The sequence below is a fragment of the Aegilops tauschii genome, chromosome 6 (genome assembly GCF_002575655.3).
Source record: "Aegilops tauschii subsp. strangulata cultivar AL8/78 chromosome 6, Aet v6.0, whole genome shotgun sequence".
Taxonomy (NCBI): domain Eukaryota; kingdom Viridiplantae; phylum Streptophyta; class Magnoliopsida; order Poales; family Poaceae; genus Aegilops; species Aegilops tauschii.
Genome location: NC_053040.3, coordinates 437,252,501 through 437,324,589, shown reverse-complemented (window position 1 = coordinate 437,324,589; position 72,089 = coordinate 437,252,501). Strand labels below are relative to the sequence as shown.

At 47.3% G+C, this 72,089-nt stretch overlaps 3 protein-coding genes across 3 annotated transcripts; 2 read left to right on the top strand and 1 right to left on the bottom strand.

Moving 5' to 3' along the window:
• Window positions 1-47,857: 47,857 nt before the first annotated feature.
• On the top strand, window positions 47,858-49,863 carry LOC109746830 (glycosyltransferase family 92 protein RCOM_0530710). The gene has a single exon (XM_020305931.4). The coding sequence runs from the start codon at window positions 47,989-47,991 to the stop codon at window positions 49,705-49,707; it is 1,719 nt and encodes a 572-aa protein (XP_020161520.1). The 5' UTR covers window positions 47,858-47,988; the 3' UTR covers window positions 49,708-49,863.
• On the bottom strand, window positions 49,670-52,124 carry LOC109746831 (DNA-3-methyladenine glycosylase). The gene is made up of 6 exons (XM_020305932.3): window positions 51,696-52,124; window positions 51,387-51,458; window positions 51,159-51,282; window positions 50,326-50,396; window positions 50,177-50,234; window positions 49,670-50,091 (listed from the first exon to the last, which is right to left on the bottom strand). Exons 1-6 carry the CDS (start codon window positions 52,092-52,094, stop codon window positions 49,928-49,930), a joined length of 888 nt encoding a protein of 295 aa, XP_020161521.1. The 5' UTR covers window positions 52,095-52,124; the 3' UTR covers window positions 49,670-49,927.
• A 1,149-nt stretch (window positions 52,125-53,273) lies between these two features.
• Window positions 53,274-55,611, top strand: LOC109746827 (metal tolerance protein 3). Its single transcript, XM_020305928.4, has 7 exons — window positions 53,274-53,821; window positions 53,911-54,110; window positions 54,192-54,390; window positions 54,490-54,668; window positions 54,771-54,921; window positions 55,014-55,147; window positions 55,237-55,611. Exons 1-7 carry the CDS (start codon window positions 53,632-53,634, stop codon window positions 55,414-55,416), a joined length of 1,233 nt encoding a protein of 410 aa, XP_020161517.1. The 5' UTR covers window positions 53,274-53,631; the 3' UTR covers window positions 55,417-55,611.
• Window positions 55,612-72,089: the final 16,478 nt, after the last annotated feature.

The window sequence follows — 72,089 nt, the reverse complement described above, 5'->3', positions numbered from 1 at the left end:
TCGAATATGAAAATAACGAAATCCCAACTCTCTCTATGGTCCTTGAGTTGCGTAGAATTTCTAGGATCAAGCCAAAATGCAATAAAATATGATATGCAATGATGATCTAATGTATAACATTCCAAATTAAAAATTTGGGATGTTACAGGGAAACTGACATGACCAAGTGTGCGCAATGGAACATGCCGTGAAAAACTTAATTTAAGCAGGCAAATCCTATTTTGCAACGATGATTCGCAGGGTTGCGATCCATGGGACAGGCCCAGTAGTGGTTTTCCTTTTTTGTTTTAGATTTTGTTTCTTCTTCCCATTTCCCGGTTTTTGTTGGGTTATTTTCCGGTTTCATACTTTTTATTCTTACAAAAATTTCTGACCAAAATAGGGGAATAAAAGAAAACTTAAAAAAAGAACCCAACCAACAAGCAAAAACAAAAGGTATATAAACAAATAAACTATTGTTACTCAGTCATGTGGACCACAGGGAGCATATGGATATTAGGTGCAACCGATGAGAGATGGTTGCACGGGATACTTACAACCGGTTTGGATGACGGTCCAATAATAGGATAGGTGTTTAGTCATCTTACCTTATTTTCGCCGGTTGTGACAAATTTTTTTGAGGTTCGTACTTTTGTTTGAAACTTCGTGTTGAACTTGAATTTTTAATAAAATGGATGTGTGCATCGAAAGATGAAGAGGCCGGGGGTTTTCCTCCTTTTCAAAAAAAATATGGCCGCACCAAAATAACAAACCCCTTACTCTGCCCCACTAGATGACACAATGAGTGTCATGAAGGGGCTTGATACGTCAGAAACGTATATGTAAGTTTTGTTATATTCATATTATCTGTATATGTAAGTTTTTATTCTTTTTCTAGACTAATATATTATTCCAGTGTTAGCTGCTAGTTGTTTTCATAGTGTTTTTGATTTAGTAGAAAAGGATATTTTGCAGAGATATAAGAAATTGGGAATGGTCACTTTCAAAGTTTCCAACGAAGGAGCAGAATGGGCCAAAGATGCATCAGAGGAGGGACCTGTGAGGCCCACAGGCCCAACCCACACGCGCCAAGGATTGTGTGGGTCCCCTGGCTTGCCTCTCGTTATATTTTTCCGTCACCGCTTCGTCGTAGGTGATCCAATATGGAGTCCTTTCCCACTACTCTACTGAAGGGGGATATCATCCGACATCCTCTTCACCTGCTTTACTGTTTTCATGATAATGTGCGAGTAGTCCTCCTTGGATAATGAGTCCATAGTACTCCCTCCGTTCCATAGTGTAGTGCCTATAGATTATTTAGGAAGTCAAACTTCATCAACTTTGACCAAGTTTCTAGAGAAAAGTATCTACATATATAATATCAAATTCATATCACTAAATAAAACACAAGATATAAATTCATATTATATTAATTCTGTATTATTATTGTTGATATTTTTCTCAATAAAATTGGTCAAACTTTGTGATCTTTGACTTTATGAAAAAACTATGCGCACTACATTGTGGAATGGAGGGAGTATTAGATATGTGGCATCTACTCTCTCGTGTTCTTCCATAGTAAAAACATCACATGAGCTGTCCAACTTAATTGTGATCAATCTAATGTAATTGTGGATGTATTTGTTGTGGTGTGATGAATTATCACTTTATGATCATACTCCCTTCGTCTTAAAATAAGTGTCTCAACTTTGTACTGTTGGAAATATTAGCACTTTTCTGACTAATCTAATCCACGTGTAAACAGTAAGCATGGCAAATACGGTATGCATTTCATACCGATACCTAAGCATGTGAGCACGCACAGTACATAGAACCAAAACATCTATGAAAAACATATATATGGCTAGCACATGAACGAGCAAATAGGGGATGAACGAGTCATACCCTCCGGTTGGCCAGGCCAACCCGACGGCGGCAGCAGCAGCCTCGGCATCGGCCGAGGCCTTCTTCTTGGCGGATTCGTCGTCAGCCATGGAGTCGATGCAGGGGAAGTAGTGGAAGCAGAGGCGGACGCAGACGGGGACGTATCGGGAGCAGTCGCGTCGAGACGCTTCCCAAAAACCTTATTGCCGTTCTCCCGGGCAGGAACTCGAACGACAGGGTTCCGGAGGCACCTGTTGTCCCGACCAACCGTGCACGCGGTCGTCGGGATGGGATCGCCGGAAGCAACACACAGAGAGGAACAGTAGATGATGGCTAGGGTTGTGCGAGAGGGAGTGAGTGAACTGAGTTAGGGTTCACTCCACTAGCTAGCGCCTTCTTATAAAGGCCGTCGGGTAGATGGGCCTGGGCCAGGCTCACGATCGAGTCCGCGAACAGCCCATGGTCCAACGTCTTGGACAGTGGCGCTTCCATAAGCGACTCGTTAATTAATTAACAATTAATTAACCATTCCTGAGCGGAAAAATAAGCTTCGGCTTGGCTCATTACCGCAAACCGCGGCGCGCGCGCGTCGTGACGAGGCGAGGCGTGGTGAGGCGAGGCAGGCGGCGGAGGAGGAGGAGGAGCGCGCCTGTACAGCTCATATTCCCAAGCTCCCAATAGCAAGTGGTAGAGCAGCCCTTATAAAGAGGTCTCACTCTTCTTACTGTAGCAGTATGGGACTAAACTTTCCACACTTCCCACCACTTGCCGTACACATGCATGGGCCTTAGAGATTAACTAGGGATTATTGTCTTATAGGGGCCTAAGCCCATCCATAATCCATCAATCCCCCACCAGATCTCGAGGCACATAAATTTGTCAACTGTTCCAAACAATGTTTGATATACCAGAATTTTCAGTGGAGACTGTTAAGTTGAACTTCCACCTAGAGCAATAGGATTAGACTTCTTCACAACTGAAAAATGGACTGTGACTTGAATTGTCAGTTTGGCGTGTAGAAGTTTCGCCTATTGTCGGCTGATACGTGGCTGCCGAAGGCTAAACCCCACGGGTGGAGCTTATTAGTCATACTCCGTACCTTCTCATGAGCTTCCTAGAGATGACCCAATCTCATAGACTGTGACCACCAGTCGGGCTCACACAGGTGTGTTCCTCCAAAAAATGCTCTGTAGGTTAGCATCTTGCTTACATAAACTTTGGAACACATTAAGACAAAAGTCAGCCTGCCTTACAGAACTGAGAGTATTATTGCATCTCCAATGGAGTGGGATAATTAAGGATACTCTCCTCAGTTGACTGCTGGATTGTTTTCCCAGGTCCTAATTCACGGGATCTCCGATCACATAGGTTGGGTTACCCCCATGGCAACTTACATGGGTCTCATACCCATCTCCCTCGATGCATTTTCTATCGCAATCTGTGATAGCCCTTTCGTAAAAGGGTCTGCCAGATTCTTAGCCGTCTGGATAGAATCCAACGCTCTGACTCCGGAGTTTCTTGATTTTCTGACAGATTTTAATCTTCTTCTTATGTGCTTTGTGGATTTCATATTGTCCTTTGAACTCTTAGCCTTGGCAATCACAGCTTGATTGTCACAGTTCAGGAGGACAGCCGGGACTGGTTTATCAACCACCGGCAAATCTATCAAAAGCTCTTGAAGTCATTCTGCTTCGACGCATGATGTGTCTAATGCTGTGAGTTCTGCTTCCATAGTCGATCTGGTTAAGATCGTCTGCTTGCAAGACTTCCAGGAAACAACACCACCACCAAGTGTGAAGACATATCCACTTGTGGCTTTTATCTCATCAGCATCAGATATCCAGTTAGAATCACTATACCCCTCAAGTACCGTCGGGTACCCAGAATAGTGAATCCCGTAGTTCACAGTACCTTGCAAATAGCGCATCACTCGCTCAACAGCATGCCAATGCACATCTCCCGATTGGAAACAAACCGGCTCAGTTTGCACACAGCAAATGAGATGTCAGGGCGAGTAGCACAAGCTAGGTACATGAGTGAACTAACCACTTGAGAATATCTCAATTGATCTATAGCCGTGCCTTAGAATTTTCGAATCCGCACGTTAGGATCATATGGTGTTGCAGAAGGTTTGCAGTCTGAATATCCAAAATGGCTCAAAATCTTCTCAACATAGTGGGATTGCAAAAGTGTAATTCCACCCTCAGTATTTCTCAGTAGCTTGATGTTCAAGATAACATCAGCCACGCCCAGGTCTTTTATCTCAAATTATGAGATAAAAAGGCCTTGACCTCCTCAATTACTTTGAGGTGGGTCCCAAATATCAGTATGTCATCGACATACAGACACAGTATAACTCCTTCGTCCCCACCATAGCGATAGTATACACATTTGTTAGCTTCATTAACAGCAAAGCCAACAGATGTCAAAGTTGTATTAAACTTCTCATGCCATTTCTTAGGCGCTTGTTTCAGGCCATACAAAGATTTCACTAACTTACACACCTTTCTTTCTTGACCATTTATTACAAAGCCATCTGGTTGTTGCATGTAAATTTCCTCGTCTAGCTCTCCGTTAAGGAAAGTTGTCTTAACGTCCATCTGATGAACAAGAAGACCATGCGAGGCAGCCAAAGTGAGTAACACTCGAATGGTTGTCAGCCTAGCTACAGGTGAGTAAGTATCGAAGAAATCCTCTTCTTCCTTTTGGGTATAACCCTTGGCCACAAGCCTAGCCTTGTACTTCTCAACAGTACCATCGGGCCTAAGCTTCCTCTTGAACACCCACGTACATCCCAATGGTTGGCAACCATAAGGACGATCGGTGATCTCCCATGTCCCATTAGCCATGATGGAATCCATCTCGCTACGGACCGCGTCCTTCCAGTAGTCAGCATCCGGAGATGCATAAGCTTCTAAATGGAACTGGGAGTGTCGTCATCCACGAGGTACACGAGGAAATCATCACCAAAAGACTTCGCAGTCCTTTGTCTCTTGCTCCTAACAGGAGCTTCCTCATCATCCTTCATGGAGCTTTCATCACTTTTGTGTTCATAGTATCCATCGGAATGGCAGGTTCAGGAGTCTCATTAGACTCCAGTCTAGAAGTGCTTTGCATATCTCACATGGGGAAAATATCCTCAAAGAATGTAGCATCCTTAGACTCTATAATTGTACCGACCTTCTGGTCAGGTACCTCAGATTTCACTACTAGAAATCTATAGCCAACGTTATTCTTAGCGTAGCCCAAATTAACGCAGTCCACGGTCTTTCGTCCAAGCTTACGCTTTTTGGGGATCGGCAGATTGACTTTCGCCAAACAGCCCCAAGTGCGCAAGTAAGAGAGTGTAGTTCTTTTCTTTTCCCATTGCTCATAGGGAGTATTCTCATTATCCTTCGCAGGAACTTTATTCAGGACATGACATGATGTCAATACAGCCTCCCCCCGCCATGCCTTGGATAAACCCGATGTATCTAACATGGCGTTAGCCAAATCTGTTAGAGTACGGTTTTTCCGTTCGGCAACCCCGTTTGACTGGGCTGAATAGGGAGGTGTCCTCTCATGAATAATACCATGTTCCACACAGAATAAATCGAACTCACTAGAAAAGTACTCTCCACCACGATCAGACCGGACTCGTTTTATTTTCTTCTCAAGTTGGTTCTCAACTTCAGCCTTATAGATTTTAAAGTAGTGTAGAGCCTCATCCTTTGTATTTAACAAATAAACATAACAGAATCTAGTGGAATCATCAATTAGAGTCATGAAGTATTTCTTTCCAGCTTTAGTCAATACACCATTCATCTCACATAGATCTGAATGTATGAGCTCTAATGGTGCCAGGTGTCTCTCCTTCGCAAGCTTGTGAGGCTTACGAGGTTGCTTTGCTTGCACACACACATGGCACTTAGAGCCTTTGGCTAAAGTGAAACTCGGGATTAGATTCATCTTAGCTAGCCGCGTCATACAACCAAAATTTATGTGACAAAGATGTGAATGCCAAACCTCACATTCGTTCACATTAGAATGAATTTGGTTCACAACTTTATTACAGAAATCCTCCAAGGAAAGGCGGAACAAACCACCACAATCATATCCTTTTCCAACGAATAGTCCATACCTAGATACGACTACTTTGTTGGACTCAAATACTAACTTAAACCCTTCATTACATAGAACGGAGCCACTAACGAGATTCTTCTTGATGGCGGGGACATGTTGCACGTTCTTCAGTTGCACGATCTTTCTCGAAGTAAACTTTAGATCTACTGTGCCAACACCATGAACAGAAGCATGTGAGTCGTTCCCCATCAGGACGGAACAATCTCGTGTGACCTCGTAAGAAGAAAACAAAGACACATCAGCACACACATGAATATTGGCCCCAGTGTTAACCCACCAATCAGTGGACTGACAAACTGAAAGTACGGTAAACAGATTACCATACCCAGATGCCCCATCATGGTTGCTCAAAGTAACATTGACAGACTTTGCGTCCTGTCCTAGCTTCTTATACTTGTTTGGGCACTTGTTTGCCCAATGTTCCTCTGAACCACAAGTGAAGCAGCCATCTCTCTTTTTGTCTTACTTCTTACCCTTCTTCTTGAAGGTAGTATTCTGCTGGACAGAGTTCTTTCCCTTGAACTTGTGAAAGTTCTTCTGCACCACATTGGCGCTAGAAGAACCCTCTGCCCCTTTCACGTGTGAGTCCTTTGCTCTCGAGTTCTGCTCAACACTTAGATGACCAATGACATCCTCAACAGAGAATTCACGTCTCAAGTGCTTGAGAGAAGTAGCAAAGTTCCTCTATCCAGGACGGAATTTTGCAATAATGCAACCCGCGACAAACTTGTCCGGTAACTCACACTTCAGGAGCTCCAACTCCTTAGCAATGCATTGTATCTCATGGGCCTGGTCCAATACAGAACGGTTATCAACCATTTTGTAATCATGGAACTGCTCCATAGCATACAACTCGCTTCCAGCATCGGTTGCGCCGAACTTAGCTTCGAGCGCATCCCACAAATTCTTGGCAACGCGCATATGAAGATATGCATCCACAAGCTTGCCTCCGATCACAGTAAGAACGGCTCCCACAAAGATGGTGGTTCCCTCCCTAAACGCATTCTCCTGTTCAGGAGCAATCGTTAGCGTGGGAGACACACCACCAACCCAGAACACATTCATTGTTGTGAGCCACAAGGTGGTCCTCGTCTGCCAACGCTTAAAATGCGTTCCAGTAAACTTTTCTGGTTCAGAGTAGCGGCGAAACCATGAGTCGAAAAGTGCCTAAAATAAGGTTTTTGGATTGTTGAAAATATTAGCACTTTTCCGACTATAATCCATGAGTAAACAGTATGCATGGCAAATACAGTGTGCATCTCATACCGATACCTAAGCATGTGAGCACGTACAGTACATAGAACCGAAACATCTATGAACAACATATATACGGCTAGCACATGAACGAGCTGAAGGAAATATGCCCTAGAGGCAATAATAAAGTTATTATTTATTTCCTTATTTCATGATAAATGTTTATTATTCATGCTAGAATTGTATTAACCGGAAACATGATACATGTGTCAATACATAGACAAACAGAGTTTCACTAGTATGCCTCTACTTGACTAGCTCGTTAATCAAAGATGGTCATGTTTCCTGGCCATAGACATGAGTTGTCATTTGATTAACGGGATCACATCATTAGGAGAATGATGTGATCGACTTGACCCATTCCGTTAGCTTAGCACTTGATCGTTTAGTAGGTTGCTATTGCTTTCTTCATGACTTATACATGTTCCTATGACTATGAGATTATGCAACTCCCGTTTACCAGAGGAACACTTTGTGTGCTACCAAACGTCACAATGTAACTAGGTGATTATAAAGGTGCTCTACAGGTGTCTCCGAAGGTACTTGTTGGGTTGGCGTATCTCGAGATTAGGATTTGTCACTCCGTTTGTCGGAGAGGTATCTCTGGGCCTACTCGGTAATGGACATCACTATAAGCCTTGCAAGCATTGTAACTAATGAGTTAGTTGCGAGATGATGTATTACAGAACGAGTAAAGAGACTTGCCGGTAACGAGATTGAACTAGGTATTGAGATACCGACGATCGAATCTCGGGCAAGTAACATACCGATGACAAAGGGAACAACGTATGTTGTTATGCGGTTTGACCGATAAAGATCTTCGTAGAATATGTAGGAGCCAATACGAGCATCCAGGTTCCGCTATTGGTTATTGACCGGAGATGTGTCTCGGTCATGTCTACATTGTTCTCGAACCCGTAGGGTCCGCACGCTTAAAGTTTCTGTGACGATTGTATTATGAGTTTTTGTGTTTTGATGTACCGAAGGTTGTTCGGAGTCCCGGATGTGATCATGGACATGATGAGGAGTCTCGAAATGGTCGAGATGTAATGATCGATATATTGGATGACTATGTTCGAACACCGGAATGGTTTCGGGGAGTTTTGGACATATGCCAGAGTACCGGGGGGTTACCGGAACCCCCCGGGGAGTTTAATGAGACAAGATGGGCCTTAGTTTAGAAGAGGAGGGGCGGCTAGGGCTGTCCGCATGCCCCCTCCCCCTCTAGTCCGAATTGGACAAGGAAGAGGGGTGGCGCCCCCTTTCCTTCCCCCTCTCTCCTTCCCTTCCTTCCCCCCTCCTACTCCAACTAGGAAAAGAGGGAGTCCTACTCCCGATGGGAGTAGGACTCCTCCCTGGCGCGCCCTCCCCTGGCCTGCCGCCTCCTCCCCCCTGGTCCTTTATATACGGGGGCAGGGGGGCACCTCTAGACACAACAATTGATCTCTTGATCTCTTAGCCGTGTGCGGTGCCCCCCTCCACCATATTTCACCTCGATCATATCGTAGCGGTGCTTAGGCGAAGCCCTGCATCAGTAGTATCATCATCACTGTCACCACGATGTCGTGCTGACGGAACTCTCCCGTGAAGCTCTGCTGGATCGGAGTTCGCGGGACGTCATCGAGCTGAACGTGTGCTGAACTCAGAGGTGCCATACATTCGGTACTTGGATTGGTCGGATCGTGAAGACGTACGACTACATCAACCGCGTTGTGCTAACGCTTCCGCTTTCGGTCTACGAGGGTACGTGGATAACACTCTCCCCTCTCATTGCTATGCATCACCATGATCCTGTGTGTGCGTAGGATTTTTTTTGAAATTACTACATTCCCCAACAGTGGCATCCGAGCCTGGTTTTATGCGTAGAAGTTATATGCACGAGTAGAACACAAGTGAGTTGTGGGCGATACAAGTCATACTGCTTACCAGCATGTCATACTTTGGTTCGGCGGTATTGTTGGATGAAGTGGCCCGGACCGACATTACGCGTACGCTTACGCGAGACTGGTTCTACCGACGTGCTTTGCACATAGGTGGCTGGCGGGTGTCAGTTTCTCCAACTTTAGTTGAACCGAGTGTGGCTACGCCCGGTCCTTGAGAAGGTTAAAACAGCACTAACTTGATGAACTATCGTTGTGGTTTTGATGCGTAGGTAAGAACGGTTCTTGCTCAGCCCGTGCAGCCACGTAAAACTTGCAACAACAAAGTAGAGGACGCCTAACTTGTTTTTGCAGGGCATGTTGTGATGTGATATGGTCAAGACATGATGCTATATTTTATTGTATGAGATGATCATGTTTTGTAACCGAGTTATCGGCAACAGGCAGGAGCCATATGGTTGTCACTTTATTGTATGCAATGCAATCGCCCTGTAATGCTTTACTTTATCACTAAGCGGTACCGATAGTCGTAGAAGCAATAGTTGGCGAGACGACCACGATGCTACGATGAAGATCAAGGTGTCGCGCCGGTGACGACGGTGATCATAACGGTGCTTCAGAGATGGAGATCACAAGCACAAGATGATGATGGCCATATCATATCACTTATATTGATTGCATGTGATGTTTATCCTTTATGCGTCTTATTCTGCTTTGATTGACGGTAGCATTATAAGATGATCTCTCACTAAATTTCAAGATAAAAGTGTTCTCCCTGAGTATGCACCGTTGCCAAAGTTCATCGTGCCGAGACACCACGTGATGATCCGGTGTGATAAGCTCTACGTGTTGGGGAACGTAGTAATTTCAAAAAAATTCCTACGCACACACAGGATCATGGTGATGCATAGCAACGAGAGGGGAGAGTGTTGTCCACGTACCCTCGTAGACCGAAAGCGGAAGCGTTAGCACAACGCGGTTGATGTAGTCGTATGTCTTCACGATCCGACCGATTAAGTACCGAATGTACGGCACCTCTGAGTTCAGCACACGTTCAGCTCGATGACGTCCCTCAAACTCCGATCCAGCCGAGCTTTGAGGGAGAGTTCCGTCAGCACGACGGCGTGGTGACGATGATCATGTTCTACCGACGCAGGGCTTCGCCTAAGCACCGCTACGATATTATCGAGGTGGATTATGGTGGAGGGCGGCACCGCACACGGCTAAGAGATCAAGAGATCAATTGTTGTGTCTATGGGGTGCCCCCCTCCTCCGTATATAAAGGGGGGAGGAGGAGAGGGCCGGCCAAGGGGGTGGCGCACCCTAGGAGGGGGAAACCTACTCCAAGTAGGTTTGCCCCTCCCTTTCCTAGTCCAAGAAGGAGGGGGGGAGGAAGGAGTGGGAGAGGGGAAAGGCAAGGGGGGCTCTGCCCCCCCCTTCCTTGTCCTATTCGGACTCAAGGGGAGGGGCACGCCTCTTGCCCTGGCCGGCCCCTCTCTGTCTCCACTAGGGCCCAACAAGGCCCATTAGTTCCCGGGGGGGGGGGGGGGGGGGTTCCAGTAACCCCCGGTTCTCCGATATATATCCGATAACCCCCGGAACCATTCCGGTGTCCGAATATAGTCGTCCAATATATCAATCTTCATGTCTCGACCATTTCGAGACTCCTCGTCATATCCGTGATCATATCCGGGGCTCCGAACTATCTTCGGTACATCAAAACACATAAACTCATAATATAACTGTCATCAAACTTTAAGCGTGCAGACCCTGCGGGTTCGGGAACTATGTAGACATGACCGAGACACGTCTCCGGTCAATAACCAATAGCGGAACCTGGATGCTCATATTGGCTCCCACATATTCTACGAAGATCTTTATCGGTCAAACCGCATAACAACATACGTTGTTCCCTTTGTCATCGGTGTGTTACTTGCCCGAGATTCGATCGTCGGTATCTCAATACCTAGTTCAATCTCGTTACCGGCAAGTCTCTTTACTCGTTCCGTAATACATCATCCCGCAACTAACTCATTAGTTACAATGCTTGCAAGGCTTATAGTGATGTGCATTACTGAGTGGGCCCAGAGATACCTCTCTAACAATCGGACTGACAAATCCTAATCTCGAAATACGCGAACCCAACAAGTACCTTTGGAGACACCTGTAAAGCACCTATATAATCACCCAGTTACGTTGTGATGTTTGGTAGCACACAAAGTGTTCCTCCGGTAAACGGGAGTTGCATAATCTCATAGTCATAGGAACATGTATAAGTCATGAAGAAAGCAATAGCAGAATACTAAACGATCGTGTGCTAAGCTAACGGAATGGGTCAAGTCAATCACATCATTCTTCTAATGATGTGATCCCATTAATCAAATAACAACTCATGTCAATGGCTAGGAAACATAACCATCTTTGATCAACGAGCTAGTCAAGTAGAGGCATACTAGTGACACTATGTTTGTCTACGTATCCAAACATGTATTATGTTTCCACTGAATACAATTCTAGCATGAATAATAAACATTTATCATGAAATAAGGAAATAAATAATAACTTTATTATTGCCTCTAGGGCATATTTCCTTCAGTCTCCCACTTGCACTAGAGTCAATAATCTAGTTCACATCGCCATGTGATTTAACATCTATAGTTCACAGCTTTATGTGGTTAACACCCATAGTTCACATCGATATGTGACCAACACCCAAAGGGTTTACTAGAGTCAATAATCTAGTTCACATCGCTATGTGATTAACACCCAAAGAGTACTAAGGTGTGATCATGTTTTGCTTGTGAGAGAAGTTTAGTCAACGGGTCTGCCACATTCAGATCCGTATGTATTTTGCAAATTTCTATGTCAACAATGCTCTGCACGGAGCTACTCTAGCTAATTGCTCCCACTTTCAATATGTATCCAGACTGAGACTTAGAGTCATCTGGATCAGTGTCAAAACTTGCATCGACGTAACCCTTTACAACGAACCTTTTTGTCACCTCCATAATCGAGAAACATATCCTTATTCCACTAAGGATAATTTTGACCGATGTCCAGTGATCTACTCCTAGATCACTATTGTACTCCCTTGCCAAAATCAGTGTAGGGTATACAATAGATCTGGTACACAGCATGGCATACTTTGTAGAACCTATGGCTGAGGCATAGGGAATGACTTTCATTCTCTTTCTATCTTCTGTCGTGGTCGGGCTTTGAGTCTTACTCAATTTCACACCTTGTAACACAGCCAAGAACTCTTTCTTTGACTGTTCCATTTTGAACTACTTCAAAATCTTGTCAAGGTATGTACTCATTGAAAAAACTTATCAAGCGTCTTGATCTATCTCTATAGATCTTGATGCTCAATATGTAAGCAGCTTCACCGAGGTCTTTCTTTGAAAAAAACTCCTTTCAAACACTCCTTTATGCTTTGCAGAATAATTGTACATTATTTCCGATCAACAATATGTCATTCACATATACTTATCAGAAATGTTGTATTGCTCCCACTCACTTTCTTGTAAATACAGGCTTCACCGTAAGTCTGTATAAAACTATATGGTTTGATCAACTTATATTGCATTGCTCCCACTCACTTTCTTGTAAATACAGGCTTCACCGTAAGTCTGATCAACTTATCAGAAATGTTGTATTGCTCCCACTCACTTTCTTGTAAAGCATATATTCCAACTCCGAGATGCTTGCACCAGTCCATAGATGGATCGATGGAGCTTGCATATTTTGTTAGCACCTTTAGGATTGACAAAACCTTCTGGTTGCATCATATACAACTCTTCTTTAATAAATCCATTAAGGAATGCAGTTTTGTTATCCATTTGCCAAATTTCATAAAATGCGGCAATTGCTAACATGATTCGGACAGACTTAAGCATCGATACATGTGAGAAAATCTCATTGTATTCAACATCTTGAACTTGTCGAAAACATTTTTGCGACAATTCGAGCTTTGTAGATAGTAACACTACTATCAGCGTCCGTCTTCCTCTTGAAGATCCATTTATTTTCTATGGCTTGCCGATCATCGGGCAAGTCAACCAAAGTCCACACTTTGTTCTCATACATGGATCCCATCTCAGATTTCATGGCCTCAAGTCATTTCGCGGAATCTGGGCTCATCATCGCTTCCTCATAGTTCGTAGGTTCGTCATGGTCAAGTAACATGATCTCCAGAACAGGATTACCGTACCACTCTGGTGCGGATCTTACTCTGGTTGACCTACGAGGTTCGGTAGTAATTTGATCTGAAGTTTCATGATCATCATCATTAGCTTCCTCACTAATTGGTGTAAGTGTCACAGGAACCGGTTTCTGTGATGAACTACTTTCCAATAAGGGAGCAGGTACAGTTACCTCATCAAGTTCTACTTTCCTCCCACTCACTTCTTTCGAGAGAAACTCCTTCTCTAGAAAGCATCCATTCTCAGCAACGAATATCTTGCCTTTGGATCTGTGATAGAAGGTGTACCCAACAATTTCTTTTGGGTATCCTATGAAGACACACTTCTCCGATTTGGGTTTGAGCTTATCAGGTTGAAACTTTTTCACATAAGCATTGCAACCTCAAACTTTAAGAAACGACAGATTAGGTTTCTTGCCAAACCATAGTTCATACGGTGTCGTCTCAACGGATTTAGATGGTGCCCTATTTAACGTGAATGTAGCTGTCTCTAATGCATAACCCCAAAACGATAGTGGTAGATCGGTAAGAGACATCATAAATCGCACCATATCTAATAAAGTACGGTTACGACGTTCGGACACACCATTACACTGTGGTAGTGGCGTGTGTAGTGAAACTATTTCACATTGTTTTAACTGAAAGCCAAACTCGTAACTCAAATATTTTACCTCGCGATCATATCGTAGAAACTTTTATTTTTGTTACGATGATTCTCCACTTCACTCTGAAATTCTTTTGAACTTTTCAAATGTTTCAGACTTATGTTTCTTCAAGTAGATATACCCATATCTGCTCAAATCATATGTGAAGGTCAGAAAATAATGATACCCGCCGTGAGCCTCAATATTCATCGGACCACATACATCAGTATGTATGATTTCCAACAAATCTGTTGCTCGCTCCATTGTTCCGGAGAACGGAGTCTTAGTCATCTTGCCCATGAGGCATGGTTCGCAAGCATCAAGTGATTCCAAAAGCCCATCAGCATGGAGTTTCTTCATGCGCTTTACACCAATATGACCTAAACGGCAGTGCCACAAATAAGTTGCACTATCATTATTAACTTTGCATCTTTTGGTTTCAATATTATGAATATGTGTATCACTACAATCGAGATCCAACAAACCATTTTCATTGGGTGTATGACCATAGAAGGTTTTATTCATGTAAACAGAACAACAATTATTCTCTAACTTAAATGAATAACCATATTGCAATTAACATGATCCAATCATATTCATGCTCAACGCAAACACTAAATAACATTTATTTTAGGTTCAACACTAATCCCGAAAGTATAGGGAGTGTGCGATGATGATCATATCAATCTTGGAACCACTTCCAATACACATCGTCACTTCACCCTTAACTAGTCTCTGTTCATTCTGCAACTCCCGTTTCGAGTTACTACTCTTAGCAACTGAACCAGTATCAAATACCGAGGGGTTGCTATAAACACTAGTAAAGTACACATCAATAACATGTATATCAAATATACCTTTGTTCACTTTGCCATCCTTCTTATCCGCCAAATACTTGGGGCAGTTCCGTTTCCAGTGACCAGTCCCTTTGCAGTAGAAGCACTCAGTTTCAGGCTTAGGTCCAGACTTGGTTTTTTTCACTTGAGCAGCAACTTGCTTGTCGTTCTTCTTGAAGTTCCCCTTTCTTCCTTTTGCCCCTTTACTTGAAACTAGTGGTTTCGTTAACCATCAACACTTGATGCTCTTTCTTGATTTCTACCTTCGTAGATTTCAGCATCGCGAAGAGCTCGGGAATTACTTTCGTCATCCCTTGCATATTATAGTTCATCACGAAGTTCTAGTAACTTGGAGATAGTGACTAGAGAACTTTGTCAATTACTATCTTATCTGGAAGATTAACTCCCACTTGATTCAAGCAATTGGAGTACCCAGACAATCTGAGCACATGCTCACTGGTTGAGCTATTCTCCTCCATCTTGTAGGCAAAGTACTGTCAGAGGTCTCATACCTCTCGACACGGGCATGAGTATGAAATACCAATTTCAACTCTTGGAACATCTTATATGCTCCATGGCGTTCAAAACGTCTTTGAAGCCCCGATTCTTAGCCAGAAAGTATGGTGCACTAAACTATCAAGTAGTCATCATACCGAGCTTTGCCAAACGTTCATAACGTCTGCATATGCTCCTGCAATAGGTCCATCACCTAGCGGTGCATCAAGGACATAATTCTTCTATGCAGCAATGAGGATAATCCTCAGATCACGGACCAAGTCCGCATCATTGCTACTAACATCTTTCAACATAGTCTTTCTCTAGGAACATATCAAAATAAAACAGGAGAGCAACATCGCGAGATATTGATCTACAACATAGTTATGCAAATACTATCAGGACTAAGTTCATGATAAATTAAAGTTCAATTAATCATATTACTTAAAGAACTCCCACTTAGATAGACATCCCTCTAATCCTCTAAGTGATCACGTGATCCATATCAACTAAACCATGTCCGATCATCACATGAGATGGAGTAGTTTCAATGGTGAACATCACTATGTTGATCATATCTACTATATGATTCACGCTCGACCTTTCGCTCTCAGTGTTCCGAGGCCATATCTGCATATGCTAGGCTCGTCAAGTTTAACCTGAGTATTCCGCGTGTGCAACTGTTTTGCACCCGTTGTATTTGAACATAGAGCCTATCACACCCGATCATCACGTGGTGTCTCAGCACGAAGAACTTTCGCAATGGTGCATACTCAGGGAGAACACTTATACCTTGATAATTTAGTGAGAGATCATCTTATAATGCTACCGTCAATCAAAGCAAGATAAGATGCATAAAAGTAAATATCACATGCAATCAATATAAGTGATATGATATGGCCATCATCATCTTGTGCTTGTGATCTCCATCTTCGAAGCACCGCCATGATCACCATCATCACCGGCATGACACCTTGATCTCCATCGTAGCATCATTGTCGTCTCGCCAACTTATGCTTCTACGACTATCGCTGCCGCTTAGTGATAAAGTAAAGGATTACAGGGCGCTTGCATTGCATACAATAAAGCGACAACCATATGGCTCCTGCAAGTTGCCGATAACTCGGTTACAAAACATGATCATCTCATACAATAAAATATAGCATCATGCCTTGACCATATCACATCACAACATGCCCTGCAAAAACAAGTTAGACGTCCTCTACTTTGTTGTTGCAAGTTTTACGTGGCTGCTACGGGCTGAGCAAGAACCGTTCTTATCTACGCATCAAAACCACAATGATAGTTCGTCAAGTTAGTGCTGTTTTAACCTTCTCAAGGACCGGGCGTAGCCACACTTGGTTAAACTAAAGTTGGAAAAACTGACACCCGCTAGCCACCTGTGTGCAAAGCACGTCGGTAGAACCAGTCTCGCGTAAGCGTACACGTAATGTCGGTCCGGGCCGCTTCAACTAACAATACCGCCGAACCAAAGTATGACATGCTGGTAAGCAGTATGACTTGTATCGCCAACAACTCACTTGTGTGCTACTCGTGCATATAACATCTACGCATAAAACCTGGCTGATGCCACTGTTTGGGAACGTAGTAATTTCAAAAAAAAATCCTACGCACACATAGGATCATGGTGATGCATAGCAACGAGAGGGGAGAGTGTTGTCCACGTACCCTCGTAGATCGAAAGCAGAAGCGTTAGCACAACGCGGTTGATGTAGTCGTACGTCTTCACGATCCGACCGATCAAGTACCGAACGTATGGCACCTCCGAGTTCAGCACACGTTCAGCTCAATGACGTCCCTCGAACTCCGATCCAGCCGAGCTTTGAGGGAGAGTTCTGTCAGCACGACGGCGTGGTGACGATGATGATGTTCTGCCGACGCAGGGCTTCGCCTAAGCACCGCTACGATATTATCGAGGTGGATTATGGTGGAGGGGGGCACCGCACATGGCTAAGAGATCAAGACATGAATTGTTGTGTCTATGGGGTGCCCCCCTCCTCCGTATATAAAGGGGGAAAGAGGAGAGGGCCGGCCAAGGTGGTGGCGCGCCCTAGGAGGGGGAATCCTACTCCAAGTAGGTTTGCCCCTCCCTTTCCAAGTCCAAGAAGGAGGGGGAAGGAAGGAGTGGGAGAGGGGAAAGGCAAGGCCCCCCCTTCCTTGTCCTATTCGGACTCAAGGGGAGGGGGTGTGCCTCTTGCCCTGGCCTGCCCCTCTCTCTCTCCACTAGGGCCCAACAAGGCCCAATTGGTCCTGGGGGGGTTCCGGTAATCCCCGGTTCTCCGATATATATCCGATAACCCCCGAAACCATTCCGGTGTCCGAATATAGTCGTCCAATATATCAATCTTCATGTCTCGACCATTTCGTGACTCCTCGTCATGTCCGTGATCATATCTGGGACTCCGAACTATCTTCGGTACATCAAAACACATAAACTCATAATATAACCGTCATCAAACTTTAAGCGTGCGGACCCTACGGGTTCGAGAACTATGTAGACATGACCGAGACACGTCTCCGGTCATTAACCAATAGCGGAACCTGGATGCCCATATTGGCTCCCACATATTCTACGAAGATCTTTATCGGTCAAACTGCATAACAACATACGTTGTTCCCTTTGTCATCGGTATGTTACTTGCCCGAGATTCGATCGTCGGTATCTCAATACCTAGTTCAATCTCGTTACCGGCAAGTCTCTTTACTCGTTCCGTAATACATCATCCCGCAACTAACTTATTAGTTACAATGCTTGTAAGGCTTATAGTGATGTGCATTACCGAGTGGGCCCAGAGATACCTCTCCGACAATCGGAGTGACAAATCCTAATCTCGAAATACGCCAACCCAACAAGTACCTTTGGAGACACCTGTAGAGCACCTTTATAATCACCCAGTTATGTTGTGACGTTTGGTAGCACACAAAGTGTTCCTCCGGTAAACGGGAGTTGCATAATCTCATAGTCATAGGAACATGTATAAGTCATGAAGAAAGCAATAGCAGAATACTAAACGATCGTGTGCTAAGCTAACGGAATGGGTCAAGCCAATCACATCATTCTTCTAATGATGTGATCCCGTTAATCAAATAACAACTCATGTCAATGGCTAGGAAATATAACCATCTTTGATCAACGAGCTAGTCAAGTAGAGGCATACTAGTGACACTATGTTTGTCTATGTATCCACACATGTATTATGTTTCCGGTTAATACAATTCTAACATGAATAATAAACATTTATCATGAAATAAGGAAATAAATAATAACTTTATTATTGCCTCTAGGGCATATTTCCTTCACTACGTTCATCTACAACGGGTGCAAGCCAGTTTTGCACACGCAGAATAGTCGGGTTAAACTTGACAAGCCTAGCATATGCAGATATGGCCTCGGAACACTGAGGCCGAAAGGTCGAGCGTGAATCATATAGTAGATATGATCAACATAGTGATGTTCACCATTGAAAACTACTCCATCTCACGTGATGATCGGACATGGTTTAGTTGATTTGGATCACGTGATCACTTAGATGATGTACCTGATAGTATTTTGTTTATCTATGTTGTTTGTAGATAGATGGCATGTGTTGTTGTTCCGTTAAATTTTAATGCGTTCCTTGAGAAAGCAAAGTTGAAAGATGTTAGTAGCAATGATGCGGATTGGATCCGTGATCTGAGGATTATCCACATTGTTGCACAGAAGAATTATGTCCTTGATGCACCGCTAGGTGACAGACCGATTGCAGGAGCAAAAGCAGACAATATGAACGTTTGGCAAGCTCGATATGATGACTACTTGATAGTTTAGTGCACCATGCTTTACGGCTTAAAGTCGGGACTTCAAAGACGTTTTCGAAACGCCACGGAGCATATGAGATGTTCTAAGAGTTGAAATTAGTATTTCAGATTCATGCCCATGTCGAAAGGTATGAGACCTTTGACAAGTACTTTGCCTACAAGATGGAGGAGAATAGCTCAGCTCGTGAGCATGTGCTCAGAATGTCTGAGTACTACAATCACTTGAATCAAGTGGGAGTTAATCTTCCAAATAAGATAGTGATTGACAGAGTTCTCCAGTCACTATCACCAAGTTACTAGAACTTCGTGATGAACTATAATATGCAAGGGATAAACGGAAACGATTCCCAAGCTCTTCGTGATGCTGAAATTGACGAAGGTAGAAATCAAGAAAAACATCAAGTGTTGATGGTTGACAAGACGACTAGTTTCAAGAAAAGGGGCAAAGGGAAGAAGGGGAACTTCAAGAAGAACGGCAAGCAAGTTGCTGCTCGAGTGAAGAAGCCCAAGTGTGGACCTAAGCCTGAGACTAAGTGCTTCTACTGCAAAGGGACTGGTCACTGGAAGCGGAACTACCCCAAGTAATTGGCGGATAAGAAGGATGGCAAAGTGAACATAGGTATATTTGATATACATGTTATTGATGTGTACTTTACTAGTGTTTATAGCAACCCCTCGGTATTTGATACTGGTTCAGTTGCTAAAAGTAGTAACTCGAAACGGGAGTTGCATAATGAACAGAAACGAGTTAAGGGCGAGGTGACGATGTGTGTTGGAAGTAGTTCCAAGATTGATATGATCATCATCGCACACTCCCTATACTTTCGGGATTAGTGTTGAACCTAAATAAGTGTTATTTGGTGTTTGCGTTGAGCATAAATATGATTTGATCATGTTTATTGCAATACGGTTATTCATTTAAGTTAGAGAATAATTGTTGTTCTATTTACATGAATAAAACCTTCTATGGTCATGCACCCTTGAAGAGTGGTCTATTTTTGTTGAATCTCGAAAGTAGTGAGACACATATTCATAATGTTGAAGCCAAAAGATGCAGAGTTGATAATGATAGTGCAACTTATTTGTGGCACTGCCGTTTGGGTCATATTGGTGTAAAGCGCATGAAGAAACTCCATACTGATGGACTTTTGGAATCACTTGATTATGAATCATTTGGTACTTGCGAACCGTGCCTTTTGGGCAAGATGACTAAAACTCCGTTCTCCGGAACAATGGAACGAGCTACTGACTTGTTGGAAATAATACATACCGATGTATGCGGTCCAATGAGTGTTGATGCTCGTGGCGGGTATCGTTATTTTCTGACCTTCACAGATGATTTGAGCAGATATGAGTATATCTACTTGATGAAACATGAGTCTGAAACATTTTGAAAGGTTCAAAGAATTTTAGAGTGAAGTTGAAAATCATCGTAACAAGAAAATAAAGTTTCTACGATCTGATCGTGGAGGAGAATATTTGAGTTACGAGTTTGGTCTACATTTGAAACAATGCGGAATAGTTTCGCAACTCACGCCACCCGGAACACCACAACGTAATGGTGTGTCCGAACGTCGTAATCGTACTTTACTAGATATGGTGCGATCTATGATGTCTCTTACTGATTTACCGCTATCGTTTTGGGGTTATGCTCTAGAGACAGCTGCATTCACGTTAAATAGGGCACCATCAAAATCTGTTGAGACGACACCTTATGAACTGTGGTTTGGCAAGAAACCCAAGTTGTCGTTTCTTAAAGTTTGGGGTTGCGATGCTTATGGGAAAAAGTTTCATCCTAATAAGCTCAAACCCAAATCGGAGAAATGTGTCTTCATAGGATACCCAAAGGAGACAGGTGGGTACACGTTCTATCACAGATCCGAAGGCAAGACATTCGTTGCTAAGAATGGATCCTTTCTAGAGAAGGAGTTTCTCTCGAAAGAAGTGAGTGGGAGGAAAGTAGAACTTGATGAGGTAACTGTGTCGTGGAATAGTCACGGCAGATGTCCTCGTGCAAGGACTTAGTCGTGGAGCCATCGCAACTAGGAAGTTTGAAGGGGTTAAACGGGACAAAGGACACGGGGATTATACTGGTTCGGCCCCTTACGGTGAAGGTAAAAGCCTACTCCAGTTGAGGTGGAATTACTTAGGGTTTCGATGACCAGGGAGCTAAACCGCTATGCCTGGCTATCGATTTGATCTTACTTATCCTGAACCGCCGCTGGGTCGTCCCTTTATATAGAGAGGTTAACGCCCAACGGCTCTCAGAGTCCCGGCCGGCTTATAAACAGTGTCCGGCTCGGACAATTAACTATTCTTGCCTTACACTACAAGTCATGCCTTAACGGCGGTTTATCACTACGGGTCTTAAGCCGCCTCTAGGCCTTAGGCCCATTACTGAACCGCCATCCTCAATCTTGATATTGGGCTTCATGTGATGATTGTCATGACATAACCCGGCCCCTCCTGGGCGGGTGACTCCAGTAATTATATCCCCAACATTAGGCCCCAGATTGATTTGAACCGGTTCATGTCAATCTTCAATACCTTAATAAAAAATCTTCTGGCTTCTGTCTGCGCAAAGGCTATGACCCGCCATGACGTCATCTTCTGGATTCTTTGTAACCCGTCGTGACGTCATCCGCCATTAATGCACGTTCTACCCAACGTATCTCAACGGATCCTTGTCTTAATAACTATCCCAAAAATTGAGGCGTCTCTGCAGCTGGATAATCATGTCTTCAGCCTCCTCGTTTCTCGCGCCCATTCATCAGCCGTCCCTTATAAGTAGACCCGGCCCTTAGGTCTTCGTCATTCTTCCCTTTCCATCGTCTTCCTCCTCTCGACGCCTCAGAGCCTGAGCTCCGCCGCCGCCGCCGCGCATCCCGTCTGCACCAACCAAGGCCGCTGCATCGACCTGTCTTGACCAGAGAACCGCGGCGCACCTCCGCTGCTCATCAGCACCAGTAAGTCCTCGCCGTCCCGTATATTAGATCCGCATTAGGGTTCGCGAGTTCTTCTGTGTTCTTCGTGGTTCCTCGCGATTCCTTCGCAGTTCTTCCACAACGGCCTCCTTTGATCCAAGAGTAGTGCATAACTTCGGCGGTAGTCGTTTCACACCCATTTTCAATACGAGCAGATCCCTTTTGCTTGCAAAAAGACCTCATTTAGAGCTTATGAACTTCTCTGTATCAGTTTTTAGGTCTAGAAATTTTTCTTTTCTGGACGATCGTTTGATCCAAAATAATCCCTGCAATCTGTGAAACTTGTTTGTGCAACACTTAGGCAGAAAACTGCATCTGTTAGCCATGGCGGCTCATATTGCCGGCTTAAAAGAGGCCATGCTTTGTGAAATTTCCGGATCATTCATAATAGAGTTAAATAACTTAACTGCTCATGATATCCACGGCGGCTTAAATAACCTGACACAATTAGCCATATATCATTAGGCCCCTTCATAAGCCGCCATCTTGAATACTGAACTGAAATCTTCCTCCGGCTTAAATTTGAACCGGAAATTTTATTTTGTCATAGGCTTCCATCTTTCACAATGCCGCCTAAGGCTCCCAAAGCACCCGTCACATGCAACTGGGTTAGATCCAACGTCACTGACAGCATCCTAGCTGATTTTGTAAAGATGGGTTATCTGCCAAGGAAAGAGATCATGTCTTATCGTGCTCCTGACCCGTCAAAAGCGAAACCTCATCCCAAAGAGGGGGGAGTTTTCATTTTCACTGATCACCTGAAACGGGGTTTCGCTCCACCCGGCTCCAAATTTTTCAGAGATATCCAGCATTTTTTTGATCTGCGACCTCAAGACATCGGACCCAACTCCGTGTCAAACATCTGCAACTTCCAAGTATTCTGTGAGGTGTACCTCGGAGAAGAACCCAGCTTGCTACTCTTTAGGGAATTATTTTATCTGAACCGCCAGAATGAATGTGCCAACGGGCCTAGCTTGGAACTCGGTGGAATCTCAATCCAACGACGGAGAGATTGTCTCTTCCCTTATGCTGAGCCGCCAAGCCACCCAAAAGATTGGAACCAGACATGGTTCTACTGCCAAGACACTTCTCCGGCTGATGAGAACCCCCTGCCTGGCTTTCGCGCCCTGCGTCTGGAGTCAAATCACCCCTTGCCAGACAAATTATCTCAAGCTGAACGTCAACCACTTACTCCCACCATCAACAAAATGAAAGCTCTTCTGGGGAACGGCCTAAATGGCATTGATCTGGTCCGGGTCTGGATTGCCTGGCGGGTGATTCCTTTAAGCCGCCGCCCCGGCTTGATGTGTGATTACACGGGCCAGAAGGATGATCCTCTTCGGCACAGTCCAGACGACTTGCCTGAGAACGTCATTGATGATACAACCAAGTCTCTTCTGAACGAGAGCCTGGCAGATTGCGGGAGAGTGGGCTTAAGCCCTTTCTGCAAGGCTAACCCGGCTCCAGTGGTAAACCATTGACCTGAATACTTCACCTTCCATTTTAACGATTTTGTCTTAACTCACTAACCTTTGTTGTATTTTACAGGCTAATGATAAATTCTGGAAGGTCAAGTATGACCACGAAGCTGCCAAAAAAGCCAGAAAAGTTAAGAAAGCCGCCAGGAAAGCCGCTCCCCGTAAGAAGGGGAATAAACCTAGCGCCTCGGACCTGCTTCATCTGGAAGATACCTCCGAGTCAGAGGTAGCTCTTGATTCTTTAGGCTCCTTCTTTAACCATCTTATTGACACGGATTATCAGCAGGAGGACACCGGAGCGAGTCATGAAGTGAATGAAGAGGTAACTATAATTTCCTCCGACTCCGAGCCTTTGCCGAGACAGAAAGTCCGAAGAGTAACCCGGAAAGTAAGACTTTCACATCCTTTAGCTTATCAAGATCCTCAATTTCTTTTGAAGCGACAGATTTATGAGAGTCGGAGGCAGCCCCGGAGCAGCAAAGATGCAGACCTCTCCTCCGGCTTCCCCGAAGCATCAAGGAAGCGCCGGACTGAGGTTATCTCCGACTTATATTCTTTGTATCCTTTGGCGGGTGTCACTCGTCAACCACTCAATTATTCTGACTCAAACTACCAGGGAACTTCACCTTCCTCCGGCGACTCAATGCAGTCCAGCTTGCCGGCTTTCAAAACCGCTCCTGGGTAATGATGATCAGTTTATTTTGTGCTTATCTTACTTATGTTTTTGCACTAACCCTTTGACTTGCAGTGTACAAGTGAAGCCCAGCAAGAGGGCGAAGAAAAATAAGCCGGCCGAAGAGCCGGTCCTGGCTGAGCCGGAACTCAGAACGGCTGCTCCTGATGCCTCTGCTGATGAGTCGCCGGCTGTACCATCTCCTGATGCCACCATTGCTCCAACTGTTGAACAAGCTATGGAAGGTTCTGAGAACCCGGAGATCCCCAGCCCGGCTCATCCAGATGATCCGGACGTTGAGATCACCCGGACTGAGTTTGTCGAACCGGGACGACCTACCGTGCTGGCCAAGTGCTCTGCCAAGGAAGAACTTCTGGAGCGCCGCCGGGCCAAGTTGGACATCACTGATTATGCTCATCTGAGCATTGAAGATATTGTCTCTGGCTATGTGAATCAAGTGCACAACAGCCGGGATCTGGAGATTGACATGGTGAAACAAATACAGCAAAAATCTGAGGTATAACTCTCTTTCTTACTCCATAGTTAAAACTTACCATGCCAGCCCCCAAGTCTATTACTTATGATAAAATATGTTGTAGACTTAATACCGGCTTAGTAATCACTGCAAGAAAACCGGCTTACCTGGTAGCACTCAAGGTCCGGTTTAATCAGCATATCTGAACCGGTCCTTACCTTGTTTTAATCAAGTAGTTGAACAGCAATATGCATTAGCCCCCAAGTGCCAAGTACCTTTGCTTGCAAAGTGCTTGGGACTTATTTGCATGAACCGCCACTGTAAATAGAGCTCTTCAGCATACATTAGCCCCCAAGTGCCAAGTGTCTTTGCTTGCAAAGTGCTTGGGACTTAATGTTGCATTATAATCACCCTAACTGTGACCCGGAATTTATACAGGCCGCCTTCAAGCAATTTGAATCAGAGACCTCTGATTTAAAGAACCGCCTGAAGACTCAAGAAAATGAAACCCAAAAGGCCAACTCCAAGTTTGAATTCAGTGTAGCTGCTCAAGAGAAACTGAAGAAGAAGTTTGAAGCAGAGAGAAAAGCCTGGGCGGATGAAAAGACGGCTTTGCTCAGCCGGGCCGAACAAGCGGAGGCCACTCTTGCTGAAACAACCGCCGAGCTATCCGGCTTAAAACGCCATGTATCTCAGATGGTCTCCGCAATCTTTGGTAAGTTACTCTGTAAGTGTTTAGCCAGTTTACATCTTTTCCAAAGAGCATCTCAATTGTCATCAGCTTACCTGACTTTGCAATGTAGGTCCCAGGAGCTCCAATCTTAATCAAAACGTGCTGACAAAACTGAAGGCGGTTTATACCTTGGTGGAGCAACTTTACACCGGGTCACAACGTGCCTTAGCCGTTGTGGCTCTGTCAAATGAAGTTCCCACTCATCTGGCGGATGTACTCAGGCGGCTTGCCGTACTTCCTCAACACTTCCAAGAGTTGAGACGAGCTTCTGCAAGAGCCGGAGCCATAGCCGCTCTGAGCCGGGCCAAGGCATTTCTACCTGAGCTAGACCCGGCTGACATCGCCCTTGGGTATCCCAGTCTAAAGGAGGACGGCACCCCATTGACCAGAAAGACTTCGCCGCTTGCGTGAAGAGCGTACACCCTGTGGCCACACTGATTGGTAATGACACAGATCTTACCAAATATCAACCGGGCTATGACGCGGAGAATCAGAGGATCCCAACACCACGTTATGAAGCAAACAGCTTGATTCCGCCAACTCGTAAGCATACCTTCGCCCCTGAAGTCGACCCGGCCGGGTTAATTGATGATTCAATTTGAAGCCTTGAGTGGCATTGACTGGAAATCATCAACCTTCCAGGACATGGAAACAGCCGGAGGAGCGGAAAGGGATGAACCGAAAGCTTCAGCCCAACAACACCTTTGAGCTCTCAGGCGGCTCATGGTTATGTCTTAAAAAACAATGCCTCACCTTTTGAACTCGGGGAGTCATGTAATAGAGTAGGACAAATACTTAATTTTGTCGTGTCATTGCGCACGTGTTTAAGCTGCCCTTTTATATGCTTCCGGGTTATGCTTGATCCTCTGCTTTCCTTATGTTTAAAGAGCTGTCTTTAATTGTCCTGCATAGAAAACAAATCACAAGTCCCTTGGCGGCTTACCGCATGGAGAATCATATATTTTACATATAACCCGGAATATGAATCAAAATCATAATAAACCGGTTCTCGATTATATCTTTGAGATAACCATAACAGCATACCTGTGATCCTTCAAGTACACTTCCGGTTTATTTAACCCGAATAATGAGGTTGAGAACTCAACTCCGGTTCACCAGCACATACAATGTTTATTATGTGCTATCAACATTTATTGATCAAAGTTAAACCGGTGGAATAAAAACCACCCTTGAATACTTTTGATGTGATCAAAAGAACTTGTTTGCAACAAAGAGACTTCAAAAATTTATAGGCTTCTGATTCGAATACGACCAGAGAACCGTCCCAAAGGGGTTAAGCTAAGATTCGAATACGATCATATAGCCCCCAGTGGCTTTGGCGTTGCCGATCAAGAGGGTACCGACAGCTATGTTCTCTTTGGTTCGAATACGACCTATGTTTGAACAGGAAGCCCCCAAATGACCTTGAAAGTTGTTTAACGACGCTGATTCGAATACGATCCACGTCGGTTCCCAAAGGGGTTGAGCTATGATTCAAATATGATCAAGAAATTCCCCAGTGAGCTCGGCAATATGCCAATCAAGTGAGTATCGACAGCTATGTTCTCTTTGGTTCGAATACGACCTATGTTTGAACAGGAAGCCCCCAAGTGATCATATATTTAACGGCTAGATTCGAATATGATCATAAGCCGGATCAGCCTCCAAGTGATCATGTGATATCATAATGAAAATAACAATGACACATTTACCTTTGGAGGGGAAAAAGGACAGAGGTCCTGCTTTATTATTCATCATAATATATACATGGCTATAGAAATATGTACATTATGAGAGCCGTTGGCTCAAGTGTAATACTGCCGAAGATGAGCAATATTCCACGGCCGGCGGGTCTCCTCCTCCGACTGACGTGAATCTTTGTGCTCTCGAACATCGATGAGGTAGTATGACCCGTTGTGCAAGTTCTTGCTGACCACAAAGGGCCCTTCCCAAGGTGGGGATAGCTTGTGTGCATCTGTTTGATCCTGGATGAGCCGGAGCACCAAATCACCTTCCTGAAAGGTCCTGGACTTAACCCGACGGCTGTGATAGCGGCGCAGGTCTTGATGGTAAATCGCCGAGCGAGCTGCTGCTACGTCATGTTGTTCGTCCAACAAGTCAAGAGCATCTTGATGCGCTTGCTCATTGTCCGCCTCGACATAAGCCGCCACTCGAGGCGAGTCATGACGGATGTCGCTAGGGAGAACCGCCTCAGCTCCGTAGACCATGAAGAAAGGCGTGTAACCCGTAGACCTGTTAGGAGTAGTATTGATGCTCCATAACACAGAGGGTAACTCCTCCACCCAACAACCCGGCGTCCGTTGTAAAGGGACCAAAAGCCGGGGCTTGATGCCTTTCAAGATTTCCTGATTGGCTCTCTCAGCTTGACCATTGGATTGGGGGTGAGCTACTGATGAAACATCAAGCCGAATATGCTCTCGCTGGCAAAATTCTTCCATGGCGCCTTTAGACAGATTGGTACCATTGTCAGTTATAATGCTGTGTGGAAAACCAAAGCGAAATATCACCTTTTTCATGAACTGAACCGCCGTGGCTGCGTCACACTTACTAACTGGCTCTGCCTCAACCCACTTTGTGAACTTGTCAACCGCCACCAAGAGGTGGGTCTTCTTATCCTTGGACCTTTTGAAAGGCCCAACCATATCAAGCCCCCAGACTGCAAACGGCCAAGTGATTGGAATCATCCTCAACTCTTGAGCTGGCACGTGAGCACGTCTTGAGAACTTCTGACAACCGTCACATTTACTGACTAAGTCCTCTGCGTCAGCGTGAGCCGTCGGCCAATAAAAACCATGACGAAAAGCTTTCGCCACAAGGGATTTTGAGCCGGCATGATGGCCATAATCCCCCTCGTGAACCTCTCGTAAAATTTCTTGACCCTCCTCAGGGGAAACACAACGCTGAAAAGCCCCAGTAACACTGCGATGATGCAGCTCGCCATTGATAATTATCATTGACTTAGACCGCCGGGTTATTTTTCTAGCCAAAGTTTCATCCTCAGGCAATTCTCCCCGGGTCATGTAAGACAAGTATGGCACTGTCCAATCTGGGATGACGTGAAGAGCCGCCACCAACTGTGCTTCGGGGTCAGGAATAGCCAAATCTTCCTCTGTAGGTAACTTGACAGAAGGGTTATGCAGAATATCTAAGAAAATATTGGGCGGCACCGGCTTACGCTGAGAGCCCAGCCGGCTTAAGGCATCAGCCGCCTCATTCTTTCTGCGGTCAATGTGCTCCACTTGATAACCCTGAAAATGCCCGGCGATGGCATCAACTTCACGGCGATAAGCCGCCATGAGGGGGTCCTTGGAATCCCACTTGCCTGATACCTGTTGAGCCACCAAATCTGAGTCGCCAAAGCATCTCACCCGGCTTAAGCTCATCTCCTTAGCCATCCGAAGACCATGGAGCAAGGCCTCATACTCAGCTGCATTGTTAGTACAGGGAAACATCAACCGTAGCACATAACGAAAGTTGTCACCTCGAGTGGAAGCTAAAACGACTCCAGCCCCCGAGCCCTCCAACTGCATGGACCCGTCGAAGTGAATAGTCCAGTATGTGTTATCTGGTCTCTCCTCAGGCATCTGCAGTTCTGTCCAGTCGTTGATGAAGTCTACCAATGCTTGAGATTTGATAGCAGTGCGTGGCACATACTTTAAATCATGAGGCCCAAGTTCAATGGCCCACTTAGCAACTCTTCCGGTGGCTTCTCTGTTTTGGATGATATCTCCTAGAGGAGCAAAACTAACCACCATGACGGGGTGACCCTGGAAATAATGCTTAAGCTTCCGGCTTGCCATGAACACCCCATAAACAAGCTTCTGCCAATGTGGATACCGTTGCTTGGACTCAATGAGTACTTCGCTGACGTAGTAAACCGGCCGCTGAACCGGATGTTCCTTACCCGCCTACTTGCGCTCCACCACGACGGCCACACTGACGGCTCATGTGTTAGCGGCTACATACAACAATAAGGGCTCCTTATCGACAGGAGCAGCAAGGACTGGCGGCTCAGCTAACTGTCTTTTCAAATCCTCAAAAGCAGCATTAGCAGCATCACTCCACACAAAGTCATCTGTTTTCTTCATCATCTGATACAGTGGTACGGCCTTTTCGCCCAACCGGCTTATAAATCGACTCAAAGCAGCGATGCGACCCGCCAGACGCTGGACGTCATTTATGCACGCCGGCTTAGCCAGAGAGGTGATTGCCTTGATCTTCTCCGGGTTAGCTTCAATGCCTCTGTGAGAAACCAGAAAACCCAAGAGCTTGCCTGCAGGAACACCAAAAACACATTTGGTCGGGTTAAGCATCATCTTGTAGACCCGGAGATTATCAAAGGTCTCTCTTAGGTCATCTATCAAGGTCTCCTTCTCTCTGGATTTGACCACAATATCATCCACATAGGCATGAACGTTGCGCCCAATCTGATTATGAAGACAATTCTGCACGCAATGCTGGTAAGTCGCCTGTACACTCTTGAGCCCAAAAGGCATAGACACATAACAGAAGGCTCCAAAGGGAGTAATGAACGCCGTCTTCTCTTGGTCCTTAACAGCCATTTTGATCTGATGGTAACCAGAGTACGCATCCAAAAAACTCAAACGCTCACAACCCGTCGTAGCATCAATAATTTGATCAATACGAGGGAGAGCAAAAGGATCAGCTGGACAAGCCTTGTTTAAATCCGTATAATCCACACACATACGCCAGGTGCCATTCTTCTTGAGTACGAGCACCGGGTTAGCTAACCATTCTGGATGAAAGACTTCCACAATGAACCCAGCCGCCAAGAGCCGAGCTACTTCCTCACCAATGGCCTTCCGCCTCTCCTCATTAAACCGCCGGAGGAATTGCCTGACTGGCTTAAATTTTGGATCAATATTAAGAGTGTGCTCAGCAAGTTCTCTTGGTACACCCAGCATGTCAGAAGGTTTCCATGCAAAGATGTCCCGGTTCTCACGGATGAACTCGATGAGCGCGCCTTCCTATTTAGGATCCAGATTGGCGCTGATGTTGAACTGCTTAGATGAGTCACCTGGAACAAAGTCAACAAGCTTAGTCTCATCGGCCGACTTAAATTTCATTACCGGCTCATGCTCCGTGGTTGGCTTTTGCAGAGACATCATATCTGCCGGGTCAACATTATCCTTATAAAACTTCAACTCCTCTGTTGCACAAACAGATTCAGCGTAAGCAGCGTCACCTTCCTCGCACTCCAAAGCTACTTTTAGGCTGCCATGAACCGTAATGGTCCCGTTGTGACCCGGCATCTTGAGCTGCAAATATACGTAACACGGCCGTGCCATGAACTTGGCGTAAGCCGGCCGCCCAAATAAAGCATGGTACGGGCTTCTTATTTTGACCACCTCAAAAGTCAGTTTTTCCGCCCTGTAGTTGTACTCATCTCCAAAGGCTACTTCCAGCTCGATCTTACCAACTGGATACGCCGACTTACCGGGCACCACCCCATGGAAAACAGTGTTGGACTGGTTGAGGTTTTTATCAGTTAATCCCATACGACAGAAGGTCTCATAATAGAGGATGTTGATGCTACTGCCTCCGTCCATGAGCACCTTAGTGAATTTATACCCACCAACTTGAGGAGCCACCACCAAGGCCAGGTGACCTGGATTATCAACCCGGGGAGGGTGATCTTCCCTACTCCATACAATCGGCTGCTCAGACCATCGCAAGTAACGTGCAACTGCCGGCTCAACAGCGTTCACAGCCCTCTTATGAAGCTTCTAGTCTTGCTTGCACAAACTGGTAGTAAATACATGATATTGTCCACTGTTGAGCTGCTTTGGATGGGTCTGGTAACCCCCCTGCTGCTGCTGCTGATTACCCTGGCCAGATTGCTGGTTAAAACCACCTTGATTACCTTGAGAATTCTGAAAATCGGAATTTGAACCGCCGCCCGGGCCATGAAAGCCGCCGCCACCTGAGCCGCCGCCCTGCCCATTGTTAACGTTGAACATGTTGGAATTCTTGAAAGCTTTCATGATCGCGCAGTCTTTCCATAGATGAGTGGCCGGCTTCTCCCTAGAGCCATGCCTTGGGCAGGGCTCATTTAACAATTGCTCAAACGTCGGGCCTGACCCGCCAGACCGGGGAGGCTGTCTCCCCTTACGTCGGTGATTGTTACCCTGCGTGTTGGTGTTGGCCACAAACTCCATACCATCATCGGCCTTACGCTTATTACCTCCCTGACTCGCCGGGTTATGCTGAGGGCCCTTGCCGTTGCCATTTTTCTTTCCCTTCCCTGTCTTTTCCTCATTAGACGCGGGATCCTTGGTACTATCAGAGTCGGCGTACTTGACCAGAGCCGCCATCAGCGTACCCATATCGTTGCAATCGCGCTTGAGCCGCCCAAGCTTCATCTTCAGGGGCGCAAAACGACAATTTTCCTCCAACATCAAGACCGCAGAGACGGCATCCATCTTATCAGACGAATGTATTATCTCTTTGACCCGGCGTACCCAATGGGTTGTAGACTCGCCTTCTTGCTGCTTGCAGTTAGTCAAATCCACAATTGACATAGATTGCCTACATGTATCTTTGAAGTTTTGGATGAACCGGGCTTTTAGCTCTGCCCATGACCCGATGGAATTGGGTGGCAGTCCCTTCAACCAAGTGCGGGCAGTCCCATCCAACATCATGGTGAAGTATTTGGCCATTGCCGCTTCGCTGACCTCCAGCAACTCCATAGCCATCTCGTAGCTCTCAATCCATGCTCCGGGCTGTAAATCAGCCGTGTAATTAGGTACCTTCCTAGGTCCTTTGAAATCCTTGGGCAGACGTTCGTTATGGAGAGCCGGCACCAGACAAGGGACACCTCCGGTCCTCGTAGCTATGCCCGCCTCGATAGACGCCGTCGGATAAACCGGGAGGGGTTGGTAAGCTGTCAGCTGAGCCGCCTGTTCCGCCTCTTGACGTGCTCTGTCTTGGTCTACCGCGTTAAAGGCTCCATTATGCGCCGGGCCATGGCCAGCTGGCAAGTCACGGCGCCGGACGTTGCTTGAGCCGGTCGCTGAAACCATGTGTCTGCTATAACTTGGGCTCCGGTTTGGACGAGGAGTTGAATGAATCCTGTCCCGGCTATATGAATATGCCTCCTGTTGTGCCAGAGCCGTCTGAAGAAGTTCTCTGACCCTGCGGGTTTCGACCGCCGTTGGAGAGTCACCCTCGACTGGGAGAGCCGCCAGTCGCGCCGCTGCAGCGATCATGTTTTCCAACGGATTAGAATAATGACCCGGTGGTATTGGCACGTATTGAGGTAGGGCAGTATTCACACGGGGAGGCCTCATCACTTGCGGCTGAACCGGCGTTCCCGCCCCGGGTGCTGTGATTTCTGGCGGGTTACTGGGCCCTGCACCGGGCGTGTTGAAGAGGTTTCAAGGATCATAAACCGGAGGGAGCCGAGATTGAGCCTTCTGATGCCTCCTTCTCATGATCTCATTGGATGCGTTCTGATCCATCGTGAGCCGGAAAGACTGCGCCTGAATCAGTTGAGTCTGGGTGTCCAGAGCCGGCATCCATCTTATCCAGCTTTAACTGTGCCACCTCCGCATCATGTTGAGCTTGCTTCGCTGGGACGACCGTGGCGGTTAGCAGGGCAGTCATCTTATCCGTGAGATCCATCAGCACCTGAGCCGGTGAGTGCGCAGGGCCTCCTGCCCCAGCGGCAGAGTTTTGAACAGGTTGCGTGCCGGCCATGAAGATTCCAACCCGGCTTGGCGGCTCAAAAGGGGCCGGAATACTGTTGCCATCGGAACAACCCCCGAGCCTGCCGTCTTGAAGTTGATACAATGAGTCCGTCTCACCTGTGGATGATTCATCATCAGAGCAGATGGCCGTCTCGTCGCTAGATCTAGATCCTTCAGAGAGTCCTCCGTGGATGCATCCCACGAAAGCACGTTTCAAGGCAGGCAGAGTCCGGGCCGGTCTCGCACGCTGAGCCGTCTCGATGAGGTCGGTGCCGATGTCCGGCTCAGGGCCCGGCTCGCCGATCTTGCCAATGAAAATGTGGATTCCGCCGAAGGGGACCCGGTACCTGTACTCGATTGAGCCGGCGTCGGGGCCCCAGCCTGCGTCGTTGATGTAGAGCTTGCCGCGACGACTCTTGGTCATCCGGCCCACAGCGTATCCCTTGAGCCCTTTGAAGCTGCCCTTCAAGAACTCAAATCCACCGTGCGCTGGCCCCACGGTGGGCGCCAACTGTCGTGGAATAGTCACGGCAGATGTCCTCGTGCAAGGACTTAGTCGTGGAGCCATCGCAACTAGGAAGCTTAAAGGGGTTAAACGGGACAAAGGACACGAGGATTTTACTGGTTCGGCCCCTTACGGTGAAGGTAAAAGCCTACTCCAGTTGAGGTGGAATTACTTAGGGTTTCGATGACCAGGGAGCTAAACCGCTATGCCTGGCTATCGATCTGATCTTACTTGTCCTGAACCGCCGCTGGGTCGTCCCTTTATATAGAGAGGTTAACGCCCAGCGGCTCTCAGAGTCCCGGCCGGCTTATAAACAGTGTCCGGCTCGGACTCTTAACTATTCTTGCCTTACACTACAAGTCATGCCTTAACAGCGGTTTATCACTACGGGTCTTAAGCCGCCTCTAGGCCTTAGGCCCATTACTGAACCGCCATCCTCAAGCTTGATATTGGGCTTCATGTGATGATCGTCATGACATAACCCGGCCCCTCCTGGGAGGGTGACTCCAGTAGTTATATCCCCAACAAACTGTACCTGCTCCTTTATTGGAAAGTAGTTCATCACATAAATATGTTCCTCTCACTCCTACACCAATTAGTGAGGAAGCTAGTGATGATGATCATGAAACTTCAGATCAAGTTTCTACCGAACCTCGTAGGTCAACCAGAGTAAGATCCGCACCAGAGTGGTACAGTAATCCTGTTCTGGAAGTCATGTTACTAGACCATGACGAACCTGCGAACTATGAGGAAGCGATGATGAGCCTAGATTCCGCGAAATGGTTTGAGGCCATGAAATCTGAGATAGGATCCATGTATGAGAACAAAGTGTGGACTTTGGTTGACTTGCCCGATGATCGGCAAGCCATAGAAAATAAATGGATCTTCAAGAGGAAGACGGACGCTAATGGTAGTGTTACTATCTACAAAGCTAGACTTGTCGAAAATGGTTTTGACAAAGTTCAAGGTGTTGACTACGATGAGATTTTCTCACTCGTAGCGATGCTTAAGTCTGTCTGAATCATGTTAGCAAATTGCCACATTTTATGAAATCTGGCAAATGGATGTCAAAACTACATTCCTTAATGGATTTCTTAAAGAAGAGTTGTATATGATGCAACCAGAAGGTTTTGTCAATCCTAAAGGGGCTAACAAAATGTGCAAGCTCCAGCGATCCATCTATGGACTGGTGCAAGCATCTCGGAGTTGGAATATACGCTTTGATGAGTTGATCAAAGCATATAGTTTTATACAGACTTACGGTGAAGCCTGTATTTACAAGAAAGTGAGTGGGAGCACTACAGCATTTCTGATAAGTATATGTGAATGACATATTGTTGATCAAAAATAATGTCAAATTTTCTGGAAAGCATAAAGGAGTATTTGGAAGGAGTTTTTCAAAGAAAGACATCGGTGAAGCTGCTTACATATTGAGCATCAAGATCTATAGAGATAGATCAAGATGCTTCATAAGTTTTTTCAATGAGTACATACCTTGACAAGATTTTGAAGTAGTTCAAAATGCAACAGTCAAAGAAAGAGTTCTTGCCTGTGTTACAAGGTGTGAAATTGAGTAAGACTCAAAGCCCGGCCACAGCAGAAGATAGAAAGAGAATGAAAGTCATTCCCTATGCATCAGCCATAGGTTCTATAAAGTATGCCATGCTGTGTACCAGATCTATTGTATACCCTACACTGAGTTTGGCAAGGGAGTACAATAGTGATCTAGGAGTAGATCACTGGACAGCTGTCAAAATTATCCTTAGTAGAATAAGGATATGTTCTTGATTATGGAGGTGACAAAAGGTTCGTCGTAAAGGGTTACGTCGATGCAAGTTTGGACACTCATCCAGATGACTCTAAGTCTCAATCTGGACACATACTGAAAGTGGGAGCAATAAGCTAAAGTAGCTCCGTGCAGAGCATTATAGACATAGAAATTTGCAAAATACATACGGATCTGAATTTGGCAGACCCGTTGACTAAATTTCTCTCACAAGCAAAACATGATCACTCTTTGGGTGTTAATCACATAGCAATGTGAACTAGATTATTGACTCTAGTAAACCCTTTGGGTATTGGTCACATGACGATGTGAACTATGGGTGTTAATCACATGGTGATGTGAACCATTGGTGTTAAATCACATGGCGATGTGAACTAGATTATTGACTCTAGTGCAAGTGGGAGACTGAAGGAAATATGCCCTAGAGGTAATAATAAAGTTATTATTTATTTCCTTATTTCATGATAAATGTTTATTATTCATGCTAGAATTGTATTAACCGGAAACATGATACATGTGTGAATACATAGACAAACAAAGTGTCACTAGTATGCCTCTACTTGACTAGCTCGTTAATCAAACATGGTTATGTTTCCTGGCCATAGACATGAGTTGTCATTCGATTAACGGGATCACATCATTAGGAGAATGATGTGATTGACTTGACCCATTCCGTTAGCTTAGCACTTGATCATTTAGTATGTTGCTATTGCTTTCTTCATGACTTATACATGTTCCTATGACTATGAGATTATGCAACTCCCGTTTATCAGAGGAACACTTTGTGTGCTACCAAACGTCACAACGTAACTGGGTGATTATAAAGGTGCTCTACAGGTGTCTCCGAAGGTACTTGTTGGGTTGGCGTATTTCGAGATTAGGATTTGTCACTCCGTTTGTCGGAGAGGTATCTCTAGGCCCACTCTGTAATGCACATCACTATAAGCCTTGCAAGCATTGTAACTAATGAGTTAGTTGCGAGATGATGTATTACGGAACGAGTAAAGAGACTTGCCGGTAACGAGATTGAACTAGGTATTGAGATACCGATGATCAAATCTCGGGCAAGTAACATACCGATGACAAAGGGAACAACTTATGTTGTTATGCGGTTTGACTGATAAAGATCTTCGTAGAATATGTAGGATCCAATACGAGCATCCAGGTTCTGCTATTGGTTATTGACCGGAGACGTGTCTCGGTCATGTCTACATTGTTCTCGAACCCGTAGGGTCCGCACGCTTAAAGTTTCGGTGACGATTGTATTATGAGTTTTTGTGTTTTGATGTACCGAAGGTTGTTCGGAGTCCCGGATGTGATCACGGACATGACGGGGAGTCTCGAAATGGTCGAGACGTAAAGGTCGATATATTGGACGACTATGTTCGGACACCGGAATGGTTTCGGGGAGTTTCGGACATATGCCGGAGTACCGGGGGGTTACCGGAACCCCCCGGGGAGTTTAATGGGCCAAGAAGGGCCTTGGTGGAGAAGAGGAGGGGCGGCTAGGGCTGGCCGCGCGCCCCCTCCCCCTCTAGTCCGAATTGGAGAAGGAAGGGGGGCGGCGCCCCCTTTCCTTCCCCCTCTCTCCTTCCCTTCCTTTCCCCCTCCTACTCCAACTAGGAAAAGAGGGAGTCCTACTCCCGGTGGGAGTAGGACTCCTCCCTGGCACGCCCTCCCCTGGCCGGCCGCCTCCTCCCCCCTGGTCCTTTATATACGGGGGCAGGGGGGCACCTCTAGACACAACAATTGATCTCTTGATCTCTTAGCCGTGTGCGGTGCCCCCCTCCACCATATTCCACCTCGATCATATCGTAGTGGTGCTTAGGCGAAGCCCTGCGTCGGTAGTACCATCATCACCGTCACCACGCCGTCATGCTGACGGAACTCTCCCGTGAAGCTCTGCTGGATCGGAGTTCGCGGGACATCATCGAGCTGAACGTGTGCTGAACTCGGAGGTGCCGTACGTTCGGTACTTGGATCGGTCGGATCGTGAAGACGTACGACTACATCAACCGCGTTGTGCTAACGCTTCCGCTTTCGGTCTACGAGGGTACGTGGACAACACTCTCCCCTCTCGTTGCTATGCATCACCATGATCATGTGTGTGCGTAGGAATTTTTTTGAAATTACTACGTTCCCCAACACGAGCAAATAGGGGATGAACGAGTCATACCCTCCGGTTGGCCAGGCCAACGCGGCGGCGGCAGCAGCAGCCTCGGCATCGGCCGAGGCCGGACGAGGCGAGCGGCGGACGAGGAGGAGCGCGCGTGTACAGCTTCTATTCCCAAGCTCCCAATAGCAAGTGGTAGAGCAATATAAAGAGGTCTCACTCTTCTTACTGTAGCAGTATGGGACTAAACTTTCCACACTTCCCACCACTTGCCGTACACATGCATGGGCCTTAGAGATTAACTAGGGATTATGGTCTTATATAGGCCTAAGCCCATCCATAATCCATCATGTACTAACTTTAGTATAAAGTTGTACTAAAATTGAGACATTTATTTTGAGAGAGAGGGAGTATTATACATGGTTTTTTTGTTCCATGTGCATGATTTAAAGTACATGAATGATCCGCAGGAGAAAGTGGCGTACAATTGTTGGGTTTGATTTTCCCTGAGTGATTATTTTAGATGGCAGCAAGAATACAAAGCTCATTGATGTGTTATTGCCACTATGGATAAAAATGATACTAGCTGTCTTGGTGATGAGCTGGAGGTAAAAAGAATGTATTATCGAAGTCATGTCACTTTGCTTAATACTCGGTGATGAGTTGCCGTCGAGCTCACCTCTACATCACACGTAATTTCATTTCTTCGTCTTGCCATCTCTCTCTCACTCTCCCTGCGCGAGCTCGCGCGAGGTTAGAAGTCAAGGCGATGGTCGTTCAAGCAGAGCCACACAGCTCAACGTCGGACAAGGCAGTGAGGACGAAGCCGGTGACGAACGGAAGGGGCCGGGCTCCTCCGACGTCGGTGGTCGTGTCCGGTGGCCGGCGCACCAGATTGACACCATCACCACTACCGTTGTCAAGCCCATGTTCTACGATGTAGGTGCTTGCATCGTTCGACTCACCGTATTGACTGTCTATTTTAGAACTTCAAGAGTTCAAGACCATTTTTTCAGATCTAATTGGAAGATTCTAACATAGGAAAATGCAGACAGCAAATAAATTCAGAGTTACCATGATACTGATGTAGTCCAGAATCCGTATATAGGTTTTACCTTTTACTACCTCATATGTAGGAGTAAAACAGAATGGTGCAGATCTTAGAGAAGCATGTAAATTTTTAGTTTGCTAACCTGTTCTGCGTCCACGTGTTGTTTCAGGATGTGAATATGTAAATCAAAGGAAGGCAAGCCGAACAACTTCATCGGCTTAGAGAAGCAATGAAGCACCTTCAATAGTTATTTCTCTAGTTTTATGCCTCCTTTGGTTTGTAGGCATTTCATAGGATTTCTATAGAATGGGATTTGCAAAGGAAAATATCCTTTTTAGCCCTTTGGTTTGTAGAATGGATTCCTATTCCTATGTAGGATAGGAATCAATCCTTCACATTTTGGAGGGAAAAAAATTTAGCTAAGACTCAATGAAAAAATTTCTATATCAAATGACATCTCTCTCTATAGGAATTGAGATGCATGTCATCTCACTTCCTATGATTTTCCTATTCCTATAACATTTCTATCCTATGAACCAAAGGAGGCATTAGCTTTTGTTGCTGGTGCTTGTTTTAGTTCAGTTGAGAAGAGAGAATTCACAGAATGCAAAGTGAATGTACTTCTGCATCTGTAATTTGTTGCATATGTAATCTGAATGCAAGCTTTTTTTGCTGCCATGAATGAAAGCTTTTGTTAACTGAAAGTACTCTGTTATTGCAACTAACACGGTTGCAAATTGGCAGCATTTTATTTACATTCAGTAGCACTGTTGCAAATTGGCAATGTCAGATTTAAGAAACAAGACATGCCCACAATTATCTCTACAGTTTCAGCTTAACTTTGAAAAAACCACATTTTTCTGAACACAATAGAGAAAATATCACAGAAGAACTAGTCATGCCCACATCACAGAACAGTACATGTGTCACATGGTGCTACATGCTACACGTTTTACATAATATTGCATGAACCAGAGCATATTCTTAATAGTCAACCATGTACCACAAAATCAAGCATGAACCTGAGCATGCTTAACTACAAGTTCAGTTCTGTTTCATTGTAGCTAAATGACTAGAAATTTAGTTATTGCCATATAACCACCACTGGAATCTTGGTTGGTTTGTCATTGGCTGAGGTGTTGACTCAGGTGCTGGTTGATAAGAAGACGTTGATAAGAATACATCAACAGTGACTCGCGTGCTCTCTGCGCCGGACACGTGTTTTGTGTTGTTATCACTTTGCAACAAATCATGAAAAATATTAATTGTTCTTAATCCAAGAAAATTCTAAGGATGTAAGTAACCATCAGATACTCTTGGCCCATGGCCACCACCGTATTGACCTGGGAGGAAGCAGGGCGTTGGCCTGCAGGAAGCACACCTCAGATGCAGCACCACCCTCATACGGAATCCAGAAATCCTACTCCAAATTCAGAAACCATGCTCAAATCAGCCCCAAACCCCTCTGTACGCCACCCAAACCCCTCTGTATGCCACCCCAAACCCGCATCAACTACGGCCCCAAATCCTTCTGTCCGCCTCCCAAAACCCTAGTCCAATCCTCACAACGCTTTACCACAACCCAAAAAATAGCAGCGATCGGCATGCGTGAGAACTAACCTGCTCGTTGTCGCACCGCACTTCCGTCATGCGGCAATCATCCCGTCGACCAGCCACCGCGTCATCCCCTACCGCCAGGTTCTGTTCGATGCTGACAAATGGAAGGTCCAACATGGCAATGAAAATCCTCTTTCCTTAACCACAAACTGGCCACGTATGCAAAACTGTAAGCAACTCACTAGATCGGGGGAGGATTTAGGGATTCGAATTCGAATTTGGGAAAAAGTTTCGGTGAAAATCGCGCCTGACTGCGGTCTTGGCGGACGATGGCGGCGTCTCAGATGTCGTTCCCTTCTGGAGGCATCGTCGTTGCAGGTCACATCAACCTGATCGGGAAGTTCCGGGGGAAACTCTAGATCTGGGTATACCGGATCGGACGATGACGGTGCCTTCGGTATCGTTCTCCCTCATGGGGGCATCGTTTTGGAGCAAGTGCTGGTTGGAGGGGACAAGAGGAGGAGCGGTGTTTCCTCTGCTCCATTGATGACGGCGGATCTCGGCGGCGTGGCGCAGTGGAGACTCGGCGCCTGATGAGCGGAGAAGGACTCGCGCAGGAGGGTGACGCTGCCTGGCGTCGTGGTGGCGTCGGCGGCAGTTAGACCGGGCAAGGTTGATGCAGCAGTACAGCTCTGAAGATGGATTGATGGCAGGTGGCTGCGGCGGCCTCATACCCGGCAGGCGTCCTGGTTGAGAAGCATGCCAGACTGATGGGTGCCCATACCCGGCAGGCGTCCTGGTTGGGACCTCAAGTCTTAGATGTTAGGTTTGGCTGCGAGGTCTGTTTGGTATTAGGCCAAGACTTTCAGCGCCCCTACATCAACTGGATAGGGATAGCGACAGATGTTGCTTAGTTTGGTGGCTTTAGGCTTATTGTTGTATGACTCTGTAAGGTCTTGTGTCAATAATTAATAAAATGGCCGTATGCATCGTCCAGATGCAGAGGCCGGGGATCGTCCTCCTTTTCTATAAAAAAAGCTAGCCGCCCAACCACCCTCACAGCTATCCGATTACACCGGCCGAAGTCGTCATTCCAATCCTAGCCAACTATTACAGGAAGAGATCGATCTCTATTTAAACGAGTGACCGTTAGCTCAATTAACGGGCCAGGCTGTAGCCGTCGAGCCAACGCGGTGGGTTGGTCGCTCGCTTGGGCCGCCGGGCCGGCCCATCTCCTTGATTGAATTCTACCGCGCCATCTTCCGTTGCCGGATCCGCTACAGTCCACTGATCGACAATAGCTCGTCCCGACTGAACCAGTGGTTCAGTCCTTGTCTTGGCGACGCTGACATCCCCCTCTCCTTGTGAACCGGCTTGTCCCCAAGCCGGAGCGCGTGGGAACTCTTGCTTCAACGAGTCCAGGTCCTCCCAAGTAGCAGTGGCTGGTGTACCGCAACTCCATAGAATTAAACCTTGCATCACTGTCTTGCGGCCAGACTGACGAACGCGACGATCCAGAACCTGAACAGGCACTTGCAGACTGGCTGTAGGAGAAGGTAACTGTGTTTGCACCTGAGTCGTTGGTGGAATGAACTTCTTGAGCTGAGACACATGAAACACTGGGTGTATGCGACTGTCAGGAGGCAGCTCCAGTCGGTAGGCAACATCTCCAATTTTGTCGAGTATCTTGTAAGGACCAAAATACTTGAATGAAAGCTTATGGTTGGCTCTTCTGACAACTGACGATTGCACGTATGGTTGCAGTTTGAGGAACACTAGATCGTTGACAGCAAAAACTCGTTCAGTCCGTTTCTTGTCTGCCTGATGCTTCATTCTCTGCTGGACACGCAACAAATGCTGTTTGACTGAAGCGATCATCAACTGTCGGGAGTCCAACCACGATTGGATATCGACGGGAGCAATTTTATCAGAAGCAGATATCCCAAAAAACCGTGGAGTCTGTCCATAAATGATTTCAAAAGGTGATTTGTTCAGTGCAGAATGCCAGTTGGTATTGTACCAGAATTCACAAAGCGACAGCCATTTGCTCCACTTAGTAGGATGGGCACTGATGAAACATCGCAAGAAACACTCAATTTGCTGATTTACTCTTTCAGTTTGGCCGTCAGTCTCTGGGTGATATGATGTACTCATGTTTAGTTCTGCTCCAGTTCTTGAAATAAGCAGTTGCCAGAATCTGCTAGTGAAAACAGGGTCTCTGTCACATATTATGAGCCTGGGCATACCATGTAACTTGTACAAATTATCTATAAAAACTTCAGCCACTTTCTGAGCATTGAAGGGGTGTGAGAGAGGAATGAGATGGCCATATTTAGAGAACTTGTCAATCACCACCAGTATGCAGTTGTATTGGAAGGATGTAGGGAGACCTGAGATAAAATCCATGGACACTGTTTCCCAAGCTTTGGAAGGTACTGGCAGAGGAGATAGCAATCCAGGGTACTGAACTCTCTCTGGTTTAGCTTGCTGACACACCAAGCAGGACTGGACTTGAGTTTTGATGAAGTTTTTCATTCCTTGCCACCTGAAGAGGGAGATAATTCTTTTGTATGGGACTGGAAAGCCAGAATGCCCCCCAACTGGACTAGCATGAAAGGCTGTAAAAATCTTGAGGTGCAGATCTGCATCATGCCCAACCCATATACTGTTCTTGTAACGAAGAAGACCTTGGTGCAGAGAGAACTGTGGCTTAGATGCAGGATCTATGGCCAGTTGTTGCAAAATGTCTTGTATTTTAGGGTCACCAGTGTAGCTCTTAACAATTTCCAGCAACCATGTAGGTTGTGCACAAGAAATCTGGAAAAGGACTGTTCCATCAGGAGGTCTCCTGGAAAGTGCATCAGCAGCAGCATTGGTGTTCCCTTGTTTATACTAAATTGTGTAGTTTAAGCCCAGTAACTTAGTTAAACATTTCTGTTGCCATGGGGTATGCAATCTCTGATCCTGCAGGTGTGCCAAGCTCTTGTGGTCAGTCTTGATAATGAACTGTTGCATCTGCAAGTATGACCTCCACTGATCTATAGCCAACAGAATAGCCAGGTATTCTTTCTCATATACTGACAAACCTCTGTTGTTGGGCCCCAATGCCTTGCTAACAAATGCCAGTGGGTGACCCTGTTGCATTAGGACAGCCCCAATGCCATATTCACATGCATCTGTCTCCACAGTAAATGGTTTTGAAAAATCTGGCACATCCAATACTGGAGCAGATGTGAGAGCTTGTTTGAGCACCACAAAGGCTTCTTCAGTGACACTGGTCCACACAAATGGCATCCCCTTCTTGAGAAGTTCAGTGAGAGGTTTGGCAATAATCCCATAGTGCTTGATGAATTTCCTATAGTAACCACTGAGTCCAAGAAAACCCCTGACTTCCTTAACATTAGTTGGAGTAGGGTACTGTTGGACAACTGTTATCTTGGCAGGATCTGTAGATACACCCTGAGCAGAAATGACATGTCCCAAGTAAGCAATTTCCTGTTGAGCAAATGCACACTTGGACATCTTAACTTTCCATTCCTTCTCTTTCAGAATTGTCAGAACCTGAGCAACATGTTCCAAGTGCTCCTCAAATGTTTTGCTGAAAACTAGTATGTCATCAAAGAAACACAGTACACACTTCCTGAGCAGAGGGGACAGATCAAAGTTTATAGTGCCCTGAAATGTTGCTGGAGCTCCAGTCAAGCCCATGGCAACTACCAGGAACTCAAAGTGGCCATGGTGTGTTTGAAATGCAGTTTTGTACTCTTCCCCTGGAGCTAACCTGATCTGGTGAAATCCAGCTTTGAGGTCCATTTTGGTAAACCAACATGCTCCAGCTAGTTCATCCAACAACTCATCTATAATGGGTACTCGGTATTTGCTCTTCAGGGTTATAGCATTCAAATGTCTGAAATCAAAAACAAGTCTCCATTCCCCTTCTTCTTTTTTCTTGACCATGAGGACAGGAGAGGAAAAAGGGCTTTTGCTGGGTCGAATCATTCCCAATGACAAGAGCTCTGCAATCTGCTTCTCTAACTCATCTTTTAACTGGGGAGCAATCCGGTATGGCCTGACAGAAACTGGTCGTGCACCAGAGATCAGAGGAATGTGATGGTCTTGCATTCGTCTAGGAGGGAGGCCAGTGGGAGGTTGAAAAACTGTAGGGAACTTGTCCAACACTGCTTGCATTTCAGGACAAACTGAAGAAGTTGCAGAACACTGAACGAGGAACAATGATATCACTGTAAGTGCAAAGTCAGCAGGCAACAGGCCTTGCAAAGTAACTGTTCTGCCAGACTGCTGGACTGACATCCACTTCTGAGTCCAGTCCACTTGCATAGGGCTATGTTGAGCCAACCAATCAAGGCCCAATATGCCATCATAAGTGGACAACTGCAATAGCCTAAAATCAGAAGAGAATTCAGCACTACAACAGCTCCATTTGCATTGTTGCAACATCTGAGAACACTGCAATGATGCTCCTCCTGCCACTGTAACAGAAACTGCCGAAGTATCCTGAATATCCACCAACACAGGAGCAAAAGAGCTGTCGATGAATGAGTGAGTACTGCCTGAATCCACTAAAAATACCATAGTGTGCCCTTGTAACTGAATTTCCAACTGTAAGGACGGAGCATTGGGGTCTTTTCCAACTGCTACAGCTGACAACCTCATACTGTGAACAGAAGCTGTCTCAGACTCTGAACTATCTGTCTGAGTGGATTCCATCGACTGAACATGATCAATTAGTTCTTGAACAAAATGCAACTGAACTGTTGATTTGCACACGTGATCACGAGACCACTTTTCTCCACAAATGAAACATATCCCTTTGGACTTGCGGTAAGCGCGCAATGCAGACCACTTGTCGTCAGCTGGTGTGGGTTTCAGAGTGTCAGACTGTCGCCGATCTTCACAGACACGGGGTTTTGGGGGAAGAGGAAGTGGAAATGGACCTGATCGCACGCCTGCAGGCGAGTTGATATGGGTTACTCCCTCCCCAAGCTCCTCGTGCAGCAAAGCCAAGTCATATGCTGAATCTAGATCCTTAGGCTTCTGAAGCACCACTGCAGCGCGAACCCCTGGTTTGAGTCCGTCAAGGAAGCGGGTGGTGTAGTGCAAGGTGTTGGGAATTTCCTCATATGCGGACAACTGATCATACAAATCAGCGAATCTATCCACATAATCTGCAACTGTGCTGGTTTGGGCTATACGGAAGAGCTGGCGAAGCAGTGTCTGGTGTTGATTTCTGTCGAAGCGACTCTGCAAACTGCAGCAGAATTCAGACCACGATATGTTTGGCGACTTGCGCTGGACTGATTCCAACCACCGAGCCACTGCTCCTTCAAATTGAGACGTCGCCAGTGAAATCCATCTGTGTGGCGGAGTATTCCAGAGTTTGAACTGGTCTTCGCATCTGTTCTGCCACAACCTCGGATTCGCGCCGTCGAATCGAGGTAGATCCGCGCGAACACCAAACGAAAATGCATCAGCAGTATCCGGGTAGCCCGCATCACCGATGGAAGGAGAACGAGCACGGAAAGTGGAATCACGCACACCTCTGACCGGAGGAGGGACATAAGTGTTATGTGCCTTCCCCCGGTGTTCCTGATCGATGCCAAGGGAGTCGGAGGCGGCGCCGCGACCACTCCCAGCCATCCGTGACGATGAGATCTCGACGCGCCCGGTTTGTTCCCGCGGTCGCTCGCCGCGGACTTGCTCGATCTCGAGGGCGAACTCGTCCCGTACGCCGTCCACCCGCGCCGACAGGAGAGCGTCGAGCGCCGTCGTGTTCGCCTAGATGAGCTTGTCGACGGCTTGGAGAAGGTTGTCGCCGTGCTCCTTGAAGCGCTGGTCCAAGTCGGCGGCGAAATCCGCCCGCAGAAGCGCGTAGACGCCGCGCCCGTCCTCGGACAGCTTGTCCATCGCCTCCAATCGCCGCCGATCTTGCCACCGCGTCCCGTGGCGATGCTGCGGAAGCTACAGGACCGCCGAATCTGATACCAACTGTAAGCAACTCACTAGATCGGGGGAGGATTTAGGGACTCGAATTCGAATTTGGGGAAAAGTTTCGGTAGCTAGCCGCCCAACCACCCTCACAGCTATCCGATTACACCGGCCGAAGCCGTCATTCCAATCCTAGCCAACTATTACAGGAAGAGATCGATCTCTATTTAAACGAGTGACCGTTAGCTCAATTAACGGGCCAGGCTGTAGTCGTCGAGCCAACGCGGTGGGTTGGTCGCTCGCTTGGGCCGCCGGGCCGGCCCATCTCCTTGATTGAATTCTACCGCGCCATCTTCCGTTGCCGGATCCGCTACAGTCCGCTGATCGATAATAGCTTGTCCCGACTGAACCAGTGGTTCAGTCCTTGTCTTGGCGACGCTGACAAAAACCACATGCAAAAAAGCACTATAATCAGCATTAGGGGTGCTTTGCCTCATATACGACCAGGTCGTATATGCCTACGCTGGAGACCCACTTCTGCATCTGACACCTGTCAACCCGAATCTCAAAGCAAGAATCATCGCTTCCAACTTGCAGCCCACTCCGATTCCCACGTTTAGAAAAAAAATCCCCATCTATTCACATCTCGCCGGCGACGTCGCAGCTCCGGATCAAGAACATACGCAGCAGTCAACAGCCTCTCTGCCCACAGCTAGCTCCTCCACACCAACGGGGACAAGCAAGACGGTGCTCGAGCTGGGTCGCCGACGAACATGGCGGCTTCTGACGAGGAGGGAGTACCACAAGAAAGCAGGGGAGTTGCCACCGGCGTCAAGGAGCATATCCGCGGCTGGATGGGACGCGAGCTGGGCGTCGACGAGCGTCGCCGTTACCCGGGGAGGATGGCTTCGAGGAGCGCATCTGCGGCGAGCGTCGCCCTGGAGCTGTGCGTCGTCCAGCGTCGCCGTTACCGGCGAGGATGGCTTCGAGGAGTGCATCGGCGGCGTGCGTAGCCGTTGCCGGCGATGATGCGTCGAGGAGCGCATCGGCGGCCATGTGGCGAGCATTCCGGCGTATCATACCGGTGGCTGTGGAGTTTGAGGATACAAAATTGAGATTTGGCAAAGGGAAACAATGAGAAGAAGGGTTGCTGCTTCGAGATTCGGTTTTGCCAGTTGTCACACTTAGAAGTGGGTCTCCAGATGGATGCGTACGACCCAGGTCGTATACGATTTTCTTGGCGTATATGACCAGGTCGTATACGACTATACGACCAGGTCGTATATGCCTACGCTGGAGACTCACTTCTGCATCTGACACCTATCAACCCGAATCTTAAAGCAAGCCCGTGATTATAAAGCTAGCCCGTCCAAAAAAATGACTAATGATTATCATGCCTGTTCTATTTTGTGGACACGCGCACTGTTTTATTTTTGTGCTCGAAGATTTACTTCGATCTTGCACTGACTATCCGGTTTGATTCAACTAGACAACGTGGCTTACACTCGCTGTACTCAGTGGCGACGTAATGCATGCCAATAATCGGTCGCACGATGCTGATTTGCAAAGTAAGCACGAGCACTAGTAGTCGTAGACTCGTACTCTGGCCGTCATCGTCGTCGACTCGTCGTCGTGGTCATGGACTCGTGGGCTGGTGGCTAAAACAAAATGGGCGTCGCTTTCGTTTAACTCGCAGTGCCGACTCCGTGCACGCCACTAACCGATCGCATGCACCTGCCGCTCTCGGCGCCGCTACAAGCAGGAGACGGACCTGGTCAGTTCCTGCGTGTAATTCCCATCGGGTCGCCGCCGCAACCGTACGTCACCGGCCTGGGCAGGCATCATGCAGTCGCGCCGGCGGCACGCCGCCGCCGCGGTCCTCTCCGTCACGGCGCTCCTCGCCTTCATCTGCGTCCAAGCCGGCCTCGTTGCATTCCCGCTGCGCGACACGCGCTCGCGCTCCCTGCTCGTGCCGCCGCGCTGGCTTCCCCTCGGCCTCCACGCCGTCCGAGCTGGGACAGCCACGCCGGCGAGCGTGGGAACGGAGGCCGTGCTGCTTCCGGGCTGGGAGGTCATCGTCCTACTCCGTCGACCCGACGCCGCCAGTGCACCCGCCGACGAGAACGTACAAAACGCCACGTGCGTGTTCCGGGGCGGGGCGTCCTCCCCGGCGCGCGCGCTCGGGCCGCTGCCGGCGACCGGCCGCCACGCCTACACCTGCATCATGCCCGAGCCAGCGCGGGCTCACCGCCACGACGCGCCGCTCGTGCTCTTCCCCGCCTCCACGGTCGGTAACGCCGGCGACGGCGCCTCAGGCCGCTCGCCGGAGATGCTGAAGTGGAGCGACCGCATCGTGTACGAGTCCGTCGTGATCGTCGGCGGCGACGTGCTCGTCTTCGCCAAGGGCGTCAACCGACGGAAAAAAGTCAACCGCGCGGCTGCAGACATCCGGTGCCTGTACTACCGTGCCGACGCCGGTAACGCCGTGGCCTCGCTGCCGGCCACCACCTCGGCGCAGCAAGTCTTCCGGTGCCCACCTCCACCGGCGACGACTCCGGTCGACCTAGAGCTGCGCGTCACGCTTGCCGTGGTCGGCGAGCAGCCCATCCCCTCACTGGCGACCTATGACCTGCCACGTCGTCGGGACTCGCCGCCGATGTCGTCCCATGTGACTGAATCAACGCCGTCGGGGAAGAGGCTGATTTGCGCCTGCACCATGGTCCGGGACGTGGCCAAGTTCCTGCGGGAGTGGGTCGTCTACCACGCGGCCGTGGGGGTGGACCGGTTCTACGTCTACGACAACGGGAGCGAGGATGACCTGGTGGACCAGGTGCGCCACCTCACCTCGGACGGATTCGAAGTTTTCACTATGAGCTGGCCCTGGCCAAAAACTCTAGAGGCCGCGCTATCCTACAGCGCAGCGGTGCATCGAGATTCGTGCGAGTGGATGGTCTTCATCGACGTCGACGAGTTCCTCTTCTCTCCACACTGGGTTCATTCGGAGAACCCTACGAAATCTATGCTCCATTCAATCACAACCGTCGGAGAAGACATTGGACAGGTGTCCATGTGGTGCGCGGATTTCGGCCCCTCGGGCCAAACCGCGCACCCGAAAGAAGGGGTCATCCAAGGCTACACATGCCGAAGGCAGATCATGGAGCGACGCAAGTCATTGGTCCGGCTCGGCGCGGTGGACCGGTCACTGACTAACTCGGTCCACTACTTCCTGCTTCAGCCAGGGTTTCGAAGCAAATGGAACACGCGAGTTCGCGTGAACCACTACAAGTACCAAGCTTGGGACGAGTTCAAGGTGAAATTCCGCCGCCGAGCTTCGACATACACCGTCGATTGGACCAACAAGAAGAACCCCCGTTCCAATGACCGGACCCCGGGTTTAGGGTTTGAGGCAGTCGAGCCGGCTGGTTGGCCACACAGGTTCTGCGAGGTGAATGACACTCTGCTCCGCGATGTGACTCGGAGATGGTACGGCCTTGGATTTGGAAACAAGCTGGGTAGGCGACGAATAATCGGTACAACTCCTGGCTCATCATATAATGTATGAAAACATGATCAAGAGATACTGCTCTACCTCTCTGGTGTGTACAAAAGCTTCTTATGTACAAATTGTTCATTTCAGCTGGTCCAGATGGACCAGATCATAGGATACATGGCATGTTTTTCAGTGGGCAATAAACACACTGCATTTGGCAACACAAAAGTGCCGCCATTAGATTGGGTGAGTTGTTAAGGCCGAGTCACTCTTTTCCACCATATCCGGGTCTTCACCATGGTCTGAGAGTGTTCTTCGGGGCACTGATCCATGGGGTGCCCGCAACCGCGAACCTCCATGGCGCCATGACATGCTCGGGCGATGCATACTCGATTCCGACACGGGGGCCAACCAAAATGTTCTCAGGTTCTGGTGCATCCAGAACTTCCAACCCACCTGAGACAGAAAATAAAATGGTGGATAAATATGCTCAGACGACATCTGACAAATTCAGGCAATATTGGAGATAGCTCAGTTTTACCGGGTGTATATAGTGGATGGTTCGACCAGTCAGTGGAAAGCCCCAGAGCTTGGCCGACCTGAATAAGAAGGCAAGAACAGTCATGATACAGTGTTATAGGAACAACCATAATTCAGAAAACAAAAGCTTTGCTGTCGAGAAGTGTAGACCTTTCCTGGTCCTGTAAGTAGGATCGGCTTCTCGGTTTGTTGGCCACGACGTTGCTGAATAAGTTCCAGTCCTACAGAAATTTTAAGGTGAAGTAGCGGCATTCAGCTCAAACTAGATTTCTTTTTTATCAACACCTCAAGCTAGATGTTGCAAAGGAGCGCTGACAGGTGATAAATTGGCCTTTTTACAGAGCCAAAAGCATGTGTTGTCAGCTTGCTACAAAAGAATATCATTTTGTCATGCAAATAGCAATTCGATTTGTATAACTGGCATTTGGTATATGATTTTCTACTCCAGCTGTCTAGTGTACAAACTCAGTTTGCTTCTTTTTTCAAGTTAGGGGCAATATAGGATGAAGTTATTATGGAATTAGGAAACATAGGAGGAAAGATCTTCTATGTTCCTCTTGCTCACATAATTATGCCTTGTAAACTCCCATCCTTTGGCAGTGGGGCGACAAAAGTAAATGTAAACAAATTCTATATGTACCAATTATACAAAAGAAACTATATATCACACATCCTTAGATAAACATACTCCCTAACTCAGATTAGCATAGTTCCTCAAATAAGAAGTGTAATTCAGCAATGGTTAGGGTGAAGAAAAAATATCAGGAATAATGAACCGACTCCACTATTGACCCTAACATTCAACTAAAGCAAACTAGTTGTGATTACAATATTATCTTATATCCAAGAAAATGGGCACCTCGCAGAATTTTCAGTCGAGGTTCAAACCAAATCACCCCAAATCCTTGGCTATTTCACTTGTTGTTAGTACATCTGTGCATGTACAAAAGCTAGATATCGTGCAGTTAGTGAGGAATGCATACCGCTAACTGGAGCACACGCTCGGATCAGAACAGCAGCTCCGACGCCCTCTTTGTCGGCAACAACATTGAGCATCATGTGGAGTCCATAGCATAGATACACATATGCATGCCCTCCTGGTCCAAACTACAACACATGAATGAGGAAAACCTCAGCGAGTCTCAAAGGTCAAAATCCCCCTATTACCATTCCACAAAAATATCAACAATTACAGGCAGCACCAGCCTTACAACAGGAGCGGTTCTCGCCGTGATGCCGAACCGGCCATGGCACGCGGAATCGTTTGGCCTGTAAGCCTCCACCTGAAACCAAGATGAACAATAGATCAAAAATCGAGACAAGTTGACACTACTCTGCTAAGTTTGAGAAGAAATAACGTATCCTCATGGTACCACAGTAGAATTACACAAGATGACAGCATATTTCAACCTAAATGTACTGCAGTTATTGCAACATTGTTAACTTTGATCAAGCAAGATGCGGCATTTGTCAAGTACAAGCACCTCTCCACGCCAAAAAGAAAAGAAGATTGCAAGCACCTCGGTGATGCGGAGGACGACTTGGTCGCGGCGCAGGAGCTTGCCGAGGAGGCGGGGGGCGAGGTCGAGCGCATCCACCTCGAAGAACTCGCGAGGCAGCGCGGCACCTACAGGCGAGTGCGGGGACACCGCCGGCGGCGTGGCCCTGGCCGCCACCAACGCCCGCGCAGCCTCGGCCTCTCCGGCGGCGAAGTCAGCGGCGAGGAGGCGGCTGCGGGGCCGCTGCTTCTTCCTGGGGGAGGACCGCTTGAAGCTCGGGGGCGTGGCCGCGCCGGGGGTGGTCATCGGCGATGGCCCTCCGGCGGCCGGCGGCGAGCGGCGGCGTGGGGGTTTGAGTTGGGGAACGGGAGGCTGGGGCTGGACGGCTGGGATGGAACGCAGGGGTTTCATCGACGTCATCTGTGAAGCGGCACAGCTCAGGCCTTCCCGGTTTGAGATGGTCAAGAAATTTAATTTAATTTTTGAGCTAGAGATGGTCAAGACTTGAAAAAGAAAAGATTGGAGGAGCCTCTAGTTGTTTTGTATTTTTCGTATTGGCGCCGGTTGTTCGTTTTCATTCCAAAGCAATTGTCAACTCACAAAAGGACAATCAATGTCAAAGGTTTACGCTGTAGATTATGTTTTCTCTTGGCTCACTCTACCTAATTGTAGTTGGATTTATTCTATTGGTATATGTTTATTTTGCATATTTAGGCCAGTACATCAATAATTCTAGTGATGACATCTTAAGCTACTAGAATTGTACCTTTTGAAAAGAAGGATTGGATAGTGGTTATGTTGTTATACCTCCTTTTGAGGTAAGTTGGATAACGACATCTGAGTTGGGTAACGACGGAGTATGAGTAAGGAAAAAGAAAGCATAGCCATCTCAGTTTTTTCGCCGGCGGTCGGGAGCAACGCCTCCCGATCTATGATCGTGTCGATGATAACCCCTGAGGTTGATGGTGGCAGTTTGATGTGGGAAACGTTGCGTCCATCTACTTCACCAATACCCCCTTTTCGACCATCACTTCTCCTTTGTCCCGTCAAGCTTTATCTATCTTCAGTTACAAATCACGCCAACACCATATTCTCCGTTCTCATATAAAAAGTTATTTCATATTCTTTATCTTATTAGTAATTACTTTATTTTTACAATAAACTAAATGTTAACTCACGAAAAGACACAAAATGTCTATGTGAGGCTACATTAAAATTTATATGAATGTTAATTCACAAATAGACACAAAAAGTCTCGTGGTTAGTAGGGATTAGAATGGAGGTTGGACTATAATTTGTACGAACGAAGCCTACTAATTTCTTTTTTTGCTAATAGTTTGCATTCGCTTCTATCTGAATGAGTAGACTTTATCGAACTTCCTTTGCGTCTTAACTCGTCACTTTATCGGCGGTGTGGTTACCTATGATCGAGCGAAGTCTGTTTTAAACATTTAAGGCACACGTCACGTAGGAATCGACCCCTAACATCTCAGTCCCTAAAATCAATATGTTGTACTCACGGATCCCGATCATTATCAACCCCTCAACGAGCCGTACGAATAAAAGGTTTAAAACAAATTTCACTCGCTATTGTCTCTTGAGGAATTCAGGATAGATGGTCGAACCATTGTATGTGTGGCTACCTGCTCTTGACGGAAGTAGGACAACGACGCTGGATTTGGAGTATGAAGAAGGGCAGAGGAAACACGGCCATCAATCAAAACGTGTGACCACCAAGGTGGAAGACGAAATCTGAGCCGTCCATCAGGAAGATCCCACTGTTTTTTTTTTTTTTTGACCTCCAAAGAGGGGAACATTTTCGAAGCTTTGTCCCGTGGATATAAAGGCGAACTTGGAAATATCCGGTGCGCCTGCTGAACAGGGCGAAGACTGCCAAAACCTGACCTCCCAGCCGGCCGGCCGTACCCGACGACGGAGTCAAGGCGTACGGACGGCCATGGAGGGCGACGACCGGAGCGCCCCGCTGCTGGCCAACGGCGCCGGCCGGCCGTCGCTCCGGCGGCGCGACTCGGCGCGGTCGCTGCGCAGCAGCTTCCTGCGCCGGCTGCCGGACAAGATGCGCACCGAGCTGGACCCCGAGCGCGGCGCCGACGTCGACGTCGCCCGCGTCAAGGACCTCTCCCAAGGTAACCTCCTCCCCCAGCTCGCCGCTTGCTTAATCCATGGAGGAGCGCCGCGACAAGTTCGTCCCCACCCCCCTTTTTGCCGCGCGCAGGTGAGAGGGAGTACTACAGGAAGCAGCTCGCCGCGCTGAAGACCTTCGAGGAGGTGGAGGCCCTGTGCATGCCCGGCGAGTTCGGCTCGGACGACGACGGCGACCCCGACGCCGACGACGCCGACGACGAGGAGCAGAAGCAGAGCGAGCTCGCCATGAAGATTTCCAACTACGCCAACATCGTCCTCCTGGCCTTCAAGGTGATTGATTGGCTCAATTGCGCGACGGAGCACGCGAAATCGATCGCCCTGACCTCTTATTCTGATTCCTTCGGGCTGCAGGTGTATGCCACGATCAGGACGGGGTCCATGGCGATCGCGGCGTCCACGCTGGACTCGCTGCTGGACCTGATGGCCGGCGGCATCCTCTGGTTCACGCACCTCTCCATGAAGAAGGTGAACATCTACAAGTACCCCATCGGCAAGCTGCGCGTCCAGCCGGTGGGGATCATCGTCTTCGCCGCCATCATGGCCACTCTAGGTGCGAAGTGAGCCTCAAATCTTTCAGCAGACTCACAGTTCTTGCTTGCTTCTCGTCGGTCACAAATCGAAGTGAACTCCGTCCCTCAATTCGTGCCAGGCTTCCAGGTCCTGGTGCAGGCGATCGAGCAGCTGGTGGAGAACGAGCCCGGCGACAAGCTGACCTCGGAGCAGCTGATATGGCTCTACTCCATCATGCTCTCGGCCACCGCCGTCAAGCTCGCCCTCTGGTTCTACTGCAGGAGCTCCGGGAACAGCATCGTCCGGGCGTACGCCAAGGTGAAAGAAAGAAAGATATGATCAGGCCTTGCCATTTTTTGAGCTGATGCAGAATAAATTCTTGAGAAAAGTGATGCGGAATTTTTGCCTTGTGCCGTCCAGGACCACTACTTCGATGTGATCACCAACGTCGTCGGCCTGGTGGCCGCCGTCCTGGGAGACAGGTTCCTGTGGTGGATCGACCCCGCCGGAGCCGTGCTCCTCGCGGTGTACACCATTGCGAACTGGTCCGGGACCGTGCTTGAACAAGCAGGTCTGCTCCCCGGATCTTCTGGATTTTTCGTCAGTGCTGCTCTGGTTCAGTAGAAATTCAACTGGAGCTCTGAATTCTTCTTATCTGTGTAGTCTCGCTGGTGGGGCGGAGCGCTCCGCCGGAGATGCTGCAGATGCTGACCTACCTCGCCATGAAGCACGACGCGCGCGTGCAGCGGGTCGACACGGTCCGGGCCTACAGCTTCGGCGCCCTCTACTTCGTCGAGGTCAGTTCATGGCCACACAGAGCATGCATCGGAAATTCACTTGAGGTCAGTTCATGGAGTACATTCTTCTTCTCCGGGTCTGGCACCAGGTCGACATCGTGCTCTCGGAGGACATGCGGCTGCGGGAAGCGCACGCCATCGGGGAGTCGCTGCAGGAGAGGATCGAGAAGCTGCCGGAAGTGGAGCGGGCGTTCGTCCATGCGGACTTCGAGACCACCCATAAGCCGGAGCACACGGTCCGGAGCAGGCTGCCGGCGACCGAGCCCTGACGATGGCACCTTCCGCTCCAGCATTCGCCAGATCTTGTACAGCGAAAATACACGCCTGAAGCTGCAGTGTTCTTGTTGTTTTTCTCTTGCGCTGACCCCGAAAAACACAGCGACAGAGCCATCTAGAAGATGGATGTCTCTGTGGAATAATACAGGATTCGCCATTTTTATGGGAGCTGTTCCTTCTTTCTGTCACTTTTTCCCCTTCTGAATGATTCTGTTTTCTTGCTTTGCAACACTAAATTCTGAGTGTCTTGATTTGTTGACGCCAAAAACACAACAACAGGGTCATATGGAAGATGGATATCTCACTGGAATAATGCAGGATTTGCCATTTTTAGGGGAGCTAAGAGCATCTCTAATTTGTGCCCTAAAATAGGGATAACGGCTTTTTTACATCATGAGGGGGTAAAAACGCTGCTTCTACTCCGAGAATAGGATAGCTGCAAATTAGAGCACCAAGTGCTGCAAATTTGCAACACTTAAGCGGCTGTCGCAAAACAGCAGTCGTGCGAACGTCCAACCGCCACATGAAACCTTCCCCTTCCCATCCGTGCACCACCTCCGCGGCGCCGTCGCCGCCACCGCCGCGGGATCTACCCAGCACTGTCGCCGCCACCCGCCGCAACGACTCAATCGGCGTCGTGCAACCCCATTCCGCCGCTCCACCTCCACGCCACCGCAGCAGCAGCACCGACTGATTGAGCCGTCACAACTCACAAGTCCCCCATCCCGACGCCGCATCACCTCCGCGTCGTCCCCGCAGACCTCAAACGACATGGCCGTAGCACTCTGTTGCCTCTTCCTTGTCACTGTGTCGTCGCCGCACCTGTGCCGCCGTCATGCCGTCGTAGCTCAAGTCCAAAAGCAAGTCGGGCTTCAAGGGGGGCGTACGCAGGGCTCCGACCACTTTGGTGTGGAGTTCCAGTGCGACAACCATCGCCACTGGACACGCCAGCCTACGACGTCGCTATTGGGGAACGTAGTAATTTCAAAAAAATTCCTACGCACACGCAAGATCATGGTGATGCATAGCAACGAGAGGGGAGAGTGTGTCCACGTACCCTCGTAGACCGAAAGCGGAAGCGTTAGCACAACGCGGTTGATGTAGTCGTACGTCTTCACGATCCGACCGATCCAAGTACCGAACGCACGGCACCTCCGAGTTCAGCACACGTTCAGCTCGATGACGTCCCGCGAGCTTCGATCCAGCAAAGCTTCGCCGCAGAGTTTCGTCAGCACGACGGCGCGACGACGGTGAGGATGATGCTACTGACGCAGGGCTTCGCCTAAGCACCGCTACGATATGATCGAGGTGGATTATGGTGGAGGGGGGCACCGCACATGGCTGGGAGAGATCAGCAGATCAACTTGTGTCTAGAGGTGCCGCCTGCCCCGTATATAAAGGAGCAAGGGGGGAGGCCGGCCGGCCCCTGTAGGGCGCGCCAGGAGGAGGAGTCCTCCTCCTAGTAGGAGTAGGACTCCCCTCTTTCCTACTCCTACTAGGAGGGGGAAAGGAAGGAGGAGAGGGAGAAGGAAAGGGGGCGCCGCCCCCCCTCTCCTAGTCCAATTCGGACCAGAGGGGAGGGGCGCGCGGTCTGCCCTAGGCCAGCCCTCTCTCTCTCTCCACTAAGGCCCATAAGGCCCACTATTTCTCCCGGGGGGGTGTTCCGGTAACCCTCCGGCACTCCGGTTTTCTCCGAAACCACCCGGAACACTTCCGGTGTCCGAATATAGTTGTCCAATATATCGATCTTTACGTCTCGACCATTGCGAGACTCCTCGTCATGTCCGTGATCATATCCGGGACTCCGAACTACCTTCGGTACATCAAAACACAAAAACTCATAATACCGATCGTCACCGAACTTTAAGCGTGCGGACCCTACGGGTTCGAGAACTATGTAGACATGACCGAGACACGTCTCCGGCCAATAACCAATAGCGGAACCTGGACGCTCATATTGACTCCTGCATACTCTACAAAGATCTTTATCGGTCAAACCGCATAACAACATACGTTGTTCCCTTTGTCATCGGTATGTTACTTGCCCGAGATTCGATCGTCGGTATCTCAATACCTAGCTCAATCTCGTTACCGGCAAGTCTCTTTACTCGTTACGTAATGCATCATCCCGCAACTAACTCATTAGTCACATTGCTTGCAAGGCTTATTGTGATGTGCATTACCGAGAGGGCCCAGAGATACCTCTCCGACAATCGGAGTGACAAATCCTAATCTTGACCTATGCCAACTCAACAAGTACCTTCGGAGACACCAGTAGAGCACCTTTATAATCACCCAGTTACGTTGTGACATTTGGTAGCACACAAAGTGTTCCTCCGGTAATCGGAGTTGCATAATCTCATAGTCATAGGAACATGTATAAGTCATGAAGAAAGCAATAGCAGTAAACTAAACGATCATGTGCTAAGCTAACAGAATGGGTCAAGTCAATCACATCATTCTCCTAATGATGTGATCCCGTTAATCAAATGACAACTCATGTCTATGGTTTAGGAAACTCAACCATCTTTGATTAACGAGCTAGTCAAGTAGAGGCATACTAGTGACACTATGTTTGTCTATGTATTCACACATGTATTATGTTTCCCAGTTAATACAATTCTAGCATGAATAATAAACATTTATCATGCTATGAGGAAATAAATAATAACTTTATTATTGCCTCTAGGGCATATTTCCTTCAGTCGCCACTTGGCGCTTCGACCGACCGCGGGAGGAAATGAACTTCCGGAATATCGCAACCTAGGAGGATGCGGAGTTCATCGATCCGCCGGTGACCAACTGACCATTGTGTCCTGCAATGAGGAGGAGAAGACGACATACACATTTTTTCCAACAAGAGCAATGCGGAGGCTATGGCGAGGTTCGTGCAGGAGAATCGGCGGTGCGTCCGGTACAAGGAGGAATTCTTCTGGTAGTGAGACCATGAGAAGAAGAATGAGGAGCAGGAGAAGGCTATCCCCTCGACGGTGATCAACCTCGAGTGGGAGGAGGCGGAGAAGGAGGAGAGTTGAAATCCTCCGAGGAGGAGACCATGGCGCTTTGGAACTCCATCGACACCGACTATGTGTCGGATGAGTACTGATCTTTATGTTTTAGGGTGATCAAGTATTAGGATGATCTTTATGTTTAGAGTTTAAAACGTTTCATTGTTTGGATGCTTTAAAATGTTTGAAATGACTATGCAAAAAAAATTGTTTGCATGTTTGGAAGTGCCCTATTTTAGGGCATCTGTTGGAGATGGACATTTTGGTGTTGAAAATTTTCCTCCAAGCCAACTTTGGTGCCCTAAAATAGGGCACATAATTGGAGATTCTCTAACATTTCTTCCTTCTTTATGTTACTCCCCCCCCCTTCTGAAGGATTCCGTTTTCTTTCTTTGCAACATTGAATTTTGAGCTTCTTGATTTTTTTCGATGTCGCAAGAGTGATAAGAGCGCCCTGGTCATTTGAGTTGTGTACTGCATAAAATGGTGCATGCATCATACATCACCTAAAACCGGAAGAAAATAGTATGATTGTGGATGTGGGTAACTCTATGTCATCAAAGGGGAACTAGAAGAATTTCAGATATGTATGAAGCTATTTGGGTGAGGACCCATGTAGAATGGTGACGTGGTGTACTAGTGTCAAGAAAATCTAAAACTTGGTATAAAGTGATTAACACTAGTCAAGAAAATCTAAAACTTGGTGAATAATTAATCATTGCTGCATCACCACAGATTGCCCCCCAAAATTCTCTGACCATTCAAAATAGTTAGCAGAGAATAGATGATAAAAGATTTGCATATCACTATTAGATTCATCAAGAGCGTGGGTTGCCCAAAGCCCCAAAGGGAGAACGCTTTCATTTGCTGCTTCCGAAGCAGCTATGTACTCCGCTTCACACGTAGATCCCGCCACGACGCTTTGTTTAGAACAGCACCAATTGACAGCTCCACCGTTCAATGTAAACACGTATCCAGTCTGCGATTTAGAATCGTCCAGATTAGTGTCAAAGCTTGCATCGACGTAACCATTTACGACTAGCTCTTTGTCACCTCCATAAACGAGAAACATATCATTAGTCCTTTTCAGGTATTTCAGGATGTTCTTGACCGTTGTCCAGTGATCCACTCTTGGATTACTTTGGTACCTCCCTGCTAAGCTAATAGCAAGGCACACATCAGGTCTAGTACACAGTATTGCATACATGATAGAGCCTATGGCTGAAGCATAGGGAACATCTTTCAATTTCTCTCTATCTTCTGCAGTGGTCGGGCATTGAGTCTGACTCAATTTCACACCTTGTAACACATGCAAGAACCCTTTCTTTGCTTGATCCATTTTGAACTTTTTCAAAACTTTGTCAAGGTATGTGCTTTGTGAAAGTCCTATCAAGCGTCTTGATCTATCTCTATAGACCTTGATGCCCAATATGTAAGCAGCTTCATCGAGGTCTTTCATTGAAAAACTCTTATTCAAGTATCCTTTTATGCTATCCAGAAATTCTATATCATTTCCAATTAGCAATATGTCATCCACATATAATATCAGAAATGCTACAGAGCTCCCACTCACTTTCTTGTAAATACATGCTTCTCCAAAAGTCTGTATAAATCCATATACTTTGATCACAATATCAAAACATTTATTCCAACTCTGAGAGGCTTGCACCAATCCATAAATGGATCGCTGGAGCTTGCACACTTTGTTAGCTCCCTTTGGATCTACAAAACCTTCCGGTTGCATCATATACAACTCTTCTTCTAGAAATCCATTCAGGAATGCAGTCTTGACATCCATTTGCCAGATTTCATAATCATAAAATGCGGCAATTGCTAACATGATTCGGACAGATTTAAGCATCGCTACGGGTGAGAAAGTCTCATCGTAGTCAACCCCTTGAACTTGTCGTAAACCTTTCGCAACAAGTCGAGCTTTGTAGACAGTAATGAAAATGCTAGTTATCGACTAGAGGGGGGTGAATAGGCGATTTTTATGGAAGTCTTGAAAACATGAGAGTTTCGAAGACAAACAATAGAAATGAACCTATTGATATGCAGCGGAAGGTAGAATACACTAAGCAAGCCATAGTCAAGTATACAATGAAGTGAAAGCACGAAGACTAATGGCAGCTAGGTAGTAAAGATCAGGATGGAAGATAGTATGAAGCCAAACAACGATAGTAGTCACACAGTGAAGTCAAACAGGTAGTGCAAGCAGGCAATGACTTCACGAAGACAAACTGTAAGTAAAGAGAGGGAGAGGATAGAACGAGTCACTTGGTGAGGACAACTGATTTGTTGGACCAGTTCTAGTTGTTGTGACAACTGTACGTCTGGTTAGGGAGGCTGAGATTTAAATCAGAAGACCGTGTCTTCACCTTGTTCCCCTTGAGCTAAGGACACCCAGTCCTCGCCCAATCACTCTGGTAAGTCTTCAAGGTAGACTTCCAAACCTTCACAGACCTCGTTCACCGGCAATCCACAATGACTCTTGGATGCTCAGAACGCGACGCCTAACCGGCTGGAGGATTCACAGTCCTCAAGTGTAACAAGTCTTCAGGTCACGCGGACAGAAAGACTTTAGTGATGCCTAACACTCTTTGGCTCTGGGTGTTTGGGCTTTGTCCTCGCAAGGATTTCTCTCTCTCAAAAGCTTCGGAGGTGGGTTGCTCTCAAACGACAAAAGCCGTGCACTAACTCTGAGCAGCCACCAATTTATGGTGTAGGGGTGGGCTATTTATAGCCACTAGGCAACCCGACCTGATTTGTCCGAAATGACCCTGGGTCACTAAGGAACTGACACGTGTTCCAACGGTCAGATTTCAAACACACGCGGCAACTTGACTTGGGCTACAAGTAAAGCTGACTCATCCGCCTCTGGATAAGATTTGCTCTCATTGTCTTCGCTTGAAGACATAGGATTTGGTTGAGCATCACTTCAGTCACTCTGACTTTGTTCACTGGGACCCCACTTAACAGTACGCTGGTTCCTATGACTCAACAAAGAAGAAAAAGAAACAACGAAACAACTAAGTCTTCGCGCTCCATAGTCTTCCGCGATGTCTTCTCATGTCATAGTCTTCAATGTGAATATCTTCACATACCACCATTGTCTTCAATGTCTTCATACATTTTTAGGGGTCATCTCCGGTAGGTAAACCGAATCAATGAGGGACTACTACCTGTGTTATCCTGCAATTCTCACAAACACATTAGTCCCTCAACCAGGTTTGTCGTCAATACTCCAAAACCAACTAGGGGTGGCACTAGATGCACTTATGATCTCCCCCTTTTTTGGTGATTGATGACAAACTGGTTGAAGTTTTCAACGGGGATAAAAGTATGTGAAATTGTAAAGGATAAAGGTACTGTCTTCATAAGTAGCCAAAGGCTCCCCCTGAAGATGTGCATATAAGTAATTTGCTTTTGGAATGCAAATGCACATGGTAGGTTGTACTTATGGAGATCCTCTTCAACTTATGAAGACAATTCATCATGCATGATTTGATATAACGAAGATAATGACATGCATAATGGAAAATGGACGTCTGCAATATGACTAAGTGCGGGATTTATCATCGCACATGCGGAATTTATCATCGCATCCCAGAATAGCAGAAAATGTAGTAGACGACCATCAAGTTTAAGTGTTACAACTCAAAGAACCAAATGTATCAAAAGCGAGAGTTGTAAACACTAGGCAAAATATAAAGCAACCGCCCATATGGACCCGCTTGAAGACTATCAACTCATATGCTTCTCCCCCTTTTGTCAGTAAGGACCAAAAAGGTTTGAAGACGAGTCTCTACTCGTTCCCAGAAGGAGTAGGTGAAGCAGTAGGGTCGTCGTTGGCGTTTGGCGGTGCAGAAGAACTTGGTGCAGTGTCGACACGCGCCGAAGTTGGAGGTGGTGAGGTAGCATCATCTTGGTCATCTATGACTCTGGCATTCACCGTTGCAGCTGAGGAGGAATAATCAGAGTCTTCAAGAGAGGGAGTTCGACGCAAGACAGCATTCCTTGGAGGAGTGGAGTCAAACTTGAATCTTTCAGTGAAGCCATCGTCTTGAAGATCAGCTTCCGCACTGAGCAAAGTCAAACTCTTCCATGACCTCCGACAGGGTTCATGAGTGACAAAGGCATTCTTGGTGGCAAGGTTGCGAATGCGATTGACATCCACCAAGAGGCTTTGCATCTGTCGCTTCAGCCAGTAGTGATGCTTATCCTGTTTCTGATGCAGGGCGACGAGAAGCTCTCGGTCATTGAGAACACGAGATCGCTTTCGAGGCCTTTGCGCAATTGTGCTTTCAGTGGCTTCAGTTTGAGCACGGTGAGGTAAGCGTGTATTGCCCGCCAACGGATAAACACGAGTGACTGCCTGGACTCCTTCAATGGGCTGTGTGAAGCTTTGGTGATCAGCATTGTGAAGATAAATAGGCTCCTTGGAAGGCTCTGGGTATATGGCTTCAACTGACATATCAACCTCAGGCAAAAAGATTAGATGGTTACGAGCAGAAGGCTGATAGTTGACAACTGAATGAAGCTTGATAAGGCACATAACCCATGGAGCGTAGAACTTCAATCCAAAGAGATCAGAGCCTGATGCAGCCAATTGCCTGATAAAGAAGTCTTTAGCATTGAAGCTGATGCCATTGAAGATATAAAAGACCAATGTCTTCATCGCTCCTTCAAGCTTTGCTGCAGTAGAATGTCCTTTGACAGGCCAGAGAGTTCGCCTGATGATATGATAAATAGTGTGGGGCAGATACTCTAGGTCTTCAACAAAGAATTCTCTTGGGTATTCAGCATCGCGTGGCAGAGGCTTCATCATGCTCAGCATTTGGCTCATGTTGGGCTCTGGCTTCTGAAAGATGCTCTCCAATGCATTGCGGTGAAGCTGACAACCAGGTTCATATAGTTTACCTGGAGTGGGCAGACCAGTGAGCTCAATAATGTCAAGAGCTTTAGCTTCATGGTGTACGTTGCCTGTCATCCACTCAAGGACCCATGTCTTCGGATCCCTGTTGTAGCCACGAATGTGGAGGGTAGCATAAAATTGTAGCAGCAGCTCTTCATTCCAATGCTCCTTATCAGTCACAAAATTCAGCAATCCAGCATCACGGAAGCATTCAGGGCTTCTTCTAGGCAGGGCAGTCCAACAATGGCTTCACAGTCAAGATGCATATGAGGAAAGATGCGCCCTTGATCATAGAGAACACATGAGTAGTAGTTGCGCTGCTGATAGCTCCAGAACCGATCAGATGAAATCCTTGGCTTGGAATAGGGGTTCTTGGCACTATCAAAGAAAGTGTTGTGTGCAATGAAGACATTTGCATTGAATGACCCTGGTGAAGTTGCAGTACCTGGAAACCTGGGAAACCTTGGCTTCGGCTTCTGGACCTGAGGCCTGTGCTCGACATGATAGTCAAACTGCGGACTGGCGGCAGGTGGAGGAACCAGAATGGGCCATTTGACATTAACCAGCTGACCACGATCGAATGCTTGCTCAATGGTGTGTGGTCTTGGGGGCGGTACAGGAGCAGTGGCATTGGCATTAGCGTCAGGCTGCAGATTTGCTTCAGGTGCAGCATTGACTTCAGGTGCAATCACTTCGGGCACAACATTAACTTCAGGCGCCACATTCGCGACAGCCATGACAACGTCATTGGCTTCAGTGTTGGTGTTGGTGGTCGCCTCAATGTTATCAACCTCCACTCGAGTAGCTGGAGGGTCAGACACGTTCTCCTCGAGAACAACTTCTGGGTTGGTTGGGGGTGTAGCAACACGTTCTTCTTCAACTCTTGGTTCTTCTTGTTCATTGGCTGATGCAGCCAGAAGATCTTCAGCCGCCTTGGCTTCAGACTCGGGGACGTTCGCAGTAGGAGAGGCTTCAGGAAATACTTGGCGTGATACTGATTGGCGCTCTTCTCCTTCTGGAACACTCGACAGAGTGACTTGTGGCCTTGGTCCTTTGCGAAGCCTGCGAAATGCTGGTGACGCTTGTGGAGATGGAGTTGTCTGGGCCACAAAGTCTTCATCTTCAAGCACCGAAGTGGTGACTTGAGTTGGGGGAGTAGTTGGTGAGTCTTCTTCACGGGGGAAGTCTTGAGGGTGATCAGCCCATGAATCATCCTGAGCAATTGGCGCCAAAGGACAACCAATGCTGATGAGTTCGTTGTTCGTGAGAACAGGCGATGATACCACATTGTGCTCGATCTGAGGAAGGACTTCATCATCTTCAACATTGTCTTGGGGACCAATGCCTTCAGCTGCGGTAGGGTTGACAGCTGGAATGTCTTCAGCTTCAGGAGCCTCTGGGGAAGCAGGCTCATGAACTATCAAACGGCGCTCTTGTTGTGCACATGCAGGACGAGCAACAGAAATTGGCTCGACGACGAGGGGCTCTGTGGGAGCAGCCCGATCTTTCTTCTTGGTTTTACGCTTCTTAGTAGGTGGAGCATCGTTAGTGGTGTTCTTGGTCTTGCGCTTTCTGGCTTTGGCTTCAGCTGCCCTTGTTTTCTGAAGCTCTGAAGCCACTGTGGGGACCTTAGGCTTCACGCCTGTCATACTAGCGGGGAAGACAATGCGAGGTTCTTCCCGCTTGGATGCTTCAGCTTGGTCCTGTTGGGGATCATAGCAGAATTTTAAAATTTCCTACGCATCACCAAGATCCATCTATGGAGTATACTAGCAACGAGGGGAAAGGAGTGCATCTACATACCCTTGTAGAGCGCGAGCGGAAGCGTTCCAATGAACGGGGTTGATGGAGTCGTACTCGCCGTGATCCAAATCACCGATGACCGAGTGCCGAACGGACGGCACCTCCGCGTTCAACACACGTACGGAGCAGCGACGTCTCCTCCTTCTTGATCCAGCAAGGGGGAAGGAGAGGTTGATGGAGATCCAGCAGCACGACGGCGTGGTGGTGGATGTAGCGGGGATCCCGGCAGGGCTTCGCCAAGCGCAAGCGGGGAGGAGAGGTGTTGCAGGGGGAGAGGGAGGCGCCAGGGGCTGTGTTATTGCTGCCCTCCCTCCCCCCACTATATATAGGCCCCCTGGGGGGCGCCGGCCCTGGGAGATCAGATCTCCAGGGGGGCGGCGGCCAAGGGGGAAGGGGGGGTGGCTTCCCCCCCAAGCCAAGTGGGGCGCCCCCCACCCCTAGGGTTTCCAACCCTAGGCGCAGGGGGAGGCCTAAGGGGGGCTCCCCAGCCCACTAAGGGCTGGTTCCCTTCCCACTTCATCCCATGGGGCCCTCCGGGATAGGTGGCCCCACCCGGTGGACCCCCGGGACCCTTCCAGTGGTCCCGGTACAATACCGATAACCCCCGAAACTTTCCCGGTGGCCGAAACTGGACTTCCCATATATAATTCTTCACCTCCGGACCATACCGGAACTCCTCGTGACGTCCGGGATCTCATCCGGGACTCCGAACAACTTTCGGGTTTCCGCATACTCATATCTCTACAACCCTAGCGTCACCGAACCTTAAGTGTGTAGACCCTACGGGTTCGGGAGACATGCAGACATGACCGAGACGCCTCTCCGGTCAATAACCAACAGCGGGATCTGGATACCCATGTTGGCTCCCACATGTTCCACGATGATCTCATCGGATGAACCACGATGTCGAGGATTCAATCAATCCCGTATACAATTCCCTTTGTCAATCGGTATGTTACTTGCCCGAGATTCGATCGTCGGTATCCCAATACCTTGTTCAATCTCGTTACCGGCAAGTCTCTTTACTCGTACCGTAATGCATGATCCCATGACTAACTCCTTAGTTACATTGAGCTCATTATAATGATGCATTACCGAGTGGGCCCAGAGATACCTCTCCGTCACACGGAGTGACAAATCCCAGTCTCGATCCGTGCCAACCCAACAGACACTTTCAGAGATACCCGTAGTGTACCTTTATAGTCACCCAGTTACGTTGTGACGTTTGGCACACCCAAAGCACTCCTACGGCATCCGGGAGTTGCATGATCTCATGGTCTAAGGAAAAGATACTTGACATTGGAAAAGCTCTAGCAAACGAACTACACGATCTTTGAGCTATGCTTAGGATTGGGTCTTGTCCATCACATCATTCTCCTAATGATGTGATCCCGTTATCAATGACATCCAATGTCCATAGTCAGGAAACCATGACTATCTGTTGATCAATGAGCTAGTCAACTAGAGGCTTACTAGGGACACGTTGTGGTCTATGTATCGGATAATACAATTATAGCATGAACAATAGACAATTATCATGAACAAAGAAATATAATAATAACCATTTATTATTGCCTCTAGGTCATATTTCCAACAGGTCCACAGTAGGCTTCCTCTGCTTGGCAGCCAACTTGGGGTTGATGCCAGGACACGCAAGTGCCTTGCACTTCTCAGCTTCATTGTAAGCTTGAACACACTTGGCAGCGAGGTTCTTCATGCGCTCTTGAGAACCTTTGGCTTCATCACGTTTCTTGTGAAACGCCTCCTTGAGCTCATGCATCATGGTCTTGAAGTTTTGGATGTCTGTCACACTGAGATTGGCCATATGCTTCTTGAACTGAGCCTTTTCATAGTCGATCTTGTGCTTCAGTTCAACGATTTTCTGAGCTAGAGCCAGCTCAGGAGCAATGGCTCCATGGAAGGAGACGCTGAGGCCAATGGGGAGTTGCAGATCGTCAAAACCGAGGTTTGGGCTATCAAACCATTCGTCAATGAACTTGTTCAGGATGTCACATCGAAGAGGGGAAGATCATTGAAGATTTCCGCCTCTTGCTTGCTCTTTATCAGCAGCTCAAGAGCATCATCAGCAAGATCGTCGTCACTCGACAGACCAATGGCGTCGTTCTCATTTCTTAGAACAGCAGCAGGAGTCTGTGCTTGACCAGTGGTGTGCACGGGCTTTTTCTTCTTCTTCTCAGACTTGGAGATGCGTGAGAGATTTTCAGACTGCACACTTGGTGCAGGAGGAGCAGTGGCCAGAGGCTTCACTCGCGAAGCTTTTGGTGCAGTGGAAGGCTTCGAAGCCTTGGGTTTCTTTAGCTTCTTTGGCTTCGGTGGTGCAGGCGCTTTGTCAGAATCAGCGTCATCTATGGAGTGATCACGGCAGTCCCTTGAACCATAATGTGAGTGATGAGACCTTCTAGGTTGTAGAAGGGCCCAACAAGATTGGGTTCAGCTTCGCGTGTGCCATCGACACGAGGAGCAGAGGGACCTAGGTTGAAGTATAATCCCCGCGACTTCTTGTTCTCTTTGGCCGAGTTCTTGGCAAACTGAAAGTTGCGCTTGAACAGATTGTCGTCACGACACCATAGCAGCGAAGATGGGTCGGCATCAGCAGGCTGTGGTCCACGGACCATGCAAGGGTAGAAGCCTTGATCAATGGCTTCAGCTCTGGACCTGGGTGGAAGATTTTTGTACAAGATGTCTCCCCAGGGTCGCTTGATGGCATTCTTTTCAGCATATTCCTGGGTCACAAACCTGTACTTGAACCATTGTTCTGCCCAATATCTTCGAATCCATTGGATTCGTGTTTTGCGCTGATTGTAGTCCTCCTCTGGATCTGTCTTGTATAGCTCATAGAGGTCAGGTGGCAAATCTCTTGATGTTCCCCCACAGCGTTGTCTGCCTCCCTTCCTTGCTGACTTATCTGTTGCCATGAAGTTAAGACTGAATGGCTTCAACACTGTCAAAGGCCTCCGTCTGCTGGTCAGACAGGAACTGGCTTCGGGAGAGTTGATATGATGTTGTAAGAATTCTGCAAATGAATGCAGACTATGAGAACCAAGGGATTCTCCCACAGACATGTACCTGTGACAGCATTAGAGATGCGAGGGAAGGGGAAGAGGTCATATGCATTCTCAGAAGATTTTGAAGATAAATCAGTTTGGAAGACATTGACCTCATAGCGCGAAGACATTCACTTATATGTTGAGAGGTTGTTCCAGATTTGTACGAATCCAAGAATAGGTACAAGTGAGGAATCTAACTACGTGTGAAGCATAAGTGAATATACTAGGCATCATATGAGATGCAGAACAGGATAGATCCAAATTTGTGGAGGCAGAAACCACTTTTGGTAGTAAGGATGAATCTATAGGATCAAAAAGACAGTAAAAAGAGGGTTTTAATTTACCACACGATGAACTGCTAGACGGGGTAGAAGATGAGGCCGAGCAGTTCGATCTTCCGTGCCCTAACTTGGCGAGGGAGGACACCTACGGCGGCGGCGGAGAAGACGATGTCCGCGGCCGGCGTGAAGACGGCGTCGGAGAGGTGGCGGCAGCTAAGCGCTTCGTCGTCGGCGTCGTCAAGAGCTAGCGGTGGCGCTAGGGTTTGTCGAGGTGGAGAGGTGGAAGAAAGATTTTGACCGCGATTGGATGTGCATTTATAGGGAAAGGGACGGCACAGCGCAATTACGCAGGTGCCCCTGGCGGTTCACATCTGAGGGACACGTGGCGAACATGCAACACATTGGGAGTTGTTCCATGTTCCCACACACGCCTGGACTGTCGGGTGGTCGTTCCGGCTTCTCCGGGTTTCAGGCAATAAGAATTGAGCATTTAAAACAGATTTAATGTTTGTCTCTGTATCTTCTGCTGACAAGGACGCAGAGAAGACATTTGACGGTTTCAATAGAATGCATATGATTTGGATAGATAGATTTGAGAAGAGAGCATAGAGAGGTTAGGGTCCGATCACATTCACTTAGTCCAAAAGATTCAAACGAGAAGACATAGCTATAAGTGAATGCTGCAGAGGACAGAACACTAATATATATATATATATATATATATATATATATATATATATATATATATATATATATATATATATATATATATATATATATATATATATATATATATCAGAATAAGACCAAATCAACATTGTGAAGATAAACATGAAGTCATGTTAATATTGAAGACAAACTAAATGCGAAGACTTAGCAAATGTAACGCCATGAGAAAAACACTTCAAAAGAAGAATTTGGTGGTGGCGTTACCCATCGTATAGGAAGTATTAGACCCAGACACGGCACACAATTATCGTGGCGCTCCAAAGTCAAATTCCGCATTAATGTATTCACACTCAGAGTGTAAGTCTTCATTGATTGAAGACATACATTACTTTGTGTGTTGCACATCTAAGTCATCAACATGCATAAGTGTTAGGATGTGTGCCTGATCACAGGACATTCGAGGATTCCAAGATATTTAGCTCACACCGCAACTTGCAAAACCTTTTCTCATCCAAGGGCTTTGTGAAGATATCTGCCAATTGCTCTTCAGTGTTGACGTGTATGATATCAATATCTTCCTTCATGACATGATCCCTGAGAAAGTGATGACGAATTTCAATGTGCTTCGTCTTCGAGTGCTGAACTGGGTTGTTGGCAATCTTGATGGCGCTTTCGTTGTCGCAGTAGAGTGGTACTTGTTTCAGATGGATGCCATAGTCCTTGAGAGTTTGCTTCATCCATAGAAGCTGAGCGCAGCAAGATCCAGCAGCAATGTATTCAGATTCAGTAGTGGAGAGTGATACACAATTCTGCTTCTTTGAAGACCAACAGACAAGTGATCGTCCCAGAAAGTGACATGTGCCTGATGTAGACTTGCGATCTACCTTGTCACCGGCATAATCAGCATCCGAAAATCCAACTAGATCAAACTATGAGCCCTTTGGATACCATAATCCTAGTGTTGGGGTGTAAGCCAAATATCGAAGAATTCACTTCATAGCTAAGTGATGCGATTCCTTTGGTGCCGCTTGGAATCGAGCACACATGCAAACACTAAGCATGATATGTGGCCTAGATGCACATAAATAAAGTAAAGAACCAATCATGGAGCGGTATACCTTTTGATCGAACTCTTTACCATTGGCGTCAGGACCCAAATGACTCTTGGTTGGCATTGGCGTCGTATAACCTTTGCAGTCTTGCATTCCAAACTTCTTTAGGCAATCTTTGAGATATGAAGATGCCATTGCTTTGCTGACGAATTTGAAGACCAAGGAAGAACTTCAGCTCACCCATCATGGACATCTGATATTGCTCTTGCATCATGTGTCCAAACTCATCACTATATTTCTGGTTGGTGCAGCCGAAGATAATGTCATCCACATATATTTGGCACACAAACAGTTCACCATCATATGTCTTCGTGAAGAGTGTGGGATCCAGGGAACCAGGTTTGAAGCCTTTGCTCTTCAGGAAGCCTTTGAGTGTGTCATACCAAGCGCGAGGGGCTTGTTTGAGGCCATACAGTGCCTTGTTTAGCCCGTACACCATATCAGGATGTTTTGGATCTTCAAAGCCAGGAGGTTGTGCAACATACACTTCTTCTTCAATCTTTCCATTGAGAAATGCACTTTTCACATCCATTTGATACAGCAGGATGTTCTGATGATTTGCATAGGCTAGTAATATGCGAATAGCTTCAAGCCTAGCCATGGGAGCAAATGTTTCATCGAAGTCAATCCCTTCAACTTGAGTGTATCCTTGAGCAACAAGACGAGCCCTGTTTCTGACAACTTGACCATGCTCATCTTGCTTGTTGCAATATATCCATTTTGTGCCTATTATGTTGTGCTTGCGGGGGTCAGGACGCTTGACAAGTTCCCAGACATTGTTCAGCTTGAACTGTTGAAGCTCTTCTTGCATAGCTTGAATCCATTCAGGTTCCATGAAGGCTTCAGCAACTTTCTTGGGTTCAGATATTGAGACAAATGCAAAGTGCCCACAGAAATTTGCTAGCTGTGTTGCTCTTGAACGAGTGAGTGGACCATGCGCATTGATGCTATCAATTATCTTCTCAATCTGTACTTCATTTGCAACACGAGGATGAACTGGACGAAGATTTTTCTCTTGCTGATCATTGTCATCGTTAGGAGGATTGTCTTCGGGCTGAGCATTGTCTTTAGGTTGATTAGGTGCAGAAATGATAAGTTCCTCTTCAGGCTGTGCTTCATTTGGTATGATTTCTCCAGTTCCCATGAGCTTGATGGATTTACTAGGTGGAACTTCATCTAGCACATTTGGCAGGTGCTCTCTTTGTGAGCCATTAGTCTCATCGAACCGCACATCCACAGTTTCAACCACTTTATAGTGAAAGAGGTTGAAGACTCTGTAGGAGTGTGAATCCTTTCTGTAACCAAGCATAAAACCTTCATGTGCTTTCGGTGCAAATTTTGAAGTGTGATGTGGATCCTTGATCCAGCACTTAGCACCAAATACTCTGAAGTAACTGACATTTGGCTTCTTACCAGTGAGGAGTTTGTAGGACGTCTTCTTCAAAAGCTTGTGAAGATAAACACGGTTGATGACGTGACATGCAGTATCAATGGCTTCAGGCCAGAACTTTCTTGGAGTCTTGTATTCATCAAGCATCGTCCGAGCCATCTCAATGAGTGTTCTGTTCTTGCGCTCCATGATGCCATTCTGCTGAGGTGTGTACGGAGCTGAGAACTCATGAGTGATGCCCAATGTATCCAGGTAAAGGTCGAGGCCGGTGTTCTTAAACTATGTGCCGTTGTCACTTCTGATGTGCTTGATCTTGACGCCATAGTTGTTCATGGCACGGTTGGCAAAGCGTCTGAAGACATCCTGCACTTTAGTCTTGTAGAGAATTATATGCACCCACGTATATCTTGAATAATCATC

Excerpts from the sequence above, each read along its gene's own strand:
- LOC109746830 (XM_020305931.4), top strand. The coding sequence starts at position 47,989 with ATGCAGTCGCGCCGGCGGCACGCCGCCGCCGCGGTCCTCTCCGTCACG.
- LOC109746831 (XM_020305932.3), bottom strand. The coding sequence starts at position 52,094 with ATGACGTCGATGAAACCCCTGCGTTCCATCCCAGCCGTCCAGCCCCAG. Across the intron at positions 51,459-51,695 it reads TCGTCCTCCGCATCACCGAG|GTGGAGGCTTACAGGCCAAA; the intron begins GTGCTTGCAATC and ends TCTTGGTTTCAG. Across the intron at positions 50,092-50,176 it reads CCATCCACTATATACACCCG|GTGGGTTGGAAGTTCTGGAT; the intron begins GTAAAACTGAGC and ends TTTCTGTCTCAG.
- LOC109746827 (XM_020305928.4), top strand. The coding sequence starts at position 53,632 with ATGGAGGGCGACGACCGGAGCGCCCCGCTGCTGGCCAACGGCGCCGGC. Across the intron at positions 54,111-54,191 it reads TCGTCCTCCTGGCCTTCAAG|GTGTATGCCACGATCAGGAC; the intron begins GTGATTGATTGG and ends TTCGGGCTGCAG. Across the intron at positions 54,391-54,489 it reads CGCCATCATGGCCACTCTAG|GCTTCCAGGTCCTGGTGCAG; the intron begins GTGCGAAGTGAG and ends AATTCGTGCCAG.